We start from the raw sequence: 65,682 nt of genomic DNA, 5'->3' as shown, positions 1-65,682 counted from the left end.
TAGAAAAGCGGGGAGTGGGTTCTGGTACTCTTAAGTTGGTACCAAATGTATTGGATTATGGACGAGCTGTGGGGGTTTTCTTGCATGCAGGGACGCTATTTAATGTTGCTGAGTGGCGCGCATTGGGTGATGCTATGTGGGATCATGTCATTGATGATAGAAAGGAAGCGAAAAAGTTGATGAAGCCTTGGAGGGAGATTATTAATTGCATAAAACGGCACAAAATTGAGCACGCTGTTGCGGGTCAAGCGGCTGCTCAATTGAACGGCAACGTTCCTGTTGCCACGGGTCGCATACAAGATCCCCCTCAACCGTCTTTGGGTATTCCCGTTCCTGTCCGAGTAACCACGGTGCTGCCAAACGCACCGGTGGCCGAGGACCCGGAGACAGAACCTGATCTGTTTCCCCCTGAGGAAGGGAACGGGGATCTCCCGCCGCCACCGCCACCGCCATTACCTCCTCCACCGTCGCTTTCGGGCGGCAAAGCGCATAAAAGTGGACCCACCGCAGGTCCCCTTGCGCGACCCCATTGGGCAGAAATCGCTCGACAAGCCGTGGAACAAGGGCACTCTGATGTGGCCGAAATAATTGGTCAAGCTTTTCCCATCCGATTTGAGCCTACTGCGGATGGCGGGGCTCAGGGGGTCCATGTCCCGATCGGCTGGAAAAGAGATGCTAGACCAGAGATGCAGGTTCAGATGGGGCCGGAAGTATGTATGGAAAGTATGAACCTAGCCTGGGACGCATATAATATGGTCCGCTCGTCGAGACCGGCTCCCTCTTACTTATCGATCAAGCAGGGTCGAGATGAGTCGTTTGCTAGTTTTGTTGATAAGATAACTGAAGCATTGTCGCATGCTGATGTCCCTGAATGGATGAAACAATCCTTATTACGGCAGTGTCTGTTGGAAAACAGTAATCAAACATCTAAGGCAATTCTTGCTACTCTTCTGTTGAATGCAACGGTTGAGAAAATGTTAGAGCGATTGAGTCGTGTCCCCACCCCCACGCAAGCTATGTTAACCTCTGTGGTTCAGGAATTAGGAGACAAATTAGTAGGAGCTCAAGATCGCGTTTTCGCTGCATTTGGACCGCTGTTACAGCAAGCAGACAACAGGGCGTCATCGTCGACCCCGCGCTCTCAACGATGCTTTAGATGTGGACGGAATGGGCATTTTCGAAAGAACTGTAAGTCTGACGTTTGGTGCGATAATTGCCGGTCTAATACTCATGCAACTGTTGCTTGTCGTTCGGGAAACGGCAAGCGGAGCGCGAACCGCCGCGCAACGACAATAATAGCGGGCAATTCCAGCCATCCCCAGCCACCTCAGGCAGCCTCGGCCTCGATCTGGCAGCAGCAATAGATACGACTTTGATCGATAACCGACCGCAAAAAATCCCATCAACCGCCATAGCACCGCTATTAATTAATGAACAAGCTTTTGGTGCCCTCTTAATCGGTCGTTCTTCAGCTAGCATCAGAGGCCTTATGGTTATACCTGGCCTTATCGATAAAGACTACACTGGAGTTATATATATTGTGGTGTACACTAATTTTCCGCCTGTTCATATTCCGGCAAAGTCGCTTATCGCGCAATTAATTCCATTGCCTCATTTGTCGGCGGCATTGAGAGCGAGACAAGAGGAACCAAGAAAGGAGGGTGGTTTTGGTTCAACTGGGGGAATGGCGTTGCTAACAATGCCCCTCACTAACCGCCCGGTCACAGCAGTCCTCCTGATACACGGGCATCAAAGGAAACACATCAAAGCACTCCTCGACACGGGAGCTGACGTCACAATTGTTTCATCGGATGTATGGCCTAAGGATTGGCCAGTGGAAAAAGCAAAGGGGTAGAAGGGGTGGGAGGTGCTGTTTTGGTGCAACGCAGTGTCAACCTTGTGCAGGTGTGCATGGACGATCGAACCGCACATCGCAAGGTCACGATCATGCCGTTGCCAACGGGCGTGCACGCCTTGATCGGCCGCGATGTAATGGATCAGATGGGTCTTGTCATTACTAATGATGCAGGTCGATCGCCTTTTCACTGACGGCTACTGTTTGGGCTTTCCCGATCCGGCTGAAGTGGCTGACAGATACCCCCGTCTGGATCGAGCAGTGGCTGTTGAAGCGTGAGAGCCTAGAACAAGCTACGGTACTGGTTGAAGAACAGCTACAGGCAGGTCATATTCAACCTTCGGTGAGTCCTTGGAATACACCTATTTTTGTAATAAAGAAAAAATCGGGGAAATATCGGTTGTTACATGACCTGCGTGCAGTAAACGATCAAATGCAGGCTATGGGAGCACTTCAACCTGGATTACCGAATCCCGCCATGCTTCCTGAGTCCTGGCATATCCTAATAATCGATTTGAAAGATTGCTTTTTCACAATTAAAATTCCTCCCGACGATACTGAACGCTTTGCGTTTACGATCCCTAGTATCAATAAATCCATGCCTGCAGCTCGATATCAATGGACAGTATTGCCACAAGGCATGAAAAATAGCCCTACGTCGTGCCAATTATTCGTTGATGCTGCCCTAGAACCGATTCGGCGGCACTGGGCACACGCAATCATTTATCACTACATGGATGATATTTTGATTGCACAGGCTAAATAGTTCACAGCTGAGCAAGAGCATTTTTTGCAGGCCACCCTTAATGAACGTGGCCTGCAGATTGCTAAGGAAAAGATTCAGCGTGAAGCCCCTTGGAAATCTCTTGGCTGGCAGATTACAGATGGAACTATAAGACCTCAGAAGATTTCACTTCAAACACAGCTAAAGACCCTTAATGATGCTCAGAAATTATTTGGTGACTTGCAATGGCTACGGCCAATCATAGGATTTTCTACCGCACAATTGAATATTTTGAGGCCGTTACTAAAAGGTTTGGATCCCTCTGCTCCCCTGCATGTGACATCCCAGCAACAGCAAGTAATCGATGCGTTTCTCTCCCAGATCGTTAACAAAGCTGTACAGCGGCGGCTGCCTGAGTTGCCTTTGGATTTGACAGTGTTTGTATCAGATCGGGAGGTTATGGGAGCTATCACTCAAGGGGAAGTTTATCCTCAGACTAGGGTCCTTGAGTGGTTATTCCCTCGGTTGCAGCCCCGCACTACTTGGGAAACTCGTTTGGAGGGATTAGCTGAATTGATAAAGAAAGGACGGCTGCGAATTCGCACCATTGCTGGCTCTGATCCAGCTCGAATATACTTACCTATAAAAGCAACTTGGTTTGCAACATGGGAGAGCGGCGATGCTGCTCCGGGTGGAGGAGGAGGAGGAGGAGGAGGAGGAGGAGGAGGAGGAGGAGGAGGAGGAAGACAGGAGCGGCCGCAGCAGAAGGAGCAGTGAGAGAGAGAGGGTGAGAGCGGCCCTGCGGGTGTTTTATTAACGTAGGAACGCACAGCTCAGGACCGTCTGCGGTTCCGCCGCCTCCAACAAACGCGCGTTGCCCTCCGCACCGACGCCGCGAGCATCGCCCCGACCGAAAAACGCGAGCAGCCCTACTGCCAGCGGCCCGGGAGCAACGGCAGCTCGTCCTCCTGCAGCTCGGAGCACGGCTGCTTATTCTGCGGGGTTTAAAACGCACAAAAAGAGGCAAACAAGAATCCCCCCCCCCCCCCCAACTCCCATCCCCCGACAGCGCGCAGAGGGCGGTGGTGAGCACCGGGAGCTGCCCGGCATCCGCGTGCCCGCGTGTCCGTCCGCGTGCCCGCGTTCCCCTCCGGCTCCTCCTCGGGTTTCGTGCTTTATTAAAAAATAATTATATATATATATATATACACGTGTTTTTATTTTCTTTCGTTTACCTTTTTCGGGTGAAATACCAAAGTTAAAGAGCGCGGGTTTGGGGTTGGAAATCACAGACGCGGGAGGAAGGAGAAAATAAACTCACCCCCGAAATGCCTTCGTGGCTCCAAATCACCGCGTGGGTTCTGCACACCGAGCTCCGCGTGTTTCCCAGCCGGAGCCGCAGACGCGGAGCGGTCGGAGCTGCACCTCGGGGCTTTGGGGCACAGGGAAAGGACGACGGGACCTGGGCAGCCCGGGCACCCACAACAAAGACATGCTCTGCCATCGTGTCGTTTTGTAATCTTTATGTAGATATTTAACCCCACGCCCTTATCAAACAATGTAGAGTGAGGTCTACCAACTAGAACAAAAAATAAAAATAAAATAAAATAAAAGGAAAATCAAGTAAAATTCCAACTTTATATAAAAAAACCCTCTGCGCACGGCCACAGCGCGGTGCCCACGGACACGGAGCCGACCCCACGGCCACGGAGCTGTGCTCACGGCCGTGTGCAGGAGGAGGAGGAGGAGGAGGAGGAGGAGGAGGAGGAGGAGGAGGATCTGCATGCAGGATCTCTCTCTCGCCGTACAGTCCGTGAGTTGAATTTCAACAATGAAAGCAGATGTCATTAAAAAGTGATTATATACACGCGTACAAAATCAACAGTGTTCCCAGGGAAGGAAAAAAAAAAAAACCCACCCCAAACTGACGACAGAAAACGGGTTTTGTTTTTCCCCAAACGCGGTTGGGATCCGTACGGGAGGACCGCAGCGGTGTTGGGGGGTGGGTGGGGGTGGGGATGCACGCCGGCCCCGCACCGCCCCCAATGCCCCGCTCCTCCGGGGCAGAACCCGCACGCGGGGCGGTCCACAACCGGACCGAGGTCCGCGGGGTGAGCAGCGCGGAGTGGGGGCACCGAGTGGGGTCGGTCCCGCAATGCCCGACGCCCCGGGAAACGGGGAGGGGGGTGTGGGGGGACGGAGCTGCGGGTGCCCGGGGGCAGGCGGCTCGTCCACGCGAAGGGGCGGTGTTGGCACAGCACGACGCGCCCCGAGCACTCATCCTCCCCCCCCCCGCCCCCTTCCCCGCCCCTCCCCCCCCCCCCCCGGCGCACCGCGTCCCCTCCGCCTTTCTGCGCTCCGTTGCGGTGCTCGTTTGGGTTTTCTTTTTTCTTTTTGAACTACTACTGGAAGTTTTTTATTACAACAGCAATAACTTCTTTCCGTTAAAACATTTTTTCTCTAGTCTCGCACCGATGGGGTGGTTTAGGAAAGAAACAACCAAAAAATACAGAACATTTAATTTAGGAAAGTGTTACGGGGCTTTTTTTTTTTTTTGTTTTTTGTCGATGTTTTGGGGGGCGGGGGGAGCTGGGGGGGGGGGGGGAGGGAGGGGGAGAAAGAAATAAAAGAGAAATCAAGTGAAAGCGCTACTCCACTGCTCCTACAACGTCCGAATACCTTCGCTCAAGAGATCGGCGTCTGCTTCAGTACCTGGGGGGGAAGAAGGGGCGTTTTGGTGCAAAGAAGGGGGACCCCCTTCCGAAAGTCGGCCGCGGCCTCTTCAGGCTGTGAAAGGGGTCTCTGTTCATGAAGGGCTCCCGGGGCCTGAACTCTGCCCGCGGGGTCCGGACCATCATCCCGCCGCGGTTCGCACCGTCCCTGTGGGCGGGGCCGATGGGGGTGACGCTGCGGGTGGGCCCCAGCGGCTCCCGGCCCAGCGAGGCCATGCCCACGCCCTCGCGGACGCGGCCCAGGTCGCGCTGGGGCTGCGCCGGCTCCCGCGGTCCCGCGTGCACATTGAAATGCTCTTTCATCGTCCCTTGGTGAACGGTGCCGTGCTCCTTAGGGAAGGCACCGCCGCCGTGCTCCACGGCGAGGGGGGGAGCGGGGAAGGGGACCCCGCCGTGCTCCCCGGAGGGAGGAGGCTGCGATGGGAACGGGACGCTGGCGTGCTCCCCGGGCACGGGGGGCGGCGGGGGGGTGGGGAAGGGGACCCCGGTGTGCTCCACGGAGGGAGGCGGGGGCACGCCGTGGGGCAGCGAGAGAGGAGAGGAGGTTTCTTTTGAGAAAGGGTTGGCGTGATCCACGGGTGGCATGTGGGGAGGGACCGAGTGATCCCTCGGGAACAGGCTGCCATGATCCTTGGGCGGCGCGGGCGGGGGCCCGGCGGGGGGACCGACCGGATCCCTCGGGAAAGGAGTCCCGTGCTCCATGGGAGGAGGCGCGATGGGAGGCGGCATGTGGTGGTCGAAAGCCGGGCTGAAGCTGTTGGTTCTGAAGTTGTTGACGCTCTCCTGAAAGGGCGGCACGTGCTCCTTGTACTGCGCCTGGAAGCCGCCCATGCCCGGCAGCTCCGACGCACTCGAGGGCCCGTTGTCGAAGGCGCTCCCCGTGTTGCTTATCTCAAACCACCCCGACCTGCTCGCCTCTCGCCCGTGTCCTCTGCTGCCTTTCCCCAGCACTCGGATGGACTCCACGGTCTGGATGGGCTCCCCGGACATGCCCCTGCTCGAGGCGTTGTGGTAGCCCAGCGTCTCGATGGGGGCTCCTTTCTCCTCGGTGCTGTCAGGTAAGTCCAGGCAGGACGACGACACTCTGGTCTCGATGCGGTAGTGCTCCTCTTGCTGCTGCTGCTGCTGCTGCTCTCCCTTGGAAGCAGCAGCCTGGCTGTGGCTGACCCCTTCGTTCGAGCTGCTTTTAGAGATCTGGCTGAAATGCTTCTCCTCGGAGGGCTTCCGGGAGGCGTTTTTGAGCATGTTCTTGAATTCGATGGTGGACGTGGCGGAAATGGAAGAAGCCAACGATTTGTCCACGGCCGAGGCGGGCGCTCTGCCCGCGGGGCTGGGAAGAGTGCTCTGAGAGGAGAACAGCGAGCGGTGGGGAATCGAGTGGGGCGAGTCCGGGTACTGCTTCTGCGAGAGGCCAGAGTGCACCACGGGTTTGGGCAAGTTGTTATGGTTGGAGTCTGGTGTGAAAAACACATCGTTCTTACTGGGAGAAGGGGAACCGTCGGAGGCCGAGTCGTTTCCCCTGAGGCTGTAGCTCCCGTACATCCCTGGAGATGGTGACAGCGTGTCGCAGCTCTCGCTCTGATCGAGAATGGACCTCATGGACTGAGGAAAAGTCGACTTCACGCTGAAATCCTGCGATCTCTGGCCATAGCTCGGCAGGACAGGCTGGTACTCTGCACCCTCAGGTAATTTGCTTGCTTTCAAAATCGACTTGGCTGGCTTCTTTTCCAGGTTTAACATGGCAGACGGCGGTGGCCCGGAGTAATCAAAGTCACGGTAATCTTCATCTTCCTGGAAAGATGTGTCTGGATAAAACTTCTCCTGAGAGGAGTCCATTAAAGAGGAGGGTATTTCCATGCTGTCTGCAGACTGCTTGTATATTCCAGCTGGAGAATCTCTGCCGAGGCCGAAGGGCCGGTAGCTATGTACAGAATTGGGAAGTTCTTGGGGATATCCATCATCTCTGCTCTGAAGAGGTGACCTCGTGCTGCTGGGAGTAGAAGAACCAGGGCTCATGATTTTTGAGAGCAAAGAGATAGTGTCAACATTACTAGAGGTCGGCTTGTCCATCATCTCATCCTGGGTGGGTGTCCCACTCCGCTCGTCACGGACCGGGGTTCCATCCACGTTGTCCATGGAAGTGCTGGTAGGACCACGCTGAAAGTCGGAGGCGTGACTTTCTGTTGCAATGTTGGACCCTAGGCTGCTTAAAATGGGAATATTCAAGTTCAGACCACTGAAGCCAGGATTTCCCTTCAAGAAATTGTGTATCTTCATCTCCAGGCTTGGAGAAGGGGGCTCTGATTCCAGCTTCGCCTTTGAAATTTCAGAGGATTGACTCATGGAAGTGTCTGTTGTTAAAAGGGAAGAAGGACTGGTAGGGTGGGAACTGGAAAATCCCAGGGAATTGGTTGGTGGCTTAAAACCAGAACTTGAAAGCCCCGCGGTGTGTCCAACAGGAGGAGCCTTATTAACTGAAGTTGAGGAAACCTCAGCAGTTGATGAATTTGGAGAGTAACCAAAATTTTTGGATATAAAAGACTGAGTGTTGGAAGGAACATTTCTTCCCTTCACGCACGGAACAGCTGTGTTGGCTGGTGATGCTGCAGTGCTCTGTGATGCACTTTCGCTTGACTGAATGGTGTTTCCAGCAACACTCTGAAGTAAAGACGACAAACCTGGAAATGGAAAAGAGGATGCCGTGTTCAGACAGTCAGGTGAGAGGCAAGATAACTTGAACTACTGTCAAGGGAAAGATTTCTGCATTGTTAGTACAGTGTTCCTTAAAACTATTTCATGTTTTGGCCAGGACAATGTCTGGATTTCACTGCTTTACTATTAATGTCAGTACCCACAGGGGCACCAACCTTTGCCAGAGGCTTAAATTAAGCTATGTATTAGAACACGTGTCTGAATAAGTCAGGTGATATCTCGTCCTGGCTCTGTGGCTAAGAGCCACACATGCTGCACGCCTGACTGCTGCTGCAGAGGGAGCAATGGCACTTTTAAGAAGTTTTCTGCTCTAATTTCTAAAAAAGCTCTCTCAGAAGCACGAAGAAACTACAAAGACTTCATTTGGTCTCCTGTCACATTCAGCATTCTCCCATGAAGGGCCCTGGATATACACCCTTAGGTCATGTCAAAAATGCAAAGGTAACAGAGCCCACCCTGCTGACACTTGTTATCTAAAGAAGTCATCTACATTCACCAGAAGTGGAATACGTTTCAGATTTAAGTTCTTCTCCATTTCTGCTGTAGGACTGCACAGCAGCACGTGTCAGTGCTGACACTGCCATCAAGCAGACAGTCAGACATTCACCCAAAATTCACGCCAGTACCTTGCAGCGCTGGTGCAGTCTGAGTCTGGGTTTTGGAGAGAGCAGACAGAATACTTTCGGGAGTTATTTCCACTTTGGAAAGAATATTTGCTAAAGGATTGGAAGGAGCAGATGGAGTCCCCATGGCAGGAGTTTTCAGGCCACTGGTAAGAGCTGTGGGGCTTGTTGGGGTTCCTGGAGAAGGTCTTGATGCAGGACTGACACCTAGGATGGAAGCATACACCGCTCATGAACGCTGATTTGTTAACGGGTGCTTTTTTGGCTCATGTTTTCCACACCTACAACTGCAACAGAGTTCCATGAGCACAGAGAAGCCCCCGAAGCCAACGATCATGTCAGAGAGACTCAGCCACATCTTCAAGTAACAATTAATTCATGTTTATTTTACAACAACTTTCCTTTAATAAAAGACGACAGGACAAAACTCCATTGCTGGCATCCGAAAGCTGAACACCTGTGCCTGTACCACTTCAGCACTCACCTGTGTTTTTCATAACAGAAGTTAAACTGCTAAGGATGGAGCTGATCTTTGCCAGGTCAACATTGGCGAGGTTGGGCAACGCAAGTGCTGGCGACGCAGGGACGGGCGCTGCACTCACGGGCTTTGGAGCTGGAGGAGTAGGGGCAGGTGTTGTCACTGCCACTGAGGTTGTGGCTACAGCAGCGGTACAGGACACTGCTTTGGGGGCACTTTCAGTCTTCACAGGTGCTGAAGTTGGAGCAGCTTGCTTTTCCTTCCTTTCTTCCACTGCATCAGGGAGAGTGGGGAGGGGGAAATAAGACCGGGGTTATCACTCTGTCTTTAAAGGATTATTTCAGGTATAGAATTTTCAACGTGAGTCTCATTTAACCCCAGTTAGAGAACTCAGGTGGTTTCAGTAGGATATGTACAAAACAAACAAGCATTTTTGTGAGTAGCTTGGGGGATAGTCACAGTCAGATCACGACTTCCCTGCTGGGGGTTCAGGACTGAAACCCAAGTGCTCCATCCAGAGTCCAGCAAGGGTTTTACACAAACACCACATCCCAAAGGAGGCCCGAGGAGGGTGTTCTGCCTAGCCGTCATCCCCACACAATTCCTCTGCTGCTCCCACAGGACATACCAATAATTTTGGACGTATCATCCTCCACATCGGAGAGCTCCATGTCCTCCACGTCGCGGTTATCTGTCACGCGCTCTGGGGACACCGGCTTGCGGCTTCCAACTGCTGGAGAACGAGAGTTATCCTCTTCCCCCATCCCCTGGAAGGGGGACTCAGAGCCCGTTGGAGATGGGGCATCCATACTTGGAGAAGGGACAGGAGACTCCTCCGGATCAGGAAGCGTCGCTTTCAGTTGATCCAGCTTTTTCTTCAGATTGCTCACTCTGTTAGCAAATGTTTTATAAGCCTGAGGCAGAAAGGACACAGAGCTGAGTTATTTTTTAACAGGAAGACAACACACCTCAACTCTGGGCATAACACAAAAAGAACGTCCTTAGAAAATCATTTTTCAATTATCTGTATCCTGCGCTGAATACACCGCAGCAGAACTTGGATCTTCAGTCTGACTTGCAGAGCAAGGAACAAACTGACATAGACACCATTTTCTAACAAATTCTCTCTTTGTTCATCTCGATCTCACACTGATTACACCCACTATGGCTTCCAGAATTCAGGATTTCTTAGAAAAAGTGCAATTCTCTCCACATATAAAAATGCAGAAGTGCTAGAGAACTTCAGCAAGGCAGTAACTCAGCCCCTGACCCATTAATTTTTATAGTTTCCTTTTCACAAACAGATGATGCATTTTCCAGCCTCTAATATGCCTAACAAAACAAGCAAATGGCCTGAGGGAGGTGCAAGAAACTCCTACTTACGTTTGCTACCACCTTGACTTCCTTATACTGTGCTTCATAAAATATCCCAGCATTCTCCAGGGCTTCAGTTAGTGAGGGGCCATTTTTCACTTGCTTGTCTAAGCCATTTACAAACTCTTCCAGCTTTGAGCTTGCTTCTTCAAACTCCTTGGAGAACTTCTTTCCACCTGTTTTGTCTAGAAGGAGACAAACACCACACAAACAACCTGTCACCCACCAACCAGCTCTGAGAACTCATCCTGAACAGCAGCAACTGGGAAGTTCAGACAGCACAGTGCATGCAAAGCAGAGCTGCGAGCAGCACTCCTGCACTGCTCTGAATGAGCTGAAAACTGCACGAGGGGCAAAGGTACCACAGCATGGAAACACTGCAGCACCTTCAGGGTACAAACTGACACCTAAACTTGTTGCATGTGAGAAGTGTTGCATGAGAAACACTATAATATCCACTCAGTAAGGGCCCTGTAAGAGGTCAAGTTGCAAGTGGTTTTTGTTGTTCTGCAACAAGTTATTTGTTATTCATGATGGAAAAAAAAAGGAAAGACCAAAGCGTAGAATTTTACTCTTTCAATTATCCAGAGTGCATCCTATACTTTCAGGTCAGAAGAGGCACAAAGGTTCTGCTGTTCCTTCATTATCACATCAGAAGGGTTCACAACATCTGAAAGGTGCATCTCCATCAGCAACGATTTTCAAAGCTGCACTTATGGATAAACCAAGCAGGGTTGAGCTATCTGCAGTTTTACAATGAAATCTCCTGTAACATGACTCCTTATAACTGTCTTTTTACCTCTAACATGCATGCTTTGCCATCAGACTCACAGTTAGCATTCTCAAACTGCAGCAAGGAATGCCTTAAGATATTAAATCTGAAGTTATTTAAGGTGAACTGATCAGGTTAAGAATGCATGCTCTAATGATGTATGAGGGCATGTGTGAATGGGACATAGTGAAGTCTCAGCATTACGCCTCCTTGTTAGCTCTGTAACAGCTGGTTTCTAAATACAGTTTCAAATTAAGTATTTTAGGCACCTGTTTACTGGTCCTTAACTGCAAGGAATCCAATTTCTCATTTAAGGCTCAATAGAAATGGCAAGTTCCTAAAGCTGTTAAGAATATATTATACCAGATTTTATACACTGATTTATACATCTTTACCTTTTAAGCATTTAAGTGTTTCAGTGCTGCATACATCCACTCTCATGGTGGAAAGCTGCTTCTCTTTCAGTTCTATCTGGTCTTCTGAGCGCTTATACAATAGCAGCTCATCAATGAGAGACTGTGGCTGAAAAATCAAACAAGAAAAGCATCCTCATCACATTCCGGGGAAGAGAAAGCCCGCTCTGCAAAGCCACCATCACAGATCCACTCCAGCAACAAACAGTGCCTCTTTTCAAGACCATTTCTGAATCAAAGCTAATGCAGAATTAATCTTAAGATTTTTAACCTGGAATCAAATGGATCAGCTGACAAAGACTGAGGCAGGGCCAGCAATTCTGCCAGCTCCTGGCTTAGCTGGGATGATCAAAAGTCAGCAGGGAGTCTCCACGCCCCTCAGAATGCTTTTCAACTACCACACTGAACATAACAGTACACAGAAGGGGTCACAGGTCTAAGAGAAATTGCAAGTGAGATGTCTAGCAGCTGCTATAGACCAAGGAACAAAAGGACACTGAACAGTAGATCTTCTGGCCAAGCACATGCTGCTGGTGGATGTAAGCTACACAAAAGTTACAGCCTAAGAACAGAGACTAGTGCAAGAGAACTTACTCTGAATTCAGCAACGATCTTGGACTTCAAAGCAGCTTTTGGGTTTGTGGATGCTGCTGGAATAAAGAGAAACTATGAAGAAACCAAGGAATGACACAATGATGCTAAGCAAAAGTCAAGAAAGGCAGCTCTAATTAAAGTATTTCACCATAACTCAGCGAAGGGCTCACAGGCTGTGGTTACTCACTGAACCTCTCCCTCCACACACATGTCCCCGAGTGCTCTAGCCTTCTATTAGCTACACTGTCTTTGATTGAGGCCAACAAATTACACCATTGCTTTATAGGTTTTACGTGCTATAAAAGTTCACCTTTTTCAGCTCTGCTGTTGGTTTACACAAGGTTCACCTGGCAGCCCTATTGGATGACAGTTTATACCTCTCTACAAAGGAAGGTAGAAGTGTTTCCTAATTGCCAGACACACAGCTCATTATTTTCTTGTGATGTGGTCCCTCTTTGCTACTTACAAGGCTTAACCAAGTTCTCAACCTTAGAAATAAATGCCTCCACTCCTATTCTGATAACTCTCTTATGTTACCACTCCCTCCGTAGTGGTGGGAAGGGATGGAATCCCACCACCAGGAAATACTAAATCCATTTGTTTCTGGACAAACCAGGAGAAACATCTGATAAGAAGTGAAACGATACATCCTTGGTCCTTGCTGAATTTACAGTGCACTTCCATTTGGGAAAGCAGCTTGTGATGTTATTAGCCAAGTAATAAAAACTTCCAAACTCTTTTGTAAACCACAGGCAGGTGTATGTTGCATCTTACACCTACTGTTCCACCATTCTGCTTTATTGAGCATTCAAGGCTTTATTGTATAGCAACATCAGTAAGACTGCTGTATTACAAACACATTTCCAGCTAGACTGCATTCTGAGAATGTTGGATGGGAAAGTTCATTATCTGCACTGCCAGCTTCCAGTTTTCTTTCATCCTATCATCTAGTTTGCTGTTGAAGAAGTGTTCCTGAGCATGCAGGTAGTATCCACCATGCCTTCCTGCTGCCAAAGTACACGGTTCTGTCTGTCTTCTCTCCATCTCTGCAAACTCTAACGCCAGTTTCCAAGAGGCTTCACTCGATCTCTCTCTACTGTTCATAACCTCTGCTCTCAAAGACTTTTTTTTTTCCATACTTCATTCCTTTAAAAAGTGGTTCTCTAGCAACAACTCCTTGGTGCTTTACGCATTAGTCCGTAAGGAGCTTTACAAGCCTGGAAGGTGCATGCTGGCTCGTATTTTAGTCCAGGTACTCTGCCCATTTGGGGCTACAGCCTTTCTTCTCTTCCTCGAGAAGGCAATTTTTATATTAGTTCAGAGAGTTCACATTGTTTCCTTACTTTGAGATTTCTTCCACGGCTTATTCGGTTGTTTGTTCAGAGTTTCTTTCAGCTGCTTCTGAGTTTTGAAAGTGGTACCTGGAAAACATTTCATTTTTTGCAGTCTGGCATTATGGGATTCCTTTAAGAATCTGGTTTTGGTGCCATATGGTTGTATGGTAGAAGAGTGAACAGAAATTTGTTTTAAAACACCTAGACCAAATTCCTTCGATGAGCTGCTGGATGCCCAAGAGAACCTAAGTTTACTCAGGGATACAGCAACTTGTGGGATGGTCTTCCATTTTTAAATCAAGTTTCTGTTTGCCCTTGCACTAAAACAGTTCAGAAATCACGGTAATAACCAAAATAAGAAGGAAAAACACAACGCATCTGACAATAAAACTGTACCATTTGTCTCCTTAGACAGGCTTTTAGGAAACGAGCATTCAACAGACATGTAATGCAAGTTGGGGAAACAGCCACAACACCTCATTTGCAAATGATCTGAAATATGTCTGCTTGACAACTTCAGCAGCTAAGAGAGATTTCAGGACATATGCATAAACTTCCTTTCTCAACATGAAGCCCTTCCATGTGCCAAACCCCGAGCCCACGATGTTGTATTTCTCCTGCAATGACTACAACTGGCTCCTCAAAACCACAGACGAGGATTTCCTGAGGCTCCTTTGGCTGTCAGTGAGGTAATTAAACGAAGCAGAAACACAGACTAATTTCCCTCAAATCAAGGAGCTGAGTGCTGGCTAATTTCTGGCTGTAACTGACCACACGTGCTTACAGTCAGTGACAGTGATTTCAGCTTTTAAGCAGTTCTCTTACTAAGTCCTCAGGGACATACAAGCTGCTTCAGCCCCCAGCTTTGCTTGCAGCCCGCTTCCCACACAACAAATATTAACAGCAAAAAACAACTATCACTAAAAGTGAGACAGAAAGGAACAAAACCACCTTACTCCTTCAGCCCACGCTGAGACTCAGCTCAAGATTAAGAGCACTCACACCTCAAAGGAAGAAACAGAGACTCAGGTCCTCTGCCAGGACACAGTGCTCGGCACTTCCAAGACCACTTTACACTCGTGATGACTTTACTCTCAGCTGGAACAACTCCAGCTTATGTTGGAGGATTCAGACTGTCTTTAAAAACACACTCAGTGCTCCTTGCAGTGTCTCACTATCTTAACATTTTTTGCTCCACACAAATGTGGAAAGCGGACATGTGCATAAGAAATGCATTTTCATAGGTTCATAAGGTTGGAAAGGACCTACAAGATCATCTAGTCCAACCATCCTCCTATCACTATCCCTACCCAACTACTAAATCCAATCCCTATTTTGTCCAGCAATCTCAGAAATTTGCTTACTGAACTCACCTATAAGTTCATTAAGAAATGTGAAAAGCAAATAACTTACTCAGAGCTTCTTTTAGTGCCAAAATAGTCTCCTCAGGGTACACGTTTCTGTCCTCCCAGATTTTGAAGATTCTTTCTATAGATTTGGACACTGATGGATCCCTAAAAAGAACATATTGGCTTTTATCTTCCACAAGCACGGTAACTTCTCGTGGTTTTAAAATGAATAATACAAGCAATTACACATTTGTATCAATAAAAGAGCCTTCAGGCAGTGGGCATCTGCCCAGATGAAGACTAATTCCCACTGCAAGGCATCACAGTGAAATTCAGCCCACACACTGTTGTTGGGAAGAGTGAACTAATGAACGCAATAGGAAATTTTGCTGATGTTTCTGGAGGGTTTGAGACGTTTGCAGCGTGGAGGAGGAAAAGAAATAGCACGTTTCTGAGACGTTAAACCTCACAGCATTACTTACTTCACTAATGAAGCAGCTTCAGGGAGCACTTCTGCAAATGTATCACGGAATACAATTGCATTTTTTCTCTTGCAGTTCTGTATGACATCGTTGGCCAAGTAAAAGAGATTCAATCGATGAGGAAAGGCGGCTAAAGGCAAAAAGAAAACGTAGGTCCATTATGAGGTAGAAGAAGCAATGCCTGAAGCATTTCTGACATAAGATAGGGGCCTGCTTTCAGGCTTTCTTCTATTAATGGTGTGTCCAACAGCAAGTTCAGACCAATGGTAAATCTGGGAGCCAGAGAGGGCGACTTCCAGAGCTCCCCAAAAGTAAAAGCCATTCGTGACTCCAGGCCTCTTTTCTGATGTGAGCTTGGAGAGATCACAAAGAACTGCTGAGCCTGTGCTGCTATGATGCCCTCCACGCTACAGAAGGAACAGTACCACCAGGCAGAGCAGCAGCAGTTCATCTGCAAGGCCAAACACACCACGGCATGGTGTTCTGCAAAGGAATAGCAACGAATGCTCTGGAGTGTGGATCTGACACGGCCTCTGAAGCTCTGGCATTGCACTGTTTGCTTTCTGACTCAGTGCCATTTTTTCCATTTAACAATTTGAGAGTCCACTTATCCATATTTTCTAAAAGTAATCGTGTTTAAATCCACTCTCCCTTCCTTTTCTTGTGGCTTTACCAGTCCCAGAACTACCTCTTCTATTTCCCTGACCCAGGACATGGCAGGAGTGACAATTCCTACACTTCATCTGTCCCCTAAGGAAACCATTCAACCCACAGAAGTGCTCCTTCACAGTCCCAGCCCCATCATTTAATGCACCTGGCTCAAAGCAAGTCCTCAGCAGCACGAGGGTTCAATGTGCTGCATCTTCTCCAAAACAGAGTTGCTCAAGCAGCCCTTCCTGAGGCACAGTTTAACAAAAGCCAGACCCAAGCTTTTGTGCAGAGCATGAAGGACCCAGATCTGTGTCCCTCCTCCTCAAGGTACTCATTTGTCCAGAAGTTCTCCCCTGTTCCTGCTGTTCTGGCATTAGTTTTGGCACCTGACCCCTCTTAGTGCCGCGTCCACAGACAACGACGTGCCTGCACAGCAGCTCTCACTCAAAACATCTAAACCTCTTTTATCTTAACAATATCCAGTTTCAAATTCAATTATTTCACCAAATCTTTTCTTAAATGGAGCAGTAACAGCGCTTGTCGCTCGGTAAGCTGATCTAGATGCTAATTAATTTAATTTCACTTAATTTAACTACATCACGTTAGGATTTAAATATAGGAACGGTGACAATATCCTGCTTAGCTCCACACTCCCACGAGCTCCAGCAGACTCCCACCTTCCTCAGGTTTCCCTTTTGGGCTGTATCCCGGCTGCGTTGGCCAGCAAGATGTTTGTCTGATTGCTCTGGCTCTCCTGAACCTGAGTAATTTGGGACAGGGGCAGCTGATGCTCTGCTGAAGCCCTGTCCTCATGGGTGATTCCAGCCTCTTCTAGCAATGAGGCTGTGTCTCCTCACTGCTCCCACCTCTAGGTTTCCAGCTGGGAAGCATTCACAGCAGAGGAAACTGATGCTCTCAGCACAACCCTGACCTGCAGCGTTCGGCTTTTACAATGTGCCACACAAAAACCCAAACCCACAACACAAGCCAACCAAAAAACCCACTGTGGTAAGTCAAGCTCCGCAAACGCCTGCTGGCCTCTTGCAGCAGTTGGTCCCTTCCAGCTCCAAGCCAAGCAGAAAGGAAACCACAGCTTGCACTCACACCTCACATCACACCTGAGAAAACGTCTCCTGTTAATATTTGGCAGTTGATAACTATACACCTGCACGGTCTGATTGGAAGCTGAATGATAAATATTAATGCCTCTCCTCCTGCGTTCATCTCAGACACAGAGAGGCATCAATGCAGTGTACCCACAGAAATATGGGCATAGCTCACTTCCAGCATACTGAATGCTGCTGTTTCAATGGGCTTATTGTAGAGCAGACAATCTCTGCTCGTGAATGACACAGCACATTCACACACAAGAAGCTGTTTCTGTGTGAAGCTGGGCAGCAGACGCCGGCGCTTCCCAGGAGTCCCCTCCGTGCACCACTCTCATCCCAAATCACACGTTGTTGGCAAAAGGGCCTCAACGGTGGCTAAGGAAACAGCACAAAGCAAGCTAACCTGGGAGCACCGGCACGCAGCGCCCGCCTGGCACAGGAGCATCACATCTGAGAAGTGTGCACAGAGAGCCTGCTCGTGCCAGCAGCACTCTGATGGCCTAACTCTGCACTGCTCTACCCAGGCACAGCAGTGAATCGTTTCACAAGCTCTCGCTACACAAATAAACTGTCTGCACGGCACGAGTGCTGCAGAAAGCTCATCTGCACCTCCAGCAGCCCCAAGCACTGCTGCATGCCACGGAGAGCAGCTTTCCCCCAAGGAGCTGCTCCGTGAGCACTGCCAGCTGGTTTTGCTGAAGATATTTTTCACCTTTTCTGCCGGGCTGTGAGTGCTCCAACGCTGCTGCTGCAGGTGCAGCTGAAGTACTGACGTTTCAGAACAAACTTTGATAGCAACAAACATGGTGAGTCTAAGGATTTGCTAACAGAAACAGTTATATCCAGCCTTCACCTTAGGAGTGCTTACGAGGCAGACTGGGTTTTGTTGTGACAACCATTCTCACAAAGCGGAGGGGGGGCACGCCGTGCTGCCCTCCCTGCTGAAATCCAACCGGCACGTGCCCCATTTCTGAAACGACTCAGAGCAATTTCAGCTTCAATCACCTATCAGATAACCACTGCATCAAAGTGAAGTTTGTCCTGTGACATAATTAAAACGCAGCACCCCACTGCTACATCAACCTCTGGTCACTGGATGCTCTCATCTCGCACACATTACCCAGATTTCCCTACACAATTCAAGCAGGTGCTGCAGACACACCACCCTTTGATTTAAACAGTTCAATCCACACATAGCCTTCAAACACAGCAAATTCAGAACCAACTTTAAGACCAACGTCACACACAGCTGACACCCACAGCCATTAGCTCCGCTGCTTGTGCTGAACCTCAGCACAATTAACATTATCCCCTTGGTATGGAGCTTTTTGTAACAAAACCCACCTACACTGCACAACACAAAGAATCCACTCCCAAATACCACCTAGCACCACGCTGCATCACTGCTGTGTGAGCTGCAGGAAAGCTGTGTGAGGGAAGTAACACGCCTTTGGCCCCAAGGTGCACTTTGTACAAGGCAATCCCAGCCACATCTGAGGGGTGAGCAGCTCCTCCTCCGTCACGCTTCAGGCTGCTTTGGCTCAAATGGGAAACACACACAGGCAGCATTAAAGATGACTGACAACAGAGGCATGTGCATCTCCTCCAGCTGCACCTCCAGCACTCGGACGTTAGCTCCAAGCTGCCCCAACAGCGGTGTACCCAATGCTGAGCTGTCTCCAGGAGCTCCCAGTGGCCACGAGGTTGACCAAGAGCCAGCAGAGTGCTCTGGTGGCCAAGGCCAATGGGACCCCAGTGGTGCTCTGTCCAGAGTGTGGGCAGTGTGCTAAGGGAGGTGCTCCTCCCCTCTGCTCCGCTCTGGGGAGGCCACAGCTGGAGCACTGGGCTTCCCAGTTCAGTGCAGACAGAGAACTACTGGAGAGAGCCTGCAGAGATGGTGGGAGCCTGGAGCACCTCCCGATGGAGAAAGGCTGAGAGCCCTGGGGCTGTTCACCTGGAGAAGGGAAAGCTGAGAGGGACCTGATCAGTGCTGATCAGTATCTGAAGGGCGGGGGTCAGGAGGATGGGGCTGGGCTTTGTTTGGTGGTGCCCAGTGACAGGACAAGGGGCACAGCACATAAACCAGAACCCAGGAAGTTCTGTCTGAATGGGTGGAGTGGAAGAGCTCCAGAAATTCCCCTTCAACCCCTGTGGTTCTGGGATTCTTCCAGCAAGCGCTCTGCACTAAGCTCTTGGCTCTTCAGCCATGTTACTGGAGAGGGCCATGAGGTGCTGAGAAATCCTCACAAACACTGGGGATGCACCAGAGCAAACTGGGAATTCAACATGGAAAACCAAACCAAACAGAGGTCCAGGCTGGTACCAACAGCTCATAGCCAACAGGGCTGGCAGGACAGAAGTAGAGCATCCATGGCTCCCAAAGAGAGAACAACGACTTCTGATGGGTCTTGGAACAAGGGAAGGAGTAACGAAGGAGAGCAAATGAGAAAGAATGTGCTCAAAAAGGGACCGTGGCAGCTCCCTGGAAAGGAGGAGCAGAGCAGAACTACCTCTGCCAGGAATAAGAAGACAACTGCCATGGGCACAGCAAACGCAGCTCCAGGATGAGCTCTGAAGAAGATAAACACACCGCGCTGCGCCTTGCGTGGATTTATAGCACTGAGTGAGAGCCCAGGCAAAGCTATTCCTTGGGTTCTTACATCACTCTTCAACCACTCAGTGCATTAACAAGAAATAAATGAACGTTTCAGAAAGCTCAGCGTGATTTTTCTCCAATCGGATCAACGTAAGACAAACTCCAGTGACCACTGGCAGATGTCTGAGCTTATGGTACATGAAACCACTGCATGGTTGGGTCAGAAGGGATATCACAGCCCCCACCCCCTGCTGTGGGCTGGGTGCCCCCACCAGCTCAGGGTGCACAGAGCTCCACCCATGGCCTGGGGCACCCACACTTCTTTGGGCAGCAGCGTCAGCGCCACAATGCCTCTGGCTAAAGAATTTCCTCCTATCATCTAACCTAACTCTCTTTTAGTTCAAAGCCATTCCTCCTTGTCCTACCACTATCAGGCCACATACATGAGTTGGTTTACCTACTGTTCATAAGCTCCTTTTAGATACTGGAAGGTCACAATGAGCTTTCTCCTCTTCAGGCTGAACACCCCCAGCTCTCAGCCTCTCTCCATAGCAGAACCACTCCATCCTCTGGAGCATCCTCGCAGCCTCTGGACCCCATACACAGTTCGGCTGTACCCTTTTGGGGCTGACACCTGACAGATCGCCTGACACAACACCAGGCGTCACCAAAACAACCCTCAGAGCACAGGCAGCACCTCCTCACCCTCTGCTGCACATTAACTCACCTTCTGTCAAAACACACACAGGTTACCGAGCCACTGCAGCACGGCTTGACAAAAGCTTCAGCACAAAGCAGAGCAACGCTACAGAATCACAATGTTATCTCCACACTACTACAGAGCTTTCTTTAGCTCCTCCAACACACAAAAACCTTCACGTATCAGCTCTAACTCAGCCTTGCTTAGACTTGGGAAAGCAGTAACTTTTCCGGTCTTGTGCTGTTGCCACCATTCGCCCAATCTGAGTTTTGGCACCCAACACGTTTCCTTCTTATTTATGTCAGAATGGGTTTCCTGTGGAATAGGATGGTCACAATCCCCTACTCCATGACACTGAACACATCTTTCCTCCAACCTCTCAAAACGATGTCCTACACCAACCCAGGCCAAGCACAAAGCAAAACTCCAGATGCCCACAGCACCAAACGCAACTGCAACCACTAGAGTTTATTCATTTTCAAGCACGGAGAGGCGACGCTGAGCTAAAAGCCTGCCCAGGAGCTATGCGATGCCAAAAGGCCTCTGGGAAATCACACCTCAAAGCACGTCAGATCTCAGAGCTCTCCTTGAAGTTGAGCCGGGCATCTCTGGCACAACACCACCACCACCACCACCATTCCCCTGCACAGCCGCCGAGCTGTGTGCACCCCACTGAGCCCCACTGCCAGCCCCAGGTTTTGGCAGCACAGCCAAGGCAACGCTGCCACAAAGCTGCCCCTTTCCACGCACACCTCTTCCTGACACCAGCACAGACCACGTCGCAACAACACAACGCAGGGGAAGCCTTCAGAGCACGGCATCACTCAAAAGCAACGGAATAGGAAATCTAATCTTAGCTTCTAAAGCGGTTGAGAAGGAAGGGCACAGCTCCCTTCCTTCCCCAGGAGCTGCCCCCATCCACCTGCCCGCATCCCAGCACGAAACGAGCCCCGGCCCAGCTCCATGAGCCCCGCGCGGTGCCACCGTGGACCCGAACGCTGTCAGAAGGACGGGAGGGGAAGGGGCGGCCCGGCCCGACCGCTGCCCGCACTCACATCGCCGCAGCCACTTCATCCAGTGGTAGACGATGGTGTTGTGGTGCCGCTTGTTCTCCAGACACCACGACGAGAGGCCCTGGATGGACTCCATGGTGTTGGTCACCGCCTGCAGCTTCCTGTCGAGCGAGGCCTCCAGCGCGCCGGCCGAGGAGGACGCGGCCGAGGAGGAGGCCCTGCCGCCGCCTCCGCCGCCCGCCGCCATCTTCCTGCCCTGCTCGCCCAGGCGGGGCCGCGCGGACGGCGGCGGCGCTCACGGCCTTCACAGCCCCGCGGGGCCGCGGCCGCCGCCCGCGGTGACGGCTCCGCCGCGTCGCGCTGCGCTGGGCCCCGGGGGCGGAGGGGGTGGGGAAACGGGGCGGTGGGGGAGGGGGTGTGGGGCCGCGCCGGCCCCAAACCGAAAGGCGGCCGCGCTCTGAGGTCGGTCCGGCGCCCGCACGGGGCCGTCTCCCCTTCGCCCCCCACGGACGGCGGATGAGGTGCGGTGGTGGCGCGGTCACTCGCCGGCCCACTCCGCGCGCAGCGCCCGCCCCCCCGCCGCCATTTTGTGCCAGGCTCCCTCACACGGCCTCGGCAGCTCCCCCCCCCCAACAACCGCCGCCTCAGCGCCGCGCATGCGCAACCGCCCGCCCTCCTGGGTAAGGCGCGTGCGCCGCTCCGCCTCGCCGCTCTCCCTTCCCTTCGCGCCTGCGCTCTGCGCGCCACCCCCCCCCAGCCCAGCGCTCTGCTCCCGGCCTGCCCTGCGGCCAAGATGGCGGCCGCCTGCGCTGTGGCGGGGCTGGGGGGGCGGGGGTCCGTTCCACGCGATCCCGTGCTGTGGGGGCAGCACGAGCTCCACGGAGCGGAGCAGGAGGCCAGAAGCAGCTGAGCCGCCCTAAAAAAAATCAAGCTTTGGTTTGCAAGCATCAGAGCAAAGTCCCCAGTCGGTGCTGCTCCAAAGCACGCCAGAAATTCACACAAACTGAACGCGACTTCAGCTTTTACAAAAAAGTTTATTATGTAAATATAGGATGTGGGCTAAGTCCCCGTCTCCTACTCTGCTTTACAAACACCAAGTGCTCCTCCCCGCCCCTCACGCTGCCCCACACCGACCCTCTGTCCCCCACACCTCCAGCACAGTGCTGAGGCCTTCGTACCTCAGGCTGAGGCCACGGGTTGGCTCCTGAGGGGACAAAGACATCTTTGAAAACAATTTTTCCCCCCCTCTGCTCCAAAACAATTAATCCCAGAGAAGGTCGGAGACACTACAGCGCAGCCTGGCTGCCAGCAGGTTTGCACCAGTGCCTCCAAGAGCTGAATGTATCCAGAAAACAACTGTAACTGATTTGTTTTAAAAAATATTTCTTTAATCATACTCGCTGTACTGCAGAGACCAGAAGGGAGGAAGGGGTCGTCCAAGTTCCCACGAGGTATTGTTCTCAAACGAAGAGGGGTGCAGGGGCAGCAGCACCCTCAGTCTGTGGATTCCAGCACGGACTCGCTCAGAGCCAGGTCCCAGTAGTGCTCTGCTCCGTGCTTTTTAAAGTGCTCCCGTGCCATGTTTTCAGTGGGGCACTGCTTAAATTTCATTTCGCCAAAGCTGCGATCCTTTGCTGTGCCCTGGAAGAGAAAAGGGACTCATCTCAACATGTCTGTGGGAGAAAGTAACTGAAATAAAACTGAGCGACTCATGGGACTTGAGAATAAATGTTTTCACAAGCAATTAAGCTGACTGCTGGGTTACGAGTATCTACCCTGCACTGGGTAGTTCTGCTACAGTTTAAGAAATGTGTACAGTTTGGGTCAGATCAGTAGATTTCCATTTCAGACAAAGCTGCAGAACACCAGCCATTCTGTCAGGCAGGGTTAACTTGTGCTCTGCCTAAGCTCCCAGACCTCCTACCAAACCAGATCTGCCACTCACCTCCCAAACCAGAGAGCATTTGTTTGTTTTCTTAACAGATTCCTCATCAGACTCATCATCATCTGGAAAAGAAAGAAAACAACCTCTAGTCCTGCTGAACCCCCCCACTGCTGCTTCACCACTTCAACAGCCACAACATGATCTGGTATTACCTTCTTCCCTCCAGAGTTCCACACTTACCCTCTCCCTTGGTGTTTGATGTTTGTTCATCCCATTTTATTCGATGAAGCATGAGACGTTTGAATTTCTTCTGTGCTTTCGGGCCTGGGGAGAAGTGAGACTCACATTCAAACAGTTCCTTAATCTTCATTTTTCAGATTTTAAAAAGCAGCAGAAGCTGAACTAAGCCTTTCAGAGCACGCTCAGCTGATCTGACACAAGTACAGCACAGCCAGGCCCTTCCAGTCAAACTACAACTGCATTGGACTCGGAATGGATTTACATCAGATACATTTCCCATCAACATCAAACATACTGTTTTTCCTATCTGTCTTACAGTGCTCTCCTCTGCAGCCACTATTAGTGCCGTTAAAACCACAATGAAAGGAGTTTCAAAGTGCCTCCTTACTTCCTTGTTCTTCTGTAACCCTCTGCTATTTTCACATGCAGGTGACTTTTGCAAAAGTAAGCTTTTTAACATTATGCTGTGATCATAACCTGCCTCAGAATCCTCACCTCCTTCTACCACGACCACGTTGACATCTTTGTGTAGAACCACCACGCCTGTTAAGTACAGCTGGCCAGCATTCGCCTCGATTTTGAATTTTTTTGCTGGATTGCTCAAGTTTCTGACCCTAAGGACAGGACAAAAATAGTGCTGTTTGTGGAAAAACAGAGCTCATATTTAGATCTTGAAATTCTCTTAAGATTTCTGCACATCAGTGCATCAAGTAGGCTAAAGGACACTCCTCTTTAGTGGCACACGTTTATACAGAGCATTTCTTGGGCCTGTTTGTAAACTGACACAAGGACAAACATCCATCGAGAGCACACAGCTCAGCACTCACCTGTACACAGCTATGTGAACTCCCTGTGAAACATCTTCTTTAAGCTTTTTAATCTTCTTCGCTTTTCGTTGTTCTGCTGTCAGTTTTCTTGCAGCATTTGCTTCTTCATGAGCTCTGGACACAAAAAGACTCAGCAATAAGCAAAAAGCCTACAGTGTATCTGTTACCACACTGAAACAGATCCTTAAGTACTGGATGGATCCCAAAACAGCTCCGAATTCCACCCAGATTCCTGAATTAAAAGCACACAGGCCCTTCTAATTCAGTCACAAGTTCAATTCTTCCCTAACCATCATCACCAATAACAACTGTCATGTCAATCATCATCACAGTAGGAAACTCATTTAATACAGGACACAAAGCCACTTTCCAATGCCCAAAATTGATCCCTCAGACACAAATCCCCACTCAGGGCCGTGGGAATTTCATTCAAGACAGCTGAAATAAACTGCAAGAGCAGCACACACGAACACAAACACACAAATCAAATTGCTCTTGCTTTGATACATCAGTTCTGGAACTTCATTCTCTGGGAAGAAATGCAGCATCACCACAAAGTCCACCCAGAAAGGACAAACAAAGACAGTACAGCATGCCACCTACTTCTGTCTCTTTGCCATCTGTGCTCTAACGTGGGCTTCGACTTTTGTTGGGTCCTGAACAGCTTCCGTCCCCAGTACTCGCATCAGGTTGGAAATTCTTACTGCAAGGAAAATGGGAAAGGAACTGAGAGAGGTTCCCATCGGACTCCTTTGCCATAAAGGATGGCAACGACATGTCATTATTTCACAGAAACACCCAGCACGTCCACAGGCTTATATAACTGTGCAGGGATCAGATCATACTGACATGCACACTGATACATGCACTCCTGCTGCAATTCCCAACCACGTTCACAGTTTGGCAGCTAACCTCAGCCCTGTTCGCTGTGTGCTGTAGCTGTTACTTACCTTTGGGCTCTGGAGGTGGCATCAGGCCCAGCCTGACTTTCTCCTGTAGCTCCTTCTGAGCTTCTCTCCGAGTCTGTCGCCGTAACTTCTTTTGCTCTTTCTTTGTTAAATAAACACCCAAGGTCACTGGTGTGTCACTGTCCACTGCAAAGAGAGACAAGGCAAGAGAAAAACAAGCATTATACCAACTTTCTGGATGGAGACTCTCCCTTCCAATTCTGGCTGCTTTTGCAGAACTTTCCTATTTACTTCCGTATGATTTCTTTTCCTCACAGGGATAAGACACACCAGTCAGCGTGGGGCATGCATGCTGGTTCACCCTGCCAAGTGTTGGCCTTTTGGAGTATTTTGTATCTAGTCAACCAAACAGGGCGAAGTCTGAGACCAGAGTGCAGTACCTGGTGGGTTAAGCTGTGCTGGGTGCTCCACGAGGTTTGTGATTCCAAAGTATTCATCTTTCTTTGAAGAAGTTCCGCCTTTTCTAGAAAGGAGAGAGTTGGGCATCATTGCAAACCTCCCAGCCTGGATTCCTGCATTCCCTTAAACACAAGCCATGGAAAAAAAATAACACTTCCCTTGGACAAATCACAGCAGCTCTCTGACATGCAAAACATTCTACCCAAAGCACAAAACAGAGGCATGCAGCATAGATGTGTTCCCCAGTGGAATATCCACACACACTTCAGTTAGGAAACAGGCTTGCCACAACTCAACTGTGAATGAGACCTGTGAGTAACCTGCACTTGTGCTTGAGAAAGCACACAACCAACCTGGGGCAAAGCAATCACTCTAACTGCAATGCACCTCCTCAGTTCGTGGAGGAACTCTGCCTCTGATAAAGGAGAAGGGCAGCTGCCAACTAACACCCTTGGGCAGACCTGGGAGCAAACTCAGTGCTTTCTCATACCTCAGGGACTGTGGCAGAATTCAACAGCTCAAGTAGATGTGTCCAACCTAATTTGCCAAAGTGCTCCAGAGACCCCCGTACTATCCCCAAGAAAATCCCAGAGCTTCCTCCCACAGGAAAACAATCGAAGCCTGATATGTAAAATACTTACAGATCAAGGCCATTGGGGATGATGTACGAGTCCCACCACTCTATCTCTGGGATCTCTCCTTCTTTCAGCTCCTTTTTAGGGGTAATGAGAGCCAACTTGGTAGAAGTGTGTATCCCTGTCTTTCTGGCAGCCTGAGAGATCTCTGCCTGCAGCTTTTCTAGCTGAGCCTGAGAACAAGGAGAGGAAAGTGGCACATAAAGGTCACTCTGAAATAGCACAAGTTCAAGTAAAGCATCAGCATGTGAGCATCTTCTAATATGTAAACATATAGATTTCAATCAGAAGCAAGCTGCAGAGGAAACCTTGCAACACATGATGAAGTGCTTTTTCTAACAAACTTGCTAAAAATTTGGTGTTATTACTGAGCCTTCTAGGAGAACAGAATGATCCCCAAATAACCCCTCCCTGGGCATCACATCTCCAGGCTTTCCTGTCTAATGAAGCTCATCTCTCCCATTTTTTCTCCACAGATTTGGGCAGTTTACCAAGATTTGTTTAAATCTGCACTTCTAAGGTGATCACCTCTGTAGAAAGATGACTCGGACAGAGAACTATCTATTCTCCTTGGAAGTTTTCAATCCTTTGTCAAAAAAGCCAACAAATCACAACAACGAACCACCAGATTTTGTCTTTTGTCAAGTGAGGAAGTTGACAAAAAAAAAAAAGAGATGGGTGACTTCTTCCTCAAGTGAACACAGCTCCCTTCACATCCCAGGAGAGCAGAGTCAGCTCCCATCCTGAACCAAACCCTCATTTCTGTGTGGTCAGTTAGCATGGCAAGACCCCAAATACCTTCGTTCGCAACCTCTGGGCAATTTTCTCAAATTTGCCTTTTTCATGGAACTTAAAGGTGCGTTTCTGACGCTGGGCTGGGGTTATGGAGACCCGGGGGTCAAAGTAAGTGTTCGATTCCATATCTTCCGAGGGCTTTTCTTTAAGCTGCTGTTTGAACTGCTCTCTCTTCACAGCTCTGATGTTTGCTTTTAGGGTTGGCATGCGGTGAGTCAATTCAATCTCTTTACCAGTCGCATCAACAGTTCGGCCTTGCTCATCCAAGATCAGTGGCGTAGGCTTGGTCTGATCCTTCAATTCCACCTTCCTGGTGGCAAAACAAATACATTAAAGTGTGACTATAGTATTAATCCAAAGGATTTGAGAGCTGTATTCCCATAGTGAGCATCACACCTATAACTTATTTAAAATTTCTGAGTGGCTTCTTTGTACTGTTCAGGTCTCATCTACATGGCCAGAAAGGACTCATGTGCAGAAGTTGAGTGTTAGTCAGGGAAGGAGTAACCTCCACTTCACCTCTGCAACATATTCAGCAGCCCCTAAATCTGATAGAACTAATGGTACACTGGGGAAACCCTTTGGCCAGACCCTCTACCAACACTCTGGCACTTCCATGGTCAGGATTAGTGCTCAGAGGAACAGCAGCTACTCACGGCGGTGCGATCCCCATGGCGTGCAGGTTGGCCAACCCCACCATGTTGGCATTGCCAATAAGCCCTGGTTTCAAGGCCAGCTGAGCCTGAATTCTGGCCTGCAGCTCGGCAGCTTTCCTGGCCTTCTCAATGGCATCATTCATGAAGGTTGCTGCCTGGGAGGGCTGGATCGTGTTGCCGATGGGGAGACGTTCCGATTGGGATGAAGAAGAAATTTTTGGCTGTTGACAGAGAAATAAATTTTGTTACACAGCTGTTCTAACACATCCAGGTCAACGTGTCATAGCTGTGTGCTACACAGCAGCCTGCTAATTCCAGCAGCTACCTGTGGTGTCGGAGGACTGATGAAACTCAGCTGCTTCTTCCTCTCTTCGATCTGTCGGGTGGCTGCCTCCATCATCTGCTTGATCTGCAGAAACAAAATTGGATGGTGAATCTTTTCACTTTACTGGAAGGAGAGAAAGGGTCACCAGCATCCTTTTACACCCCTTTACAGCTGCAAATGAGTTCAAGCCAGCTTAATGAGAAAAGCATTGTATCAAACTGCTTTAACTGATCACCACCAGCTCTAATAAAGGAATCTAACAGTGCAGGCACTGTCTACTGTGACTCTCTCCTCTTGTTTACTGCAGGTTGTAAGAGAACATCCAAACTTTTCCCCACTTGAAGACTCCGTGTTGTCATTAGCCCAATTCACAAGAGGCAGTGAGCTTTGTGAAAAGAACACAGGCAGCAACTACAGCAAACAAAGGACAGTCAGAAGCAGCTTGCCATTTGCTTGTACAGCTTGTGAATCAGGATAAAACAAACATTAAACTGTATGAGGATTCAAGATCTCAGAAGCAGACAGCACTGTTCTGGAGACAGAGCTGATGTAACACAGTCCAGTCAGACTGACCTGCAGCTTGGTCAGCATTCCTGGGCTTTCCGATGGTGGGCCTGGAATAACCTCAGGCTCATCCTCAACCTCTTCAAATCGCGGTATGCGCCGTTTCTTGACACCAGAAGATTCTTTGGATACCTCAGAATCATCACCGAACACATCCTGAAGTAAAAGGAGAAAAAAACAAATCTGGTTAAAAGCAAAGAATTTCCATCATGAACACTGTTTTAGGACAAGAAGCCACCAAGATAAGGAAATCCAGCACTGAAAGGTCAGCACTGCACTGTCTGAGTTTCCAGGGTGCCATTCACAGGCTGACCTAACTGCTACTCCCATATCAAGTCTGTGCCCTGGTTCCCCACAAGAGAAGCATTGATGATCCATCCAGTAGCTTAAAGGACAGGAGACACTCCAGGGACATACCTGTGTAAAAGCCACCACTGCTGTCCTAGGTGGTCATGGGATTTTAGGAACTGAGGAAATGTAAGATCTCACTCAGCTACTCAGAGATGGAGATATCCTGCACACAAGCTAACCTGACCCACGCCCTAAGGGTGCTTGTATCTTCAATCACATTCAGAGGAGGTGAAAGCAGAAGCTGCTCCACCCTACTGCGTTCTGACCAAAGAGAGAACACAGTCCCAGACCCTTTAGGCAGGGGGAGACCTGCAGCATTTCCTCACAGCTTGACCCAGCAGACTCCAGCTCGGAGCCAGGTGCTTAGATGCTTTTAAAAAGCACAATTCAGAGAGCAAGTGGAGCACTGATCACACCGATGGACTTGCATTAAGCATCCACCTCACAAAACAAAAGTGTGCTCTGCACAGAGCTCTGTGCTTGGGGAACTGGGAACACGTGCCATTCAAGTGCTCCCCAACCTGTGTGTTGGTGGCCACGGATTTCACTTAGTCAGTTTTGTGTATGGTGAACTGGATTTGTCCATGCAATTGTGTTACTGTTTCGTGTGTGAGAGCGTTATTGGAAATGAAAATATACAAACCAGTTGTAAGCGTTAGTTGAAATCCTTTCTTCACTATAATGGTTCATATTCTACAAGGACACATCCTCATCCAGACACAGGTACTTCTTGGAAAACCTATAAGTTCAAGAGAAAGGACTTGCCCACAGTATAAAGTGTGTAAACCATTACGTTTTAGTTCCTGAAACTTCCCAAGCAATGACCTACCCCACAAGAGTTAACCAAGGAGAGAGAAGGAAGGCCAGCCAGAACGCTGAAGACAGCTAATATGACCAGTAAGTAGCATCCTGAATTAATCCACTTCTTGATGCTACAAACCTTAGTGTGTAAGTATAAATTCAACTCCGAAACCTGCAGTGCTGGTGGGAAAAGTCATTCTATGCTGATGCTTCATGATCTGACAGCTTTACTCAACCATTTGCGTGACACACGCATGACACAAGCCCCCCGGGAAGTCTGTTCCAGTGACACACGTGTGACAGAGGAACAGGCTTCCCAGGGGGGTTGTGTAGTCTCCTTCTCTGGAGATATTCAAGACCCCCCTGGACGCCTACCTGTGTGACCTGGTGTACGGAACCTGCTTTGGCAGGGGGGTTGGACTCCATGATCTCTAGAGGTCCCTTCCAACCCCTACGATTTTGTGATTTTGCTTTACAGCAGGGTGAGGACAGATCTTGATGAAGGACCTCCAAAATACGTAATTCCAGAGATAAAGTTGATGAGAAGGCAGGCCAGATGCTTGCCTCCATACCAGGAACCAAGAGATGAGGATAGGTCTGCTCTGCTGCGTCCCAGGACTGCTTAGGGCTAGCTCAGAAGCCAAGAACACCATCAACCATCTCTGGTCATGTAGGTGTAGGCCGAATAACCCAAAAGAGTGGTAGTCAGAGAAAATAGATGGTATATTTTGCTAGGCTTATCTGGATGGTAAAGAGACAACCAGTGAATAAAGATAGACTCACCTTTTCCAGAAGGTTGAGGTTCGCTGATAACTCCACAGGGGAGGGATCTCCAACCAGAGATCCTTCCCCAGTGGTGGTCAGCCCTTAAATGGGGTCCAAGCAGATGTTTCACTGGAGAAAAGCCACCAGCCCCATACCCAGCCACGTCCCTGCCTCAATGTGCAGTGTGAGACAGCTTGCCAGGCTGCAACAGGATGCTGCTCCCTTCCCTCCCTCTGTTCTGCAGTGCACTGGCCACTGCCACAGGGAAGATGAGAGGACGAGACAGTTTGAGGCCAAGTGCAAGAACAGGCAATTCTGAACTTAACTTCTGAAGAAACGTGGGATCTGTGCATGTTAGCAGTGCCACAGGATGGTTCAAATCTCCCTACAATGCTACAATGGTCTGAGGTCTTACCACCACAGAGTGCCACGCAGCAATATGATGCATGATGTTACTATCTCCCTGCCACCTTCCCAAGAGGTCAGAAGGAAAAGCATTGAGGGGCACAGCTAGGAGAAAACAGCCTAGTCAAAATCTTGCCTTCTAGTGGCAGTGTGGCATGACAAGTTTGTGTGCCGGGCTAAAACCCAAGTTAAAATGGAACCACAGAACAGAAATATTTGGTTATTGGTACCGCTGTTCTGACCAAGAGAGCTGCAGAATGCTGTAGTTCTTTAAGCTGCAACATTCACTGGGACACCCAAAATTCAGACCTCTCCAGGTCACTAAATGAGGTTGCACTACTGCTGCTTAGGCTGTACTGAAACTGGCAGGATGGAAACAGTTTAAACACACAGTCCTTAAAGGATGAACGTATCTGAAGCCTAGAGGAGGCCCTTCTCTGATAAAACCTCCTCCAGAGAGTGAAAGAAAAAGCAACAGTTCCTAATAGAAATGGGGAGCGAAGGCAACTGTCTCCCAACACATCTGAGGAGGAACAAACTGAAATCTGAAAAGGATTATTCCAGGTAACTGAGGTTAGGTGCTGACTAAACAAACTTACAGAGCAATACAGTTTACCATAAAATAGGAACCTCAGAAAAAAAGTCAAGGGAAACTTACTTTGTAAGCAGGGAACAGCATGTAGAGTAGCCACTTTTAAACTCAGTATGCGAGTGATGAAAAAAATGGATTTCCAGAAGGTGGCGAGTAAAGTCTTCAAGAGAACAAAGGAGGTGAAAACAGGTTTGGATACATGAGCCTTCCCCGTCCCAGACAAACGTCAGATGGAAGAAACACCAGATGTGTTGATTACACATCCCTGCTGTAATCAACCTTGGGCTATGGTAGGGGGGAAAGAGGTTGCCAAAATTGCCCTCTTGAGGATTCCAGGTGGAAAAGAGAATGAAAACCCATCAGATCATTCACCACAGAAAGACCCATTCACTTGCAAAAGGGCACCATCAGCTGGCAGGCTGAAATATGGCTCGTCAGATCAAGGAAGAGGAATAAGAAGTTACTATGAGGTGGGACCACTCTACCCCAGGCTGCCAGCTTGCAAGGCAGTCAAGACTCAGGACTGCCAAATGCAATTGCAACAAGTAAGAGAAGAAGCAGAGATGGAGCCCTGCTATTGGAGTTGCTTCGTTGCACAGCCTAGCACAGATGGTTAAAGAAATCAAAAGCCCACGCTTCCACCCTTGACACCACCAAGGACAGTGCTCCACTACCTTGTCAGAAGGTAAAGAGAACTGAAAGGTAAAGGCTCACACACTTCATCATGGAGAAGGGTCTTTTCTCTTGAACTTTAAGCATAATAAGATGTACCTCTCTGGAAGAGGAAAGTGTGACAGAGTACCAGTGCTGCCTCCAAAGCCACCAAACAACAGAAAACCATAATCAATAATCAGTCCTTGGCTCACCTTTAGCTCTCGCTTTCGATTCCGGTCACTATTGGATTTTGAGTGCCTGGAGCTTCGTCCTTCCTCCACTGCTTCAAAAAGTTTGTCCACAAATCGCAGTGTGGAGTCATCAAGAAAGGGCTTGAGATGGTCTGAGAAGGAAGAAGAGTTGTGTAAATGGCAGAATCCACTGCTCAGGATGAGTGGGAGAACAGAGAACTCACAGAGACCTCTGCAAAGCCATTAAATACTTTTTTTAAGGTGATTTCAACATGACTAATGCAACCAGGGCTCAAGAAACCTCTGGGATCTGCAGATGCTGACATCTGGAGTTAAGACAAAGGGCAAATAAATGGACATCCTGTGTCAAAAGTTTAAACCCATTGTACTGGAGTACAGAACTCCACTAGACAAAAAAAATATATAAAGCTCTAATGGTAAACAAGCAACAAAACAATAGAGATTTTAATTTTAAATTCCTTTAAGTGAAAAAATAGATTTTAAATTAATTTTATCTGTTTCTGTGACATATCCCAAAACTTCTGAACTCGTCTCACCTGTCTGCATGTACTCACCTCTGCCTCATCCAGGCTGACAGTTATCCCTATCACAGAAGTACACAGCAGAGCTCCAGGGTTCGTTTAGTTTTGGTTTTAAGTATAAAAGCAGTTCAACACAAATCTGCCTTCACATCTGCACGGATGGCATCCATCTCCCAGACACTGACAGTCTCAAGTGGCAACAAAACCACAACCTGCCACGCAGTGCACACCAGCAGCACGAGCTCAGCCTCCCAGAGGTGGAGGGAAAGAGCTTAAACTTGACCTGAGGCTGCTTCAAATGCAACACAACATCTAGAAATGGGTGATGCCAACACATGCTGTTTCATTTCAGAACAGGATCTGTTTCTCATGTGCATAATGTATACGTTTCTTTCTGTCAAGGGGTCTGTCTGCTTCTAACACAAGCTTGGGGCTGGGACATACCGGCTGCCTTCTTCTTGTCCATGCCCTTCCCAACACAGTTCAGTGCTGCAGTGACCACAGTGGGCTCGGAGAAACCCAGCACTCGCTTCACTGTCTTCTCGATCCATGGCTTCAGCTCATCCAATTCCCTTTTGGAGAGTGACATTTTTGCTAGTAGCTGAACTTAGCTATCTTGCTCGTACCTGTAAAGAAAGCAAACAGGACCACCAGAGATTAATAAAAGCAAAGCATCAGTTTATTATTTTGGTGCATTAAAGAGAGAGCTTACAGATGGGGAAAACTGCTGGAGGTTATTTTGACTCCCTTATTTTTAAAACACATGCTAAAATTACATGTGCCACACAGAGGTCTCAGGCAAAAAGGACAAGATGCAGCATCAGACTGAGAAGAAAAACTCTGCTCACAGATTTCACCCTTCCCTTAAGAGAACTTGGAGAATGAAAGGCAAGCGTGTTCCAGCTCCTGTATATCAAGAGCCACTTCCACACAGCTTCACATGAACAAGAGGAGAAAAGCTTGGTCTTAGTGTTGCTTCAGCCTGTTTTCTCATGCTAACACAGCCTGGGGCAGCTGTCAGCTACACGCACGCCAGTGCACTTACTGATGCTCCACAAACCAAACTGTATCAGGAGAGCATCAGCTAAGCAATGCCTCAAATACAGAAACACCTCACACGTACCTGGGTCACCCTGAGTTCTTCCCTTTCCTGTGAGCTTCTCCAACAACTGGGCACACTCCCAGCCCCTCCCTGCAGACTGCCTCCCAGTAACGTCCAGGGATGCCCAGGGGTAAGTCAGCAATCTCATTTAGGCAACAGGTTTACTGATACTTAATGATCAGCACATGCCTGACTGCCTCAGGGTGTGCTGCTTAAAGCAGCAGATCAGCAACGCTGCCCTTCCCTGCTGGCTTCTCTTGAGCCTGATTCCAAATGACAGATCCAAGACAATAATTTCTCACTGTCAATCATTAGTAGTTCTTGCACTTTTAACATAAGCTGCAATGAAGTGGATGCAATAACGTTTAATTACACGGCCAGGCACTAATCTGATTAGGAAACCAAGTCTCCTTTATCTGGAAACAGGAGAAAATCTTCTTAAGGAAATATGTTTGACCTCAACATTTCTTGCCCACAGGAAAAGCCTTACAGAGCCTTTACCTTAACAGGTCTGTTTAAAACTAAATCAAACAGCACCTGAAATAATTATCACTCTGAAAACTCAGAACAAAGATCCTGGATGCTGCAACAAAGTGCTTCTCAATTTAGAGACTGAAAAACAGCCAAGAGAAGTAAACCCACAGGTCTGAAAGAGCAACACGGGGGAGATGCTTCAGGTGGACAGTCCCTAATAACCTGCAGGGAGAAGGTTGAGAGCACCTTGCAGTCCTGCATTTTCTGCCGTGAGTTTCACTGAGGCACATTAAACAACAGCATCAAATACAGCCCAAAAAATTACAGCATTTCATCAGTAAGTCCAGACTTTGAAATACATAAGTCAGGATGAAGTTAACTGAGAGTCAAGGTGCAAACATAATCGATCAGTACGACATACCAGCACTGCTGATGAATTACAGCTTTCTGCATGCTTGCTCAGGAAGGCTAAACTGAAATAGTTTGCACTTGGCTTAAACTTCTCATTCCTGTTCAACTTCTGCATGCAGTTAAGGACCCAGAAAGAACAACCGCTCCAACGGCATTTCCCTCCCCCCCAAATCAACATCTTCGGGCAACTCCTGCAGCCGTCGGTGCTCGGAGCTCTACGGGACTTCGCGGGCACGTAAGGAGCAGAAAACGGGGCCGGGAACGGCGATGCGGATGCCCCCACCGCCCTTCGCCCCTACGCTGCTTCCCGAAGTACGGGTAACGTAAAACCGCTGCTCCCACAACAAACGGAGCCCTTCGGTGCCCCGCAGGTCCCACACACCGCTCAAATTAACGGCTCCAATTAACTTCGACTTAACTGATTCCCGCGGCGCTCGCTGCCTCAGCCCCGTCGGCTCAGCCCCACCCGCAGCCCCGGCTTTAAGCGCACAAACATCGGCGGTGCAAACCGGCCCGGGGCCAGGCGTTGGGGCCTCGCCTCGCCTCGCCGCCGCGCGTCACGGCCGGGCCCCGCGTTCCCTCAGAGCCGCTCGGCCGCGGTCTCCCCGCCCCGCTCCCCTCGGCCGCGGCTTCCCCGCCTCTCCCCGGCCCCTCACCGCGGCGGGGCGCGGCCCCCGCAGGCCCCGGCCCGAACGGCGACTGCGGCCCTGACGGCGACGGCACGTCGGGGCGGAAGCGGAAACGGCCGCCGAGGCCGCGCTGCGCATGCGCACCCGCCCTCCTAAGGGCTGCCGGGAAGGACGCGAAGGAAAGAAGCGAAGCCGCGCGCCCCCCTCACGTGACACGGAAGCGCGGGAAACCGCCGGTGGAGAAAGGCGCGCCCCACACGGAAAGAAACGCCCACGAGAGGGCGGGACGGACCCACCGGGCCCCACAGCCCCCGACCCACGCCCACCAGGGTTCCCCCCACTCCTCTGACTGCAACACCCGGGCGCGGCTGAACCAAAGAGCTGCACACAGCTTTTATTAACGCACCGCCCAACGGACAGACGGCCACGGCCCCGCTAGCAGCCCAGCCAGGGGTCCGTGCGGCTCTTGCGGGAGAGGAAGGAGATCTTGCGTGCCATCTCCGTGTTGTAGACGCGCCGGCACGCCTCGTAGGCCAGGCGCTGCCTCTTGCGGCAAGGCTTCTCGTAATAACGCCGCCGCTTCACCGACTCAATGATGCCGTCCTGTGACAGGATCCTGCGGGGAAGGGGACACCGGAGAATCACGGTCACATCCTCTTCCTCCTCCTCCTCCCCACCGGTGTGCTCTCGCTGACACTTGCTGGACTGCCCACAGCCCAGCTGCTTTTTAAGCCTTTATCTCTCACTGAGCCCTGTGCCTGCTGTATCATCTCTTGCTGCTCTTTGCACTTTTAGATGAAAGCTCACATCCTTTATTATCCCCCCCCTCTCTGCGCAACCTGCTTGCCCATCCCATGAAACTCATTTTGCAATAACTGAGTTTTCCTCCGTGCTGAGCTCTGCAGTGATCCCTGAGTGTGGCAGCAGAATGCAAAGATCTGCTGTCAGCTCCCAAACTTTACAACCACCGCACTCCAGACATTGCTTCTTCCTCGCTGCACCTGAGGGGCTGCAAGGACTTGAAATGCTCCTTTTGCTGCAGGATCCCGAGGTTACTGCAGCACTGGGAGCGCATCTGACTCCATGAGAACACAACCAGGAGTGGGATGCAGTAAGGAGAAAGGTGCTGCTGTGAAAAGAGAAGCGTCAGGACTCAGAGCTGCCCAGGAAAAGCCTTGCTTTGAAGCGACCTAACACCAGCACTCTGCTACAGGACCCAGAAAGAGCAGTGAGTGCTCAAGGAGTTGTCTAGGGTGCCCTCGCCAGGAATTTGGGAACACTAGGAAGCCTGCAGAGTGCCCTAGAGCAAACTGAAGAGCTCTGCGTATAATTCAGAGTGCTCAGGAGCACAAAGAAGGGTCCCAGAAAGCTTCTAGGGCACAATGAAACACTCTGGGGTACCTCAGAGTGATCGGAGCCTTTGTCATAAATTTGGGCACGTAGGGGTGTCCCTGGGGCTGTATATTTTGGACATAATCATCTTCCTTCAGCTTCACTGCCTCCAGGAGCAGGAGGGGCAGAACACTGACGCCTCACCCAGAGGGAGAAGTGAAACCCCGACCCAACGCAGTGCGGATACCCCATCCCTGGAAGCGCCCAAGGCCACAGGTGGGAGCTTGGGCCCCCGAAGCTGCTGTGGGGCAGCAAACCCACAGCAAACGGCGGATCTGAGGAAGGGGGTGGGGGAGAACGTGAAATCCCTTCTGCCCCAGACCCCCGTGATGCTCAGTGCCCCCCGCCCCGCGCCCACCCGCAGCCCCTCACCTGTTCAGCGCCCCATAGGCCGCATCCACGTTGCCATTTTGCACCATGACGGTGCGGCCGATGAAGCGGACGTGATTCGCCATAGCCGAGGGGCTCCGCTGCGGGACGGGACGGGACCGGCCCGGGATCTCCCCTTCCCCCAGGAACCACCGGGACCCCGTGAAACCGCGACACCGCCGCTCACCTCCGAGCACCCCGGAACCGGAAACCACCACCGGGCACAGGAGGGGGCGTGGCCTTAGCGCAAGGGGCGTGGTTTTAGTGTAAGGGGCGTGGCTACGCTAAAGGCACCGGGGCTCAGGGCGCGGACCAAGGGGGCGGGGTAGGTGCGGGAAAAGGGGCGGGGTCAGGAGTAGCTCCGCCTCCAGGTATCTTTATGGGGTCCTGGGTAGGGGGTCACCGCGTGGGGCTTGGGACAGCACCAGGGGATGCAGGGACCAGGGAGGACATCAGGCTCAGGGAACCGGGATCACCAAGCCCAGGAGGAGATGCAAGTCCAGGCAAGAGGCACTGTGACTAAGGGACACTGAGCCCGAAGAGGGGACACTGAAGCCCATGAGGGACACCAGAAGCAGGTCCAGGAGGGACGCTGTTCCAAGGGACACTGGGTATGGACACAGCAGAGCTGGGGATGACGCTGGGTTCAGGGGCGGCACCAGGCCTCAGGGCGATAGCAGAACCAGGGTGGCTACTGGACCACCTTGGGGGGGGGCATTGGCTCTGAGGATCAGCATCCCCAGGGGACACATGGCCTAGGGATGACACTAGGTCCCCAAGCGGGGACACCAGGTTTAAGGGGACCGCTGGATCCAGAGTACAGGGGACACCGTGCCCCATGGGAGGAGACACCAGGTTTAGGGGACTCCAGACCTAAGGGGACAGCAGCTTCAGGAGGGCCACATGGTGGGGGGGGCACTGGATCCAAGGCACACCAGTCCAAGGGGGGGTGATACCAGGCCCCAGGTAGCGATCAGGTTTAGGGGACACCAGAGCCCAAGGAGACAAAATCTGCCCCCCCCACCCCAAAAACAGCCCCCCACCCCTATGTCAAGCCTCCAGCAAGTACAGAGGACACTGTCACAGCCCAGCCTGGCCGCTCCACCGCCATTTATTGCTCCCACGGGGGGAACGCGTCGCGCCCCAAAACCCCGCGGGGAAGGCACGAGGCTGGGGGGTGGCTGTGCTGCTGCAGGGGGGCCCGCCCCCCACCCCCATCCCCCTGTCCCCTTGTGCCCCCCCGGGGTTGCAGCGAGGCCCCAAGGCACCACACTCGGGGTTGGGGGGGGCAGCCCTGCTGTGTGTTTATGGGGCTGGGGCAGGGACCCCAAAAATCCGCTTCGTTCAAGGTCGTTCTCGCAGTCCGGGGCCGGGGCTCTGCCTCCTGCCCCCGCTTTCAAAACAATAGTAATAATTAAAAAAAAAATTAAAAAAAAAAAAGAGCAACAACAACAACAACAAAAAAAAACCAACCAGAAAAAGGCAAAAAAAAAACAACCTCAAAAACCAAAATGAAGAGAGAATCCGGCGCTGGGGACGGTCACACATCTGGTGCTGTGGGGGGCGTGGGGGCCCCAGTCCGGGCAGGGAGGGGGCACTTAGGCTGTGTTGTCCCTGTTGGTGTTGTCTCTGTTGTCCCCCCTGATGTCACCCCCGACGTCCCCGATGTGGCACTGTCCCCATGTGCGCTGTGGCGGTCGCGGAGCAGCAGGAGGACGCTGACGGGGTCGGGCTCGGGACCAACTTTGGGGGCGACGTGGGGGAACCACACCTTGAGCATCACCTCCACCTGCAGCAGGGTCCCCAGGTAGCGCGCGCTGTGGGGCGGAGGGGGCCCGTCAGCCCCCAGCCCCACATCAGGAGCTTTTGGGGGCTGCGGAGCCTCTCAAGGAGAGAAGATCCTGGGGGTGTTTTGGGTTTTTTTGGGGTGTGGGTACTCACCCCATTTCGGGTTTCTGCAGGACGCCGATGATCCGCTGGATCCTGTCCATGGCCACGCTTTGCTGGAAGCTGCTGAGCCCTGTGGGGTGGGATCCCCCCGTGCCATAAATGCCCGTCCCATGCAGTGAGTTTGGGGACACCGTGGGGATGCAGGGATGGAGCTCCATTCCATAAATCCCCGTCCCATGGGGTGATCCTGGGGACGCCGTGGGGATGTGGGGATGGAACTACCGTGCCATAAATCCCTGTCCCACAGAGTGGACACAGGGACACAGGGACAGAGACCCCATACCACAGATCCCGGTGCTATGGAGGGGTTTTGGAGTTGCTGCATAGAGGGACATGGGAATGGAACCCTTGTGCTGTAAGCCCCCGTCCCATGGGGGGACATTGGGGACACTATGGGGATGTGGTGGTGGAACTCTCATGCCATAAATCCCCATCCCGTTGTTTTGGGGTCCTGGGGCACCCACCTTTGTCGTAGCGCCCCATGCGCAGCCCATTGAGCAGCTCCGTCAGAGGGCGGATGAAGCCCCGCAGCTCCCGGCACTGCGAGGAGGAGGAGGAGGAGGAGAAGGATGAAGGCCACCATCCCCATGAGGCCCCCCCCAACCCCCCCCATCCCAACACCCCAAAACCACACATTGAGGAACAGGAAGCAGAGCACTCTAGGGGCCGATCTCCAGCCCACATCACAATGTTCTGGGGTCATCTCCTTCAAAAAACTCACTTTTTGGGCAAAGAGGCGGTCACCGTCGCTGGGGGGGGTGGTGCTGTGCCGGGGACCCCCGTCCCCCTCCCTCGGCCGCTTCGCACCGCGTGGCACCGGGGGCAGCTCCGGGTCTCCCCCCGCCCTCCTCTTGCGGCCCCGCTCAGAGCGGGGGAGCCCTGAGGGGGCTCTGGGGGCGGCCTCAGTGCCAATGCCATCACGAGAAGTTGGGGAGCGCTGTGAGGGCTCCATGGGGGCCCCGAAACGCAGCTCCTGGGGTCAGAGTCACCTGGAAACGAAGGAAAGGGGGAAATCAAAAATCAATGGGGGAGCGACAATCCGCATCTGCTTTGGGGTTTTTTTTTGTCCTTCTTACAAATCTTTCCTTTCTTTTTTTTTATAATCCTTTTTTGTCTTCACCTTTCATTCTTTTACCCTTTTGATTCCTTTCTAATCGTTTTTCTTTTAACCTTTTTTCCTGCCGTTTTAAATCCTTCTCTTTTAACCTTTTTTCTGTCGTTTTTTTCATTCATCTTTTTTTTTTCCTGTTTCTTTTTCTTAAATCATTTTCCCTTTCCCGGCAGAGCGGCTCCAACCCTCTCCCCCTCCCCCACACCCCGGCAACCCCCGCCCCTTATACTCCCATCCCCCCCCCACCCTCCGGTTCCCGGTTCTCCTCCCTCGGTACGGGTACCCCCCCACCCGTTCTCCCGGCGCCCCGCACCCACCCACCTGCCGGCGGCAGCCGCTGCGGCGGGGCCGTGCCCGCGCGGTGCCGCTCTCCCCGTCCCGCCGTCCCCGTCCCGCTCCCGGTGGCGCTGTCCCGGCACCGGCGCCGGTTCCGCCCCGGCTGCAGCTGCCCCACGCGTACACGTGCGCGGCCGCACGTGCCTCCGCCGTCGCCCCGCCTCCTGCGCTCCCATTGGCTGTCGCACCCCCGGTAGTGGGCGGAACCACCTCCCTCCGCCACGCCCCTTATGTCTGATTGGCTGACGCCGCCGCACGCCGTGCCCAATGCGGACGCTGCCCCCAGGCGATTGGTTGGGAGGGTGGGGCCGTGGCCACGCCCCTCCATGTGGTGAGGCGGCCGTGCGGCGCGACACAGCGCCCCCTGCCGGGCGGAGGATACAGCGCCGGGGGTGGAGGGCGGGGGGGGAGGTCACGGTGAAGCCGGGCCGGACCGGGTCACGCTTCGGGAGCCCACGGGAAGCTCCCACGCGCGATCCAGTCCCGCCGACACGACGGGACGGAGCACAGCACCGCCCACCTTCCGTTCAGCCAATGGGCGGCGGCTCCGGCCCGGCTCGCGGACGTCTCGGCCAATGGGAGCTCGGCGTCGCCTCAGCGCCGTTACATAATGGAGTGGGGGGGGGACAGGCGCGTGTGCGCCCACGTGGGGGCGGGGCGGGGCGGGGCGTGGCGTACGCGGGCGTGGGAACGCGCGTGAGGGGCGCGGGAACGCGCGCGGTGATGGGCGGGGCTTTGTCTGAGCCATTCCCCTCAGAGTCCCCCACGTGCCCCCCCGAGCATCCCCCGCTACTCCCCCAGAATCTTCTGAGTGCCCCCCCCCAGTGCCTCCCACTATCCCACCAGTCGCCACGTGCCCCCCCCCCCCCCCCAGTATCTCCCAGTTACCCCCCAAGTGCTCCCCATGCACCCGCCAAGCGGCAAACCCTACACCCCCTCCAACACAAAGAGCCCCCCAGATCCCCCCCCACCCCCATAACGTTCACTCTGTACTCCCCCCCACCCCCAGCACCCCCATGCCGCCTGCCCCCCTCCCCACTCCCCCCCCACTCCCTTCCACAATCCCTCCCTGTCCCATTCCCCCCTCCCAGGGTGAGGTGAGGGGGGGGGGCATTCCCTGGGGGGGTATTTAAGGCCGGGCAGCAGCACCCTGCTGCTCCCCCCACCATGCTGCGTGCCCTCCTGCTGCTGGGGGCCCTGTGCCCTGCGCTGCCCGCTGGTGAGTGCCTTCCCCCCCCCACCCCCCCCCATTTCTGCAAGAATTCACCCCATTTCACAGCTCCCCCCTCCCCCATTGAGGTAACCCCCCTGTGGCCATGGGAGGGCACTGAGGAAGGGTTGGGGGACCCCCTCAAAGCCCCGTACCCCCCCGCCCCCCCCACGGAGTCCCCCAACACGTCTGCTTCCTCCACAGGTCCCCATTGGACGTACGAGGGTGAGTGGGGTTTGTGCAGCAGCACTGGGGTGAGCCCCCCCCGGCACCACAATGGAATTTGAAGTCTCCCCCACCCCAATTCCCCACTATCCTCACTTTGGGCGCCTCATTCCCACCCCAAATCCTCACTTCCCCCCTCCAGACACCTCAGTGAAACCCGGGGTTCCCCCCACCCCAAATCCCCATTCCCCCCCCCCCCCAAACACCTCATTGTAACCCAGGCTCTGACCCTGGTGCTGCCACAGAGCAGAGGGTTCCCCCAAAATGGGAAAATGCTCAGTGAGCGGCCGCCCCCATAACCTGGGCTTCCCCCCCCCCCATGGTAGGAGGCTGCTGGATGGGTATAGCCCCCCCCAGTGCCAAGACCCTAATGGGCCCATTGTGCTCCTTTACGTAAGGCTCTGGGCCCCGCTTCGGTTGCCAAATCCAATTAGGGTCCGGCCCCGGCCAAATCCCCGCTAAACCCCTCCATGGGGACGGGGACCCCACGGGTGCCACTGCTGTGGGGTCAGAGCAGGTCGCCTGAGCGGACGCCTTTGTCCCTGCTTCACCAGCTGGAAAAATGTCCCCAGATTAGAGGTGGCACCAGGCTGAGGACGTCACCGATGTCCCCACGGGGCCGGTTTTTGGGGGAAGACAAATGGTTTTTTTGGGGGGGGAAACAACAGCATTTAAGTTCATGCGGTGCTCCAGGCTTGTTATGGAGGAGTGCTGTCACCCCACAGGTCCCCATGGGCAGCACCACTGGCCCGAGGGACACCCGGCATGCGGGGGCCGATCCCAATCCCCTATTGACATTGCAACGCAGCGGGCGGTGCCCGACCCCTCACTGCCCCCCATCCGCCCCATGGGGTACGACCACCCCCTCGTCCCCACCTTCAGCCTCACCAACAACGGCCACACCGGTGAGACCGGGGTCTGGTGGGGGGGTGCTGGGGGTCCCCATGTCACAGTCCCACTCAGCCCACCCCCTCCCACCCGTGGTATTCCCCACAGTGGTGCTGGGGCTGCCGCCCACTCTGCGCCTGGGGGGGCTGCCCCGGAGCTTCGCTGCTGCACAGCTCCACTTCCACTGGGGTCGGAGTGGTCATCCCGAGGGGGCTGAGCATCTCCTGGATGGGCACCGGGCACCTGCAGAGGTACAGGGAGTACACGGGTATGGGTCGGGGTGTGGGAAATGGGCACCAGAATGGGTATGGATGTGGGAAATGGCACGGGAACAGGTGCGGGAATGGGTTTGGGTGTGGGAAGAGGTATGGGAACTGGCACGGGAATGGGTCTGGGTGTGGGAAATCGTATGGGAACAGGTACAGGAATGTGTCCAAGTGAGGGAAATGGGCACAGGAATGGGTCTGGGTGCAGGGATCAGGATGGGAATGGGAAAAGGGTCTGGGAAATGGCATGGGAATGGCGTAGGAATGGGAAATGGACACAGGGATGGGTCTGGGGGCAGGAATCAGCATGGGAATGGGTAGGTGAATGGTCTGGGTATGGGAAATGGCATGGGAATGGGTATGGGAACGAGTGTGGGCATGGGAAACGGGTGCAAGGATAGATCTGGGTGCAAGAATCAGCATGAGAATGGGTGTGGGGATGGGCATAGGTGAGGGCGTCAGGTGCACCAACAGCTCCAGATGCAGAAATCAGCACAGAACGGGTGCAGGATAGGGGCAGGGGAAGGGCATTGGACACGGGGAACAGCCAGGGGTCCCGGCCCCACGCTGCCACAGATGCACGTGGTGCACTACGACGCGGAGCGCTACGCCAACGCCAGCGAGGCACAGCACCATGCGGCTGGGCTGGCTGTGCTTGGGATCCTGCTGGAGGTACGGGGTGGGGGACAGCCCCCTGCCACCCCCCAGCCCTGCGGCACGGCCCCGAGCCCCTCCTCATTCCCCTCAGGTTGGTGATGAGCCCAACGCCGCCTATGCCAACATCCTAAGTCATCTGGGCAGCATCCGCTACGCCGGTGAGACAGCGTGCGAGCAAGAGGGCAGTGCGTGGGAGACAGCACAGGCAGGGGGACCCCACGCTGCTGTCCCCTGCAGGGCAGGCAACGTCCATCCCCTCCTTCAGCGTGCAGGAGCTGCTGCCTGAGCACCTGGACCGCTACTACCGCTACAACGGGTCCCTGACCACCCCGCCTTGCTTGCAGAGCGTGATCTGGACCGTCTTCCAGGAGCCCGTCCGCATCAGCACGGTGCAGGTACAGCTTCGGGGCTTTTGGGGTTGTTGGGGTGAGGACAGAGCTTGAGTCACCCCACTCCTGTTGCAGCTAGAGCAGCTGCAGGGTTCCCTGTATGCCACAGCAGCCGATGAGCCCTCAGCTGAGCGTCTGGAGGACAATTTTCGGGACCCCCAGGACCTCAACCAGCGTCCAGTGCTGGCTTCCTTCACCAGCAGTGAGAACTGAGCGCGGGGATGGATGCAAGGGACCCCACAAAGGCACTGGAGCCCTCAATGCTCAGTGCTGGCTCTTCTCTTGCAGGTCCCAAGGGGTATTCAACAGGTAAAGCACAACCACGGAGGCTCTCAGGGGTGGGGACGGCCCCTGCCTGCCCTGAGCCCTCTGCGGGGTCACACAGGTGAAGTAATCGCCATCGTTTTTGGCACCGTCCTCGGCTGCCTCGGCCTCTTCCTCACCATACACTTCGTGAACAAACGGCTCCGGTGAGAGCCCCCTGAGGGACCCTCACCACCAAAGGGGGGGGGGGGGGGGGGATGATACTGGGACCCACCCCCTCCCCACATCCTCATGGAGGGTCTCATCCTGGCCCTTCTCCTGCAAGGCAGCACCCGGAGGACACAGGAGCAGGACGTTGTTTTCAAGGCCTCCTCCCGCCGCGCGGCTTCGGACGAGAGCCACCGTCCCTGAGTTGGGAAGAGTCCCCCCCAGGAAGAGCGTGGTGGGGCTCAGCCCTACAGAGGGGCCCCCACTGGAAGTAAAGTCCCTTCCCAACCCCCACGGCTGGGGGGGTGGAGGCAGAGCAGGTTGGGGAGCACTGACCCCATTCTCCCCACCTCAACCCATCCCAGAAATCTCGGTGCCATGGATACTCATCACTATTAAAAGGGTTTTACTCTGAATCAAAAAAATAATTTAACAGGCTCATTCCCTCCCCCGGTCACACAGCAGCTCCCAGACACTTGGACAATCAAAACCCAAAACAAAACAGAATGGGAGAGCAGCAAGCTGGGGAGGGCACAGCAGCCCCCACCCCTTGCTGGTTACAGGGGGCTCCATGCCCCAAAAGCAACAAAGATCACCCCAAAAACAAAAGGGGAATGGGACCGTGGGCTGCACAGCCAGGATTGAACACTGGGGAGGGGGACGGTCCCAGAGTAACAGCCCAGAGCCCCTCACTGGGGAAGAGGAGGGAGGAGGTCCTCTCCCATGCCTGGGGGGCACTGCAGCAGCCCCAGGGGCACCTGGATCTTCTCCCAGCACTCGCCCTGCAGATACCCTGTAAGAAAAGTCTAATGGAAAGTCACTAACGAAGCTAGTGGGAGCGCTACGGCCAGAGGTGCCCACGAGGCTGCAGCATGGCACCAGACAGAAACTGCCCCAAAAGGTGCCCAGAGTGGGTGGCAGGAAAGCTCCAGAGGAGCACAGCTTCCCAAGGCTGCCCTGGCACCGCTCGGAGCCCCACAGCCTCAGCATAAGTGAAGGCAGTACCGAGAGCTCCCAGCTGCCAAAAACAGGGCACTTGGGTATCTTGAGGCGGTGCGGGCGGGCAGGGCTGCTGCTCAGTCCTCAAAAGGCACCTGCAGTGCTGAGTACATCATCACTCTGCTGTCATCTTCCTGTTTGCCTGGGGAAACAGTCCAGAAAGGAAAGAAAAGAGAAGAAGAGGGTGAGTGTTTAGCAACAGAGGGAGCAGGGCTGTGTTGGGGTGGGGCGTTTGCTTGTGGCTTGACCTAAGTCCCCCAGCAACCAGGAGATGTGGCTGCTGCTTGGTGAGGGGCAGGCAGGTCCGTGTGACACCCATCCCACCCCCCTCAGCTGCTGCTGCAGGCACCCAAAGCCCACAGTCCTCCCTGCACCCACCAAAATGCCCACAGGACACAGAACCGTACAAGATCCCGAGCTGGAAAGGACCCATAAAGATTACGGAGTCCTACTCCTGGCTCCACACACATATCAGACCACAGACAATCCCACTGGGTAGCAGTTAACACCCCCATGTCAGACCCCCCTCCCTGCCCAGCCCACCCCTTACAGGAGAGGCACTTGAGGATGTTGTGGAAGGAGCCCCCGGCTGTGAAGAAGGCCCAGATGCCCATACAGACGGTGATGATGTAAATGGGGACCAGGCTGGCCACATACCAAGGGTTCAAGAATGTCTGCGGGGACAGAGAACAGTTAGAAACATCACCAGCCACCCCCCAGGCACCTCCAAGGCCCTTCTGAAATGGCCCCAGGGTGTGGGGAAAGGGGGAGCCTTCTTCTCGTGTAGCTGCCTCCAAGCACGGTGGTGCTCCAGTAAGCCTGGCTAAAACTCCAGCCTACAAGTTTCCCACCAGGAGCTTAGCAAATAATCCTCCAGCTGACCCACAGCCCTTCACTAACCCTGCTTAAACCCCACGTCCCCCAGGCGCACCACAGCAGGCTCACGAGGGGGACAGGACTTGCCCCACAACTCTGAGTCAGTGAGGGATCCTCAGACTCCAGCAGGGGTCCCTACAATAACCTCCCCGTCCCCAGATGGGAATCTGGTGATGTCTGCTTTAGCTGGGGGCCAGCTTTTGGGACAGAGGTAGCCTGCTGTGGCACACCAAACTCACCAGCCCCGACGTAACGAGGTGACTGGCGACAACCAGCCCCAAGCACCAATAGCGGCGTCTTTCGCACGCGTCGAAGAAGATCACTCCCCAGAAAGTGTGGAGCAGAACGACGGCCATGGTGAGAAACGCTGCGGGAAGAGGGTGACACAGACCCCCTCAGAGCTCACCATGCCTCCCCAGAGTGGCAGGGCAGCACCAAGCCAGCCCCCAGCCTCACCCGAGGTGATGAAGTAGTACGGTGAGTCCCCGTGGATCCCGACGATGCCCGGCCCGATGGAGTCTGCCAGGATATTAATGACTGAGAACACACCACTGATGATGCCAAAGGACAGACCTGACACTGCAGAGGAGACAAACTGTGACCAACTGTGGCTGTGCTGCACGCTGTGCCCGCCGGACGCCTGCTTGGTTCTGTGCTCACCATATGCCATCTGCTTGAGGGAGATGGGCGACCGTCCGTCCTCACTGATCGTTGCCAGGCCTTCATCTGCTTTCCTGCTTGGGCAGAAGAGAAGGAGTGGAGTGAGGAGGTGGGGAGGAACAGGGCCTGCGTGGGGATCTGGCCTGAGCTTTGTCAAACAGGATGGGAAGGGGTGGTTGTAAGCAAGCCTGGAGTGAAGGAGAACACCTAAGGAGGAAGAAACTTTGGGGATTAAAAACAGAGGTCAGCAGTGAGCACAGCTATTGGAAAAAACGGCTCAGTACACAGCTTGAGGAGACCCAGGGTCAGGGAGTGCTGCCCGTGGGAGGGCCCTTACTTCAGCAGTTTGAAGTAGGCGAATCTGAAAGCTTCCTGCAGCAGGACGGAGACGGCGGCCCCGAAGATGAGGAGGCCGTACTGAAGCCTGGCATTGCCCTGGTCGCTGAGATGGACTGAAATGAACCAGATGAGAGAGGCCAGGAGCAGGGACACCAGCCAGAAAAACGCTCTGTGGAGAGAAAACAGCAAGATGAGACAGAGAACCCAGCAGCACTTCCACTCAGGATCCAGAGGGAAGGATCATGCAGCAATGGCATGCTGTGTCATCAGCTGCTGCTGTGGTTTGTCTTGGCTCCAGGTCACATGTGCAGCATGGGAAGTTTTTGATGGCAGAGTCTGTTGTTTGGTCACTGTCACGTGAGACATGACAACATGCCTAAGAAGCACACAGCTGAAAATCAAACAGATCTGGAGACAGAAATCTTCCTTTTGTCTCTCAGGGCCACGTCAACCTTCTCTGTAGACAACTGCTGTCCTGGGAAGCAGGGAAAGGCGCTCAGTGCTGCACCCCTGGAAGGCTCAGGGAAGGTCCTACCCTTGGAAAGATGAGTACTGCGAGGAAGGTTCGGCTCAGAGCCACTCCTGACTCCTTCCCAGTGAACCCCTGCATTAACCCATGGAGGCAGCAAAGCCGTGGCAGGAGCCATGACCCGGGCACTGACTGAGCACCACGATGGCCATCGTGCTTCCTTCCTGCAGCAACAAAAACTTGCAGCCTGGAGTCGGACTCGATGATTTCCAAAGCTCCCTACCAACCCCTACGGTGCTGTGGGACACAGCTGCTGCGAAACCTCCCCTGGGGAGGGGGCTAGTGGGGGGGGGGGGGGGAAGGGCACGAGGGGCTGTGCCACCAGACCTTCCCCAAGTACAGCAGCAGGCAAAGCAGCACAGGGCGGGTCAGAGCACGGCCGGGCTCCCGCGTCCCAGGGGCGTCCCTGCCCGCCCTCCCGCACCCACAAAGGCCCCCCCCCCGCCCCCCACGGACCTACTCAAGCCCCTCCAGCGTGCTTTAAACCCACCCCCCTCACCCCTCAACTATCCCAGCTCCCCCGCATCGGCTCCCACAGTCCCCACACGACCACCACGGTTCACCATCACCCCCCCCCCCCTTCCCCCACCTCCCCACAAAGGCCCTCTCTCACCCCGCCACCAGGATAATGACCCGCAGCGGTTCGGCCGCCACCGTCAGCAGCACGAGGGCGAGCGCGGGGCCGAAGGCGATGCCCGCACACCCGAAGAAGACGGCGGCCCCCATGGCGGCGGGGGGCGGCGGAAGGACGGCGGCCGCGTGGGGCCGAGCGGGGCGGGCGCGGGGCACGACGGGAATTGTAGGCCGAGGCAGAGTGTGTGCGGGGCGGACAGCGCCCCCTGGCGGCGGGAGGTCGCGCAGAGCGGGGCCCGTGCTGGGGGTTTTGGGTGGAGGGGTTGGGGGTTTATTTGGTTTTTTTTGACGCTTAAAGGCGTTTATTTCTTTGTCTTTGGGCAGCGCGGACGGGTGACGTTGTCCGTGGGTCCTGCCAGGGTGAGAGGTGTGCGTGCAGCAGCTCTCCTTGTGCCGCCGACTCTGTCACTGTGGACACTTCCCCCCCCTCTCCCCGGTCCCGCTGTGCACACACCTGGGGGGCAGCGTGTCCCCCCCTCGAGGACAACCCCATCCCTCCACTGCCACCTCCAAACCCCACTGATCCCAACATCGTCCCCACAAGGGCCTCATTGTCCCTCAACACAGTCCCTCACCATCCACCCACCAACATCCCATTGTCTCCCATTATCCCCACATATCCCCCCGTTGCCCCTCACTGACATCCTATGGTCCCCCATCATCCCCCGCATCCCCTTGTTGCCACCCATTGCCCCTCACTGACACCCCATTGTCCCCCATCATCCCCCCACATCCTCCTGTTGCCACCCATTTCCCCCCATTGTCCCCCAGGGCACCCCGAGCAGCCTCAGATTGCCTCCATCCCCCCTCCGCACCCCCTAAGAGCCCAATGGGTGATGGCTCTGGGTGGCAAGGTCCAACCATCAGCCCACCCCCCCCCACCACCGGATCATGCTTCGTGCTACCCCTCACGACAGCTGTTGGGAACTGCTATTTAAGAGGGAAAAGTCCTTTCAAAGCTCAGGAATGAAGCAAAGCTCAGTTTCTCCCCACCTTTGGCTCACTGCAACACAGAGCGCCCACAGCACGCGGTGTGCATTGCTCTGGGGATGCTCACAGTGCTCCCCGTGCTCGGGTCCCCAATTTCTCCTTTGCTCACACACACAGCCCTGTGCTGAGTGCATCCCCTTTCCTCCCTGCTTTACCATTCCCGTGCCTTAGGGGTAATCCTGAAGAGGAAGCTGCTCCCAAACATTGGGGCCGAAGGCTGCGGAGCTGTGGGAAAGCCCTGAGCTCTTCCGTGTGACACTGAGCAGCTGCTCCTTGGGGAGAAGAAGGGAAGCGAGTGCATTCCAGCCTGGAAACCACCCGGGAGAGAAAGGGGCTGTGTTTAATTAAGAGAGGACAGGCAGCGCTTGCAAAGCAAATGGCTCCAACATGTGGTTTCGGGGCTGAGCCTGTCTCACCCTAAAAGCTGTCACAGAGCAGCGTGGCGTGGAGATGGTACACCCCCACACGCAGCGGATGTGGGCACGAGGAGTGGGAACCTGCAGTGCCTTGGGTTTGTGGTTGTTGGTTTTTCTTCCCTGAGAATGACCGTTTAAAATGGCATTTTTTTTTCGCTCGTGACATCTGCACTCGCCCTGCTCAGCCCAGCCCAAAGCCACCACTGTTTACAAAGCAGAGAAGGGCAGGAAAGCTCTGTTTGGGGTAGAAATTCCTGCAGAAAGAGCAGAAATCCCTGGGAGATGCAGTGGGAAGCGTCCCCAGCTCCGTGCCCACCGGTCCCTGCCACACCGTGTCCCCATCCCTGTCCCCATCCCGGCACCACCGGAGGAATGGCTGCGGGTTTCCTCCCTGCTGTGTCCCATAGGAGTGGCCCCATCCATCCACCTCACCCCACTGTGGCTGCTTCCGCAGGAATCCTGTGAATGTCATAATGGCATTGTGAGCAGGACGGCCTCATTTACCCGCTTCATGATTTTAATCTCTCTTCGAGTTTTGCTTCCTCCCATGAAAGGTGGGAAATGACGTGATGCATCCTTAAAGCAGAGGAGTGCAGTGGGATCCTGCACACCTTCCTGGTGCATCTGCAGCAGAGAGCCCCTACCACGACCCAAACTGATGGTCCTGGGGGGGGGGGTCTCTTCCAACCCGTGGGATTCTGTGACCCTATGAGCTGCGGTGTGTGCAGCACAGTGCCTGGATGCCCCGAGGAGGAGCTTGCAGCTTCGTGATTTCTTCCCGCAAAACCCACCTAGTTTGGCTCACACTGCATTGCAAAGCATGGCTCTCACCACTGGGCACCTCTCTGCCCCTTGACCTTTTGCAGATTCATTTTAGCACGGGAGCTCTCATGCATAAAAAAAGATCTAAACTGCACAGCGTATGCAAAATGGGAGTTAGATTTGAAATAGGAGCATGGAAGCGGGGATGGGGAAGACGTTGGGCTTGGCCACGTTACTTGGCTGCCCTTCGGCTGTTGTTCCCTGTTACAATTGGGTAAGAACAAACCTAAAAGGAAAAAGCCAAAACCCAAAGCATGGAGGGAGCGTTGTACTCCTCCAGAAAACCTGCATGCACGTTGTAAGCAAAAACGGTTCAGCGGCGTTGGGTGGGAGGCAGCAGATCCTGAGCTCCGTGGGCTTTGCTCTCATATGGGGCACTGGCAGCAGCACATCCAGCAACTGAGTGCACCCCCTGGGTGCACCCCCTGGCCACAGTACTCCTACATGTGCACATGAGCACTCAGCCCCGTACCAAGTGTGGTGCTAAGGGTCTGCTCGCCCCCCTGCACTGCCCCATTGCCCCCCAAAAATCTGAATTTCATTGATTATGTTCCGCTGTGATCGTGGCATCCTCAGATTGTAACAACCCCAGCCCTAAGCCTGCAAAAATCCCTCTGAATCCGGCCTTGAGGTTTTGCCAGGAGCTCTCCTTCCCACCCCATCAGTCCTTCTGATGAAAGCTACCAGAATCCTCACGGATGTGCTTCCCACCAGCTCCAAAAACACAACGTTTTAACTCTTTTCTGGCTCCCGCGCTGCTGACACAGCTCCCAGCCCCGTCCCGCTGGGATTCCTCCCAACTGGAATCTGATATCAGATGTTGGCCACGGTAGAGGTTTCGGTTGTGAAGCTGTTGAGGGTGAGGGTTTGGGGCATTTGGGTGGGTGGGGGAACTGGGATGTTTAGGGGGGATTGGGGTGCTTAATAAAGGGGGTTGGGGATGTTTGGTGGGGGCAGTTGGGATGTGGGGAGGTTTGGGGTGTTTGCTAGGGGGCTTGAGGATGCTGGAAGGGGTTGGGGCTGCGTGTGGGGGTTTGGGGATGCTTGGAGGTGTTGGGATGCTTGGCAGGGGGGCTTGGGGATACTTGAGGGTGATTTAGGGGGAGCGGAGGGGAGGGTTGGGGATGGTAGGGGGGGTGGGGAAGGCTGGAGTGGGGAGAGGCTGAGGATCTGGGGGGTAGTTTGGGGATGCTCGCTTCCTGCCCACGCATTCCTCTGCTCTGTAACCTTTTGCTGAGTTTCATCTAACGATGCAAAAAGTCCCTTTGGTGGAGCAACGCTGTGTGGCTGTGAGAGGTTTCCAGGCTCGGTTTGTTGTGTTCTTAGCTGTAAATGGTCTCATTTAGCACGGCCAGCTGCTGGCGGAGGTTTCTTGGTGCGCAGGGACCTTCCTGTCGCACCCCCAAACCATCCACCTCATGTAACCCCGAGAGCCACAGCAGTCCAGCACCCATGGCTGCACCCGTCCCAGTGAGGGCACAAACTGTGATGGGAACAGCATCTTTGTTCCCATAAAACCCACTTCTCCCCGCTGTGTAACACATAGGGATTGCTCTGGGAGCCCCGGCGTGCACCCCATCGCCTCCACCCCCCACATTCTCCTCCTGCTCCTCCTCTCCCCTCCACCTGAGTCCACTCTGTGTTCTGCTGTCTTTTTGGAGAAGGCTCTGACCCCTCCACCTGCTTACATTTCTTCTTTCTGACGGGGAAACAGAAGCAGAAAGTGAAATGACAGCTGGAAACAAAAAAAAAACCCCGAAGAGTCGAAGGGAGCAGGAACTGCATCTGGCAGCTCCAGCCCCAAAAGCATCATCTCAGAGGCACAGCTCAGAGCCCAACCTGACCCTGCGTGGTATGGGGGTCCTGGTGTCCCACACCCTATATCCCAGCGCGGGGGCTGCTTGTCCAGCCCCCCGCAGTGTCATTTCCTGCCTCCAAGCTGCGGCTCTGGGACGTCTTGAGGAACTGAGCAGTGCAGAGCAGCGTCCGAGGGCTACGCTGGAACGTATAGGACGATGAACTTTGTATGGGCGTCACTCTTGCTTCTTCATTTTGCATTGGGTAAAAGGCACTTTTCTTTTTCCTCCTATTTGCTGCTTTGCAGCTCGGGGCGGTTGTGCTGCTGTGTGGGGCTGAAGGGTTTGGGGGCATTTGCTCAGGGATCGGGGAGCAAAATCGAGCCGAGCAAAGCACGGCGCATTCATGCTGGGAGCTCTGTGCCACAGCAAAGCGTGCTCTCAAAGCCTGACAATTTGTGATGCTTCCCACATTGCACTCGAATTAATTCTCCGTATGCAATCGAGAGCTGTAAGGGCGAGGGAAGAAACAGCACTTCTCCAGTTGTGCCTTGGGAAGGTAGAACTGAGCCAAGCAGGGCAGTGACAGCGCCCGGAGCTGCTCCTGCTTCCCAGGCAGGGAAGAAATGGAGCTGAGCATCCTACAAAGGGTTAAATGGGATTTTAGGGTGAAAGCTCCTTGCTGCGATTCCATATTATTTCCCGTATTATTCTTAGCGTGGCTCCAGAGTAAATACAGAGCACGGCTTTCTCAGAAAGCGTGGGGAGAGCGCGCTGGGAGTTCATCCGACTGGAGCCAAAAAGAACGGAGCTGTTCCCATGGCCATGGGGGAACGATGTTGGGTGGGTGGGTGCGAGCCGTGCCGAGGGGACACCGGGCTCGGGGTTTGGCTCCGAATTTCTCCAAAAACTGGAGATCAGTGGGATGTGAGCGGCTGTCAGAGGCAGAGAAATGGGCTCCAGCATCCTCACACTCCCCAGTGGTGGGGTGTGATGCTGAGAGGCATCGGGTCCAGGCTGGGGAGGCTCAGGGCGCAGTGTGATCCGTGGGGCAGAGAGGGGCACCCATGGGTGCCACCGGCCCTGATGCGACCACTACATCATGAATGCAACAGAGTCAAATTTTCCATTCCCAGTTGTGCTCTCCCTATACAAAAGTCCTATTTGGAGAAGGGAAACGAGCAGGGCTCGCTGTGGCTTGGATCAAGTTGTGTGTGTATGTCTATTTATAGCAGCTTGGCACGGAGGAAATGCCAACTGAGTGCTCACAGCTCCGCGAGGGGACCCGGGATGGATGTGGGCAGTGGGGACGCGCTCCATAACCCCATTGCCCCATTCCTTTTCTGCAAATCCATTCCTAAAATACAGGAAAACACAACGCCGCTGCAGTCCGTAACATGATATCTTTTGTTCTACGTCCTTGATTTAATTATGAGCCAGCTCTGGAATCTGTTACTCCCATATGGGAGCACAGAGTGCCAATAAATCAGTGAAACTATTCCCGCAAAACCACATCCCATAGAGCACCACGCAGAGCTCCGCTCACGCCGGGGGAACACAAACTGTTTCTTTTTTTGGTTTTTAGGAAACGCTGAGATAGGAGAAGAGGAAATAACAAAGTTTTTATATGACTACGCATCTCACTTCGGTAAGAAAGCTTTGCTTTGGGCCAACTGCGGGACAATAGAGGGGTGGGGTGGGGGTCTCCAGTAGAAAAGAGGATTCAAAGGACAATTTGGAGATGTTTTGCTGGAGCTGCTCTGTTCCCAGCAGTGCTCATTAACATCTGAGATCGCATCCTGCCAAGCAGACAGGGTTATACTGAACACTGATGTGAAATGGGCTCATGGGGTGATGCTTTCATTCCAGGTGATTACTTATACGCAACTGCAGAATACTACTCTGAAAACACCACGCTGATCCCCACAGTGTACACCATGTATTATTATGAAGGTGAGGTGAGTCGGATTTTCCCTTTGTATATCTGAAGAAAAGACAAAAACAAACAAGGGTTCTTTCATTGCAGGGATAAATGGATTTAAAATGTCGACTTGAAACTGTTGAACAGCACCGGTGTGTTGGGGCAAAGGGCATCCACACCACTGCTGTGTTACGCTGTCACAGCACGGGCTGTTCTTTCACCATCTTTGGGGAAGGGATCTGCAAAAGACGGTGTTGCTCCCCCAAATTCTGAGTGAAACGAAGCTTTGCAAAGCTCCTGACACGGGGAGTCCCCAGAGGGATGCTCCCAATAAGGGTTGTCCCAACTAGGATGCTCCCAATAGGGATTGTCTTAACTGGGATGCTGCCAATGCAGATTGTCCCAGCTGAGATGCTCCCAACTGGGGTGCCCTCCACAGGGACACTCCCCAAAGGGATTATCCCAACAAGGATGCTCCTGGGCACGTTTATTTCCCCCTAAAGCCCAGGGGGACGGCAGGAAGGTAGGGCAGATGGACAGAGCATGAATTCTGCCACTGCTCTTAGTGCTCTAAACCACGCTGGTTTTGACCCTTTTCTTTTCATTGACTTCCCAGGAGTTCTCGGACTCAGTGGGATTACCCCCCCAGTGCCACCTGCCTCTGCTCCTCCTCCTCAGCCTCCTGCACCTCCTGCTATGACACCCAAACCCTCTGCAGAAGGTACAAAGCCACGCAGCATTCAAGCACTCGCTCCAAGCATCCCTTTAAGCCAGCAAAACACATTTCTCCCCAAAGCAGCAGCGCTCTGAAGCACCTTTTCCACAATCATTAGAGCTGTGGACATTCAGCTCCGTCCTAACAACAGCCAAAGCAGCATGAATCACCATGAGAACTTCGAGAAAAACCTAAGGGGATTTTAGGGTGTTTCCCAAAGCCATCGTGCAGTCTCCAGTGTGGGGAACTCTGCGTTCCCGGAGCCCAAACCCCGCTGGCACCCAGGTGTGCTCTGAACTCCCACACGGCCTCAAGTCCACTCCACACACAATGAGAGGACATGGGAATCACTTCCTAACCTCTTCCCCTCTTTGCAGACATGACGGCTCGGATGAAGAAAAGGATACCGTCACCGCATTGGAAGTTACATCCTCTGCACGAAGCAGTCATCTCTGTTTTTAGTCCGGCTGTGATTTTATACACAGATTTTTCAGCAGATGGATGATGCCATCCCGAGTTGTAAAAGCTGTGCAAACACCGAGGAGCTTTGTAATGACTAGGTTCTTTCCTACTTCCTATTATTCTGTTGTAAATATGAACTCCTGCCAATAAAGTGACTAACAATTGACTTTCTGTCTCAGTCGTGTGTGACAGCGTGGAAGAACAGTGCTGAGTGCAATGCCTGCACGGAAGGCACGGCATTGTCCTGCCAGCACTTCCACCACGTTCCTGGGGAGTCATGGCAGCATTTGAGTGTTATCACAGTAACAAAATTGTCCTCTTGGGTCCAACTGGAATCTCCTCCAGTGCCACTGGTGCCTGTTGGCCCCTGTCTTTTGTACGTGGCTCTCCGTAAATGAGGAGTGCCTGTCTCCTTTGGAGACATCAAGTACTGGGACACAGAGATGAGGTCTCCTGAGCCCATTCTCCGGGCTAAATAAGTCCAGTTCCTCACCAGCCCTTGGAGCATCCTATGGTTCAGTTTTGGACCCCCTCCACTCCACCTCCAGCCTTTCTGAATAGCAAAGAATGAGAGCAGACACAGCACTCCAAGTGTGACCCGAGGAGCATGGAGCAGAGCAGGACACCCTTTCCCTACACTGCTGATGCCACTGGTGCCTCTCTGCTTGGCTTGCCACTTCACCTGCAGCTTCCCAATTAAAGAGCAGAGATAAGTGAGAAGAGAAAAATTCTTTACCCAGAGGACAGTGAGACCCTGGCACCGCTGCCCAGAGCAGCACAGATCCCTGGAGGAACCCCCAGGAACACTGCGGGTGCCCTGGAGGGCTTCCAGGGGTCCCCAGGGCACAGCTGCACGAGTAAGACGGAGTGGAGGACCGTTGACCATAGAGAGCTGCAGCACAGAGCGGACCCAGCGAGAGGAATACGACTTCCGGTTGGGCAGGAGGAGTGGGTGTGGCCAAAGGGGCGGACCCATGCAAATATACCCACAGCGCTGCACCAATCAGATGCACGAGAGGCACGAAAGGGCCGCTGGGAGATTCCGTCGGGTACATTCCCGGCTCAGCGCGGAGGGGAACGCGCATCAAAAGGATGCTGAACCCACGGGGGAAAAGAGTGCTGGGAAGTGGGTTTCAGCAGAAATAAAAAAGAAGGGGGAGTTTGATTAGCCTGCCCTTAAGAGGCATTGCTGTTAAGCTCAGCTTTTCTGTATTTTTTTCCTAAATTCCCTTGGTTAGTATAGGGCTTGGTGGGGGGGAGTGTTGTCATCATGGTCTTTAGGGTGCTGTGAGTTTGCTCAGCAATGCTTTATTGGGCAACGTGGGTCAGGTTTGGGGAGGGGATGTGGGTTCGCTCGTTCCGCTCACTTCCTGGGTGCTCTCACAGAGACAGCAGTGGGTTTAAGGCATCCCTCAAACATCCACCTCTGGAGTGCAGCTGATGCTCGTGCAGATGGATCCATGGGTGCAGATGGATCCATGGGTGCAGATGGATCCATGGGTGCAGATGGATCCATGGGCGCAGCCGTTCGTTGTTTCATTCCTCTCGCCTCTTTGCTCCCTGCAGTGAGGACGTGGACAACAACCAGCCCCAGCAGCAGGGTCCTCAGCGCTGCCAGCAGCAGCAGTGCTCTGACACGACTGCAGAAATGTGAAGAGACACCTGGGAACCAAACACACCCTCTCAGGGCTCACGTGAAAGGGGAGGACCTCAGAGCACCGCAGGTTCTGGTGGTAGCAACTGGAAGGACGTGGGAAGAGGTGTAAGATCTGAGCAGAGAATGTATGGTATGGATGAGCCACCATCCCCAAACCCGCATCCAGCTCCTGGCCATTGCACAGCCATGTGAAGGTGCTGCCAACCTATGCAGAGCAGCTCAGGTTGAAGCCCCCCCACCCAGGCTGCTCCTCCCCAGCACCCCAAACACTCACGTCTGATGGTGATGGGGACCGGGGGACTCCGCTTCTGGATGCTGGAGCTCTCTGTCCGCACTTCACAGGAGTAGGACCCCGTGTCTGCCAGCCCCACTGCTGGCACCCGATACTCAAAGGAAGTCATGAGACCACGAAGGACTGTGCTGTTTCTATAGGAGAGGTACCAGAGGACAGTGTGGGATCTGAAGGAGCTGAGGGTGTGTGATGCAGCTCAGGTGGAGGGGGCTTCCTTCAGGGGGCTCTGCTGAGCTTGCTACGCTCAGCACTGGGGAGGTGAAGAGCTCTAGAAAGGAAAAAGAAATGAAAAAGAAATAGGGTTTTTCTTCTTTATTTTGATTCGAAGGTGTAATACAAGTTCCCCTGGAAGTTGTCAGGGTGCATCTTCCTTGGAGGAATCTGCTCTGCCAGAACCAGGACAGCTGACCCAACCGATCTCAACCCATGACTTACATCTTTTCCTCCTCAGTTCCACTGTGGAGGAGTGAGCAATTGGATACACAGTGCTGAGCTGAACCCTCACCCTTTGTCCTGCAGCTCCTAGCCAGGGAAGGTAGAAAACCCAAAGACTGATGGGAACCCATGATGCACTCATGGTTGCACTCACCCAGGAGAAGCAGAGCTCTGCTCACCACCATCTGAACCACACATCTAGCTCTAGGTGTCCCCACACAGAGGTGAGATGTCCTCTGTGTGGAGATGCTCTTCTGAGAACAAAGGAAGGAAATGGGGTTTGGTTCAGTAATACTTCAGGAAGACCAAAAGGAAACCTCCGTGCTGCCCTAATTGCCTGAGGACAACTTTTTTTCTCCCCCTCATCTCACTTCACGGCAGATGATCTTTGAACCCACAGTCTCTGCCTCCTGCGACCCCACTGAGATGCTTTCTCTGTTCCAGGGAGATTCCAGCCCTCATGGGTTGCCGTTGCACTTGTTGGCCTTTTTTCTTTTTCCCCTCCATCCAGACGAAGGGGATTGCGATGAAAACCCCTCACAGAAGACTTCTGCTGCCCTCCTTCCCCACTGCTTTTGGCTCCATCTACGAGTCACCCCCTGACAGTGGCAGGACCTCGAGTCTGAGCTCACGTGCATGATTTCTTCAGACTTTCTTTCCATCCTCCCAGAAAAAAAGAAATCTTCGCTGACACCAATGAAGAGAAACCCACTTTTCCAGTGGAGAAAAGTCTTCCAAGGTCACAGTGGGAAGAAGCTTTATTGTAGTACGGATCTTTCTCTTTCGACGATGTTTACTGCTTACAAAGATGAACCTCCATGGGGATATGGAGGTGGCTGCCAGCAAACGTGCATCTTCTACATGAAAAAAAATGAAAAACAAGAGCATTTGCAAAGGATTTATGTAAGGTAGGAATTCAGAATATAGACCTACTGTTCTTTTTCCTTTGTCCATACAAAGACAAGCCACACTTATCAAAGGAAATATTGACGCAAGGGTCTAAACCAGTGCCTGACCACTGGATTTCTGCTGGAAACACAGCGGTTCTCTTAAAGCATCAGACAAGTCCTGGGGGAACAAATAGGGTTAAAACATCAAAGCATCCAGGAGCTACCAAAAGGAACGAGGGAAGGGGAATACGACGGAAGAAACACGCGTTGGATGGGGAGCACGCAACCACGATGAGCATCAGCAGCGGAGACGATGCCGTGAAAAGTCATCATCTCCCACGTCAATCCTCCCGGGGCGTTATAAAGGCGTCCGATGGGGATTTATGGAGGAATATGCATAAAATAAAAGAGACACCTGCCTGGAGATCATCTCTGCCGGGACTCGAACCCGGAACCTCTGGATTAGAAGTCCAGCGCGCTCGTCCATTGCGCCACAGAGACCTCACCATGAGCACAGCATCGGCACCAGAACTGAAAAATCCCGCACCCCCCCATCACTGGGGGGGTCTCAACACCCCACTCCCACTGCACGGCACCGAGACAGCACAAAAACCTGGTGCCCAGATCCATCTCCCTTGCAACCCGACATCTCTCGACATCCCCTCCTTCCACTCGGATGGGTGATAATCCTGGGTATGATCCATATCTCGCTCGGCAGCGGGGATGCAGCAAAAACCTGGAGGTAGGATTGTGTCTGCATCCCTGGCAACCTCTCTGCAGCATCTCTGGCTCAACCGAGGGTAGAGCTAAATCCTGGAGCAGAGTGAATGGCTGCGTCTCCCAGAGCACCAACCTCATCGTAGAAGAAAAAAAGATGAACGAGGATTTAGCTTACGACGCCAAACAGTGACAGTAAAAAAGCTCTGTTTGTCACGACGAAGAACAAAGAAACCTGTGGTTGTAGTAGAGAAATAAAAGAAAACACAGCCATTGTGCTTCATTTTAAGCAAGCTGTCAATCAAGGGTTTAATTCTTCTCCCATAGGAAAAATTTTAGGTGTCAAAACAACACGAAACCCTTTTGCATCCTCTGAGCTTTTACTAAACAACAGATGAAGCTCTGCACGTGCTATAATGACCCACATTCTGCATTTCTAAACCCCACAGTTTCTGGAGCAACGTTTACTCCCAAACATCCTTTTAAACAATGAGAAATTGGGCTGCAAGGTGACGTGGAACCAATGGTCTCAACACGTCCCAGGTGAATCCAAAGCATTTCACCCTCAGTGATTCTTAGGAGAGTTTTTAGTTGTCTTGATGTGTGTTTTTCAGTGGGTTTTTAATCAAATGGGTTTTAATGGGTGCTGAAGATTTGTACTCTGAATGGCAATGCTACAGAACGGGCAGTACAGTAGGGCAGATGGGAAATTGGATCCAGAGCTTTCCCCCACCTCTTTGTTCTGCTTTTCCTTGGAAAAAGGCTGAAAAGAATGGGGAGGAAGGCAAGGGTTGAACTTCTACCACACAAAACTTTCTGCTGCTAGAGAAACGTCCAGTAAATCAACAGTCCTTGAGATAAATTGCTCCGTGAACCAACTGTAGTGCCGTAACCCCACCTACACCTTGAGAAAGCATTAAGAAAATGCCTACCAGCAGGGTGAATAAGGGCTGAGCTTAAAGAATGCCATCCAATAAATCTTTGACCAAGTAATAAAGTGCTGAGGTTAAGCAGAAAAGAGGAAACAAATTTCACATAGCCCGTGACCACACTGCATGTTTCTCATTGGAAGAGAGGGCACCAATTTATTCTGGAAGGTGACACCCTTACAGGTCGGAGGGTGGATGGAGTTAGGGAGGAATTTGTCCCTTCCTGCCTTCCCCAAGCTGTTGACTGTCCCACTGTTACCTCCAAATGGAAAAAAAACCCCAAAAAATGGAGTCTGGAGCAACCAGCACACATGCAGGTAAACCATTTTTGCTGTCAAGTGTGGACAATATGTCCCCAGCACATAAAAATGTTATGGGGATGAAAGAGCTGCAGAAGCATCCAAGCAAAGTACAAATCATCCCCCAGCTCAGCCCCAGTTACCACCCAGCACCAGTTTGCTGTAGGTGGGAAGAACAGATGCCATGTACAGCGATACAGGGGAACCAAAATAACTGATCACCTTATAGACAGCTCCAATTTTCCCCAAATCTTTCCAACTTGCTGCCTACTTTCTTTGACTTAATGACATTTTTCCTCCCTTTTCTCAACATCATCAACGTCTTCATGGCTTTGCATGCAGCACTGTCTGGACTCATTTAAAAGACATTCATCAGCAACAACTTCTGGGTTGGTTCCCCTTCATAATTAATGCCTCATTACGAGACAGAGCATGACATCACCAAGGTGGTGAAAGTTAAGACCGCAGTAGAAACTCCCAAATCCAATCCCCTTTGTGGGGTGCTGAGTTCAACCCCCCTCAGTCCTACTGTTCAGGTGGAGCAGAGCAGTTGCAGGATGCTGGAAGCATCACTGCTGGGTCCCGTACATCACCACCCCCAGCAGTGCAACCCAAGGACCAGGGACAGCTCCTCGAGGACAACATGGTTGGCACCATCCCTCTACTGCCTTGGCATACCTGAGGGAAAAAAAAATACATCAAACCTAACTTTAGTTCTCACCACAGTACTGGGAATGGAGCAACTTTTGCACTCAGTCAGCACAGAGCTCAGCAGCTTTTGGAGATGGGGACTGAGCTGGGCAAAACTTTCCAGAATACAGGACTGGAAACACAAGAAAGAAGGATAAAACTCTCCCCTTCTCTCCCCCCACAGGGGTTTTAGAGTGTTTAATAATATGCCCTGAGTGATGACAACGCCAACAAGGCATCACTTGAGTTCATGTTTGGGGCTCACAGCATCCTCCTCACACACACCCCTCAGCCTGCACAACTGATCACTCGAAGTCAGCCAGAATGCAGATTCAGATGCATCCCACCATTACCCATCACTTTCCATGCACAGCTGTACAGTCCTAGGTGCATTCAAGACCTTCCCACGCCAACCTCGTGGGCAAGACAGTGTTTCAGAGCACCCTGGGCTCCACAGCCCGCTGTAACCACACTTTGTTTTGAAGCACGCAGAAAGAAGAAAGTCCCTCTGCCTTTGCTCCTTGCAGAAGAGCGATATCAGCAATCTCTGCATGCCACCAACACTGCGAGATGCAAAAAAAGCCCTCTGCCTATGGTAGAGATTGATGCCTCCAGGAGGACAGAGCCATTTGCGTTTCATAAATTCAGGGCACATTTTTAAGGCTGGTGAAGGGAGCTGGGATCTCTCTTCCAAGGAATACCAATCAGACTGAGCACCGTGTCCTCACCACGTCGCGTTTTATCACGTTTTATCCCTAACCCGACTTCTCCAGCAGCACCCCCCACCTCGTGCTCAGCCCCACGTGGAGCAGGGAGGGCTGTGCCTCAGTTTCCCACCCCCACCCAGCTCCGTGGGCTCAACCTGCCCCTCTTCGGGGTCCCCACTGTCCCCAACCCATCGTGGTGGGGGGCGGCGGTGCCCCCTCAATGCTCCAGCCCTTCCCAAAGGGTTCCCCCATCACTTACTCGCTCTCAGACCGATCCGATGCTCTCAGCTCCACCATCTCCTTTTCCTTCATGTTCACTTTGCGACTTTCTTCCATGTTTCAGAAAAATTAAAAGAAAAAAAAGTAAAAAAATAATAATACAAAAACATTTTTTCCACCTCGGGGCACACACAGAAACCCAGCGCTTCCCAAAGCCTTTCCCCATCCTCTCCCCTTCAACTTTTGTCCCCTCCCCCCTTCCTGCCCTCTCTTTGGGATCCGGCCCCACTCCCCCGCTCCTCCCACGCCCCGTCCCGTCTCCCTTTGTCCCCTCTCGTCCTGCCCTTTCCGCCCGGGGGGTGGCCCCATAGTTTCCATGGGGATGGAGGCGGCGGTTGCAGGAAAAGCACAATGAGAATGGAGGGGAGGGGGGGGGACGTGGCACAAAGAGCTGTGCGGGATCGGGGCAGACACGCTCCCGCTTTTTGCTTTAATTCACGATTCTGTCCTCGTGCTGCTTTCTTTTTGGAGGGATACTAACGGGCCCTATAGAAAAAGGAAAGAGAAAGTTGTTAAAAGTAACCAGAAATATGCGGCTGTTCCCGCTCTGCTCCTCCACACTCACACCAGAGGTTGCAGAGGATGAGGGGGGTGTGATTTGGGGCACACGGAACGAGCAAAGAGGATTGAAATGCTGTTTGACCTTATGGGCATCTCCATCAGCACATCCACAAAGGGTCCAACCCCTCTACAAAGAACAGGGACATCCTAAGTGCTATCAGGTGCTCAGAGCCCCATCCAACCCATCCTTGGGTGTCATCAGCGATGGGACACCAGCACCTCCCTGGGGAACCTATGTCAGGGCCTCACCACCCTCATTGTAAGCAACTTTTTCCATCTATTCCAGTCTAAATCTCCCTCTTTTAGTTTGAAACCATTTCCCCTTCTCCTGTCACACAGACCCTGCTGAAGAGTCTCACCCCTTCTTTGTTACAGCCCCCAGCAAGGCAGCAGCACCACCACCCAACGGGGACACCAGGATGATGCAAGTGTCACCAGCTCCTGATGCGAAGAGGAAAGTTTGGGTGAAGCCAGTGTTTCTGGAGGCTGAGTAGGATTCATAGCCGATCTACGAGACAATCTATCCACATCACACCTCCCTGATGCATATTAACTATTTTATCTCTTAATGGTAACCAGTTTTATCAAGCTGTGTGATTAACTCTAGTTTCCCCTCACCTTTTTTGCAGTCTGCTCATTGCATCCACGTTCCATCCCTGCTTGCAGTGCTTTTGGTCCTGCCCCGTTCCTTTGGCTCTCCACTCATGCACCTAGCAGGGGGACACTGCTGTGGGAGGTGGATCTGAATCACACCCTTCAAGGTCACAGACCGTAACAGAAGGGCTTTTAATCTGGAAAGGCACAAGATTCACGTCAGGACACCAGAATGCATTAAAACCATTAAAAATGAAACGAGTCGTAATTATGAGAAGACAATCATTGATTTTACACTTAATTCTAACAGCGTGTCACAGTTGTTAGCTTTAATCTGTTAGGATTTCACTTTTCTATTAATTAGTCAAACAAAACTAGGCTAACTGCTTACAAGGCTCATGGAGAGCACAGAGGCTGGAGGGCACCGGAGGGGATGGATCCCTCTACCTCCCGCCTTCCTTGCATCCCAAGGCCTATAACTCACCTCCAAATCACCTTATTTATTATGCTATGCTGCTGTAGGAGAGATCAGCTCTACTGGTAGAACTCTACTGGCAGAACTTCACAGGAACATGAAGGAAATGTTGGATGGAGGAAGCTCTTCTGAACTAGACCTGCTCCCCCGCTGTTCAGCAGTACTTCCCAGTTGTTCAACACATTTAGTTAGAAGCCCCAAAGCAGTACCTGCCTTGCACAGGGTTGCACGATGGTGCCCCAGGATAGCAGGCCTCCATCTAAGAAATAACTCAAGGAGGAAGAGGCTGCAAACTTGATATAGGCTTCACCTGTGACACGAGTCTTCACATGTGAAGCTCATTGCTGCAGGGTGGGATCCAAAGACCTTTACATTCAGCCCTGGGTGTTTATTTGGGGAATGGAAATGGTTTTTTTTCTGTGCTGGTTAGGAATGAGAAAAGAAAGGGGAAAACACTGTAGCTGAGATTCCAGAACTGATGTGGGAAATGGCTCTGGAGGAATGCTGATTTTAGGAGAAAAGTGGTGTACTTAAATACTAAGGCCATAAAGACCCAAAGGAGAGCACTTCCAGGTCTCTAAAGGCTCTTTCCCAACAGTGTATGCGTTGTGCTTCTGCTGCTGTGTTCCTAGAGGTTCCCACTTGGTGCCACTGTTGTTCTGTATTTGTCCCCAGTAATAGAGCAGCAGATGGGAGAGGCTTTGAGGGGCAGGAGAAAAGGGCTAGGACAAGGCAAACATAGTTCAGCAAAGCAAAACAGGGCTGGAGTCTGTTACCACAGAGACTTCCTTCCTTTTTCTTGCAATGGAGATTCAGGCAGGGACTCATTGCTGTGGGTCGAGCAGAAATGGGAGATCCTGAGCCCATGGGGGTGGTGGTGTGGGGTCGGGGCCCCTGCTGAGGCTTTAAGGCTCTTCATGCCATTTTTCCTCCCCATAAACAAGTTCAAACGTTTTTCTAGATTTCCCACTCTTACTCAGAGCTTGGTGCTACATACAAATGTGATTTCATTT

General features: G+C 52.7%; 7 protein-coding genes, 1 long non-coding RNA gene and 1 other non-coding gene across 16 annotated transcripts; 2 read left to right on the top strand and 7 right to left on the bottom strand.

Moving 5' to 3' along the window:
- Positions 1-5,062: 5,062 nt before the first annotated feature.
- RPRD2 (regulation of nuclear pre-mRNA domain containing 2) lies at positions 5,063-22,091 on the bottom strand. 6 transcript variants are annotated; one of them, XM_065751598.1, is made up of 12 exons: positions 21,554-22,091; positions 15,443-15,572; positions 15,025-15,125; positions 13,621-13,698; positions 12,278-12,333; positions 11,666-11,792; positions 10,508-10,683; positions 9,936-10,038; positions 9,753-9,857; positions 9,131-9,397; positions 8,650-8,853; positions 5,063-7,989 (listed from the first exon to the last, which is right to left on the bottom strand). In XM_065751598.1, exons 1-12 carry the CDS (start codon positions 21,756-21,758, stop codon positions 5,285-5,287), a joined length of 4,257 nt encoding a protein of 1,418 aa, XP_065607670.1. In that variant the 5' UTR covers positions 21,759-22,091; the 3' UTR covers positions 5,063-5,284. The 6 variants fall into 6 exon arrangements, with proteins under 6 accessions (XP_065607670.1, XP_065607673.1, XP_065607667.1 ...); XM_065751601.1 differs by having other exon boundaries at positions 9,753-9,854; XM_065751595.1 differs by having other exon boundaries at positions 9,753-10,038.
- Positions 22,092-22,877: 786 nt separating this feature from the next.
- PRPF3 (pre-mRNA processing factor 3) lies at positions 22,878-33,889 on the bottom strand. 2 transcript variants are annotated; one of them, XM_065751602.1, is made up of 15 exons: positions 33,551-33,889; positions 32,586-32,716; positions 28,815-28,961; positions 28,242-28,325; positions 27,917-28,137; positions 27,264-27,570; positions 26,472-26,638; positions 25,812-25,894; positions 25,414-25,557; positions 25,067-25,166; positions 24,464-24,577; positions 24,132-24,250; positions 23,637-23,720; positions 23,457-23,518; positions 22,878-23,152 (listed from the first exon to the last, which is right to left on the bottom strand). In XM_065751602.1, exons 1-15 carry the CDS (start codon positions 33,693-33,695, stop codon positions 23,006-23,008), a joined length of 2,055 nt encoding a protein of 684 aa, XP_065607674.1. In that variant the 5' UTR covers positions 33,696-33,889; the 3' UTR covers positions 22,878-23,005. The 2 variants fall into 2 exon arrangements, with proteins under 2 accessions (XP_065607674.1, XP_065607675.1); XM_065751603.1 differs by lacking the exon at positions 33,551-33,889 and adding an exon at positions 29,800-29,895 and having other exon boundaries at positions 32,586-32,670.
- Positions 33,890-36,149: 2,260 nt separating this feature from the next.
- MRPS21 (mitochondrial ribosomal protein S21) lies at positions 36,150-37,689 on the bottom strand. The gene is made up of 2 exons (XM_065751615.1): positions 37,487-37,689; positions 36,150-36,338 (listed from the first exon to the last, which is right to left on the bottom strand). Exons 1-2 carry the CDS (start codon positions 37,567-37,569, stop codon positions 36,158-36,160), a joined length of 264 nt encoding a protein of 87 aa, XP_065607687.1. The 5' UTR covers positions 37,570-37,689; the 3' UTR covers positions 36,150-36,157.
- A 1,334-nt stretch (positions 37,690-39,023) lies between these two features.
- CIART (circadian associated repressor of transcription) lies at positions 39,024-40,952 on the bottom strand. Its single transcript, XM_065751637.1, has 5 exons — positions 40,866-40,952; positions 40,155-40,422; positions 39,898-39,973; positions 39,425-39,503; positions 39,024-39,300 (listed from the first exon to the last, which is right to left on the bottom strand). Exons 2-5 carry the CDS (start codon positions 40,383-40,385, stop codon positions 39,024-39,026), a joined length of 663 nt encoding a protein of 220 aa, XP_065607709.1. The 5' UTR covers positions 40,386-40,422; positions 40,866-40,952.
- On the top strand, positions 39,489-45,272 carry CA14 (carbonic anhydrase 14). The gene is made up of 11 exons (XM_065751634.1): positions 39,489-39,548; positions 42,295-42,315; positions 43,041-43,220; positions 43,312-43,454; positions 44,046-44,141; positions 44,218-44,284; positions 44,364-44,521; positions 44,591-44,717; positions 44,804-44,824; positions 44,901-44,985; positions 45,109-45,272. Exons 1-11 carry the CDS (start codon positions 39,533-39,535, stop codon positions 45,188-45,190), a joined length of 996 nt encoding a protein of 331 aa, XP_065607706.1. The 5' UTR covers positions 39,489-39,532; the 3' UTR covers positions 45,191-45,272.
- Positions 45,273-45,375: 103 nt separating this feature from the next.
- Positions 45,376-49,133, bottom strand: APH1A (aph-1 homolog A, gamma-secretase subunit). 2 transcript variants are annotated; one of them, XM_065751635.1, is made up of 7 exons: positions 49,003-49,133; positions 47,859-48,029; positions 47,522-47,595; positions 47,318-47,440; positions 47,101-47,228; positions 46,536-46,659; positions 45,376-46,127 (listed from the first exon to the last, which is right to left on the bottom strand). In XM_065751635.1, the coding sequence occupies exons 1-7, from the start codon at positions 49,113-49,115 to the stop codon at positions 46,063-46,065; spliced, it is 798 nt and encodes a 265-aa protein (XP_065607707.1). In that variant the 5' UTR covers positions 49,116-49,133; the 3' UTR covers positions 45,376-46,062. The 2 variants fall into 2 exon arrangements, with proteins under 2 accessions (XP_065607707.1, XP_065607708.1); XM_065751636.1 differs by having other exon boundaries at positions 47,318-47,380.
- Positions 49,134-53,069: 3,936 nt separating this feature from the next.
- LOC136058277 (uncharacterized) lies at positions 53,070-54,979 on the top strand. The gene is made up of 3 exons (XR_010623126.1): positions 53,070-53,311; positions 54,632-54,694; positions 54,916-54,979. It is a non-coding gene; the product is annotated as an uncharacterized LOC136058277 (long non-coding RNA).
- Positions 54,980-57,507: 2,528 nt separating this feature from the next.
- On the bottom strand, positions 57,508-59,190 carry FCRL6 (Fc receptor like 6). Its single transcript, XM_065751625.1, is given in 10 exon segments — positions 57,508-57,806; positions 58,076-58,274; positions 58,276-58,438; positions 58,708-58,744; positions 58,747-58,804; positions 58,806-58,863; positions 58,865-58,959; positions 58,961-59,029; positions 59,031-59,117; positions 59,119-59,190. Coding segments are annotated over 10 exon segments (1,137 nt in total).
- A 655-nt stretch (positions 59,191-59,845) lies between these two features.
- On the bottom strand, positions 59,846-59,919 carry TRNAR-UCU (transfer RNA arginine (anticodon UCU)). Its single transcript has one exon. It is a non-coding gene; the product is annotated as a tRNA-Arg (tRNA).
- Between the last annotated feature and the right edge of the window lie 5,763 nt (positions 59,920-65,682).

This window comes from Cyrtonyx montezumae, unplaced genomic scaffold (genome assembly GCF_038088225.1).
Source record: "Cyrtonyx montezumae isolate F1298 unplaced genomic scaffold, pur_monq_1.0 scaffold_76, whole genome shotgun sequence".
NCBI classification, from domain to species: domain Eukaryota; kingdom Metazoa; phylum Chordata; class Aves; order Galliformes; family Odontophoridae; genus Cyrtonyx; species Cyrtonyx montezumae.
This window is presented reverse-complemented; position numbering and strand designations above follow the sequence as displayed.

What these genes read in the sequence shown, in the direction of transcription:
- PRPF3 (XM_065751602.1), bottom strand. Translation starts at nt 33,695, where the DNA reads ATGTCACTCTCCAAAAGGGAATTGGATGAGCTGAAGCCATGGATCGAG. An exon ending in CCCAGAGGTTGCGAACGAAG is followed by an intron (nt 26,639 to 27,263) that starts GTATTTGGGGTC and finishes CCTTGTTCTCAG; the next exon opens with GCTCAGCTAGAAAAGCTGCA. An exon ending in AATGCTCTCTGGTTTGGGAG is followed by an intron (nt 23,153 to 23,456) that starts GTGAGTGGCAGA and finishes TTTCTCTTCCAG; the next exon opens with GGCACAGCAAAGGATCGCAG.
- APH1A (XM_065751635.1), bottom strand. Translation starts at nt 49,115, where the DNA reads ATGGGGGCCGCCGTCTTCTTCGGGTGTGCGGGCATCGCCTTCGGCCCC. An exon ending in GTCATTATCCTGGTGGCGGG is followed by an intron (nt 48,030 to 49,002) that starts GTGAGAGAGGGC and finishes TTCTCTCCACAG; the next exon opens with AGCGTTTTTCTGGCTGGTGT. An exon ending in GTACTACTTCATCACCTCGG is followed by an intron (nt 47,229 to 47,317) that starts GTGAGGCTGGGG and finishes CTCTTCCCGCAG; the next exon opens with CGTTTCTCACCATGGCCGTC.
- RPRD2 (XM_065751595.1), bottom strand. Translation starts at nt 21,758, where the DNA reads ATGGCGGCGGGCGGCGGAGGCGGCGGCAGGGCCTCCTCCTCGGCCGCG. An exon ending in GCCGTGGAAGAAATCTCAAA is followed by an intron (nt 12,334 to 13,620) that starts GTAAGGAAACAA and finishes TCTTTATTCCAG; the next exon opens with CAGCATCCACAAACCCAAAA. An exon ending in GACTGCACCAGCGCTGCAAG is followed by an intron (nt 7,990 to 8,649) that starts GTACTGGCGTGA and finishes TTCCATTTCCAG; the next exon opens with GTTTGTCGTCTTTACTTCAG.
- CIART (XM_065751637.1), bottom strand. Translation starts at nt 40,385, where the DNA reads ATGGAGCCCTCACAGCGCTCCCCAACTTCTCGTGATGGCATTGGCACT. An exon ending in ACCGCCTCTTTGCCCAAAAA is followed by an intron (nt 39,974 to 40,154) that starts GTGAGTTTTTTG and finishes TCCTCCTCGCAG; the next exon opens with TGCCGGGAGCTGCGGGGCTT. An exon ending in CTGCAGAAACCCGAAATGGG is followed by an intron (nt 39,301 to 39,424) that starts GTGAGTACCCAC and finishes TCCGCCCCACAG; the next exon opens with CGCGCGCTACCTGGGGACCC.
- CA14 (XM_065751634.1), top strand. An exon ending in CACCAACAACGGCCACACCG is followed by an intron (nt 43,221 to 43,311) that starts GTGAGACCGGGG and finishes TATTCCCCACAG; the next exon opens with TGGTGCTGGGGCTGCCGCCC. An exon ending in GGCACCGGGCACCTGCAGAG is followed by an intron (nt 43,455 to 44,045) that starts GTACAGGGAGTA and finishes ACGCTGCCACAG; the next exon opens with ATGCACGTGGTGCACTACGA.
- MRPS21 (XM_065751615.1), bottom strand. Translation starts at nt 37,569, where the DNA reads ATGGCGAATCACGTCCGCTTCATCGGCCGCACCGTCATGGTGCAAAAT. An exon ending in GCCTATGGGGCGCTGAACAG is followed by an intron (nt 36,339 to 37,486) that starts GTGAGGGGCTGC and finishes CCTTCCCCGCAG; the next exon opens with GATCCTGTCACAGGACGGCA.